Source organism: Quercus lobata, chromosome 9 (genome assembly GCF_001633185.2).
Source record: "Quercus lobata isolate SW786 chromosome 9, ValleyOak3.0 Primary Assembly, whole genome shotgun sequence".
NCBI classification, from domain to species: domain Eukaryota; kingdom Viridiplantae; phylum Streptophyta; class Magnoliopsida; order Fagales; family Fagaceae; genus Quercus; species Quercus lobata.
Window position 1 is genome coordinate 39,731,026 of NC_044912.1, and position 72,089 is coordinate 39,803,114.

At 34.6% G+C, this 72,089-nt stretch overlaps 3 protein-coding genes and 1 pseudogene across 4 annotated transcripts; 3 read left to right on the top strand and 1 right to left on the bottom strand.

Moving 5' to 3' along the window:
* The first annotated feature begins 1,818 nt into the window (after positions 1-1,818).
* LOC115959846 (casein kinase 1-like protein 6) lies at positions 1,819-11,093 on the top strand. The gene is made up of 14 exons (XM_031078458.1): positions 1,819-2,493; positions 2,583-2,623; positions 3,420-3,489; positions 3,809-3,957; positions 4,050-4,145; positions 5,517-5,587; positions 7,293-7,354; positions 7,469-7,532; positions 7,667-7,751; positions 8,801-8,927; positions 9,107-9,180; positions 9,259-9,322; positions 9,687-9,805; positions 10,417-11,093. Exons 1-14 carry the CDS (start codon positions 2,418-2,420, stop codon positions 10,675-10,677), a joined length of 1,359 nt encoding a protein of 452 aa, XP_030934318.1. The 5' UTR covers positions 1,819-2,417; the 3' UTR covers positions 10,678-11,093.
* Positions 11,094-15,125: 4,032 nt separating this feature from the next.
* Positions 15,126-18,954, top strand: LOC115962117 (H/ACA ribonucleoprotein complex subunit 3-like protein). The gene is made up of 4 exons (XM_031081001.1): positions 15,126-15,235; positions 15,577-15,639; positions 17,268-17,310; positions 18,607-18,954. Exons 2-4 carry the CDS (start codon positions 15,586-15,588, stop codon positions 18,702-18,704), a joined length of 195 nt encoding a protein of 64 aa, XP_030936861.1. The 5' UTR covers positions 15,126-15,235; positions 15,577-15,585; the 3' UTR covers positions 18,705-18,954.
* Positions 18,955-22,741: 3,787 nt separating this feature from the next.
* On the bottom strand, positions 22,742-26,031 carry LOC115959341. Of its 2 annotated transcripts, XM_031077690.1 has the most exons (9): positions 25,932-26,031; positions 25,655-25,732; positions 25,444-25,497; positions 25,248-25,334; positions 24,945-25,030; positions 24,375-24,456; positions 23,790-23,813; positions 23,414-23,528; positions 22,742-23,022 (listed from the first exon to the last, which is right to left on the bottom strand). In XM_031077690.1, exons 1-8 carry the CDS (start codon positions 25,954-25,956, stop codon positions 23,431-23,433), a joined length of 534 nt encoding a protein of 177 aa, XP_030933550.1. In that variant the 5' UTR covers positions 25,957-26,031; the 3' UTR covers positions 22,742-23,022; positions 23,414-23,430. The 2 variants fall into 2 exon arrangements, with proteins under 2 accessions (XP_030933550.1, XP_030933552.1); XM_031077692.1 differs by lacking the exon at positions 23,790-23,813.
* Positions 26,032-39,842: 13,811 nt separating this feature from the next.
* On the top strand, positions 39,843-49,466 carry LOC115959340 (annotated as a pseudogene).
* The last annotated feature ends 22,623 nt before the right edge of the window (positions 49,467-72,089 follow it).

The window sequence follows — 72,089 nt, forward strand, 5'->3', positions numbered from 1 at the left end:
ATCACTAGCAATATAGTTGCCGAAACCACCGTTTCGACTACTAATCACCAGACATCCAACACCAGTAACATTGATGGCTGAGCCACCGTTAGGGGTGGCAAAATCTTACACAATCCGCGAATCCAACACAACTAACCCATTTATAAACAGGTCATAGGTTAAGGCTAAATGGGTTTGAATTATATTGGGGTTAACACGGCAAACTCATTTAATAAACGGGTCATATTCATGTTCAGCATGCAAACCCGTTAGACCCGTTTAGCTTATAAAGTTATTAGTTATTTTGATATTATTACTTAATTTATGGTTGTTTTATATGTCTATTACTATATTTATAGTTGTATTTGTATTTTAATTTTATATACATGGGAATTGATAAAGATTATATAGGTTAGGTATGACCTATTAATTAAATAGATTATAAAATGGGTAATTTACATTGACATTTACATGACTTGTTAATTAAACGAGTTAAACATGTTGGGTCAGGTTGACCTGTTTAATAAACAGGTCGTGTTCAGGTTGAGGATTCCTGACACGTTTAGTAAACAAGTTGGGTTCGAGTCAACCCATATAGCCGAATATTCATGACTCAACACGATATGAACCCAACTCGTGAACACGAATTGTCATGCCTAGCCACCGCCTAGTTTTGGTATTACTTGAAAAATTTTACTTGTTATACTAAACACTTGAATATATTTTACTGAAAATATTTTACATTTGAAAATATTTTATTTCAAAGCATGATTAAAAATAAAAATAAAACTTTGAGGATTAAAAAAATATTTTTTTGAGGATGAAAAAAAAAAACTCACAACAAAATTTAAAGGATTGAATTAAATACACATCTAAATTAGATGAGTTATATTATGAAGTACAAACACAACAAAATTTTACAACATTCCTAAATTAGCATGTTGACTAAGTGACTTACACATGGACCGATCACAATTTCAATTTAAATTTATTGATATGTTATGAAATGTTGTGTCCACAAAATTACTCAATATATAATTTAGCCAAAACATAATATTTTTTTCAAGAAAAGTCAAGCTACCTTAAAAATTGTTCTCAATATCTTCCCCCAGCAAGTGTTCCCTGCAGACTTCTAATTTGTTTTCTTGCTCCTCCTTGTTATACAAATACTTTTTCTTTGTTGGGATAATGTAATTTTTGGGTGAGATGGAGTCTTGAATAAGTGACTTTGATTTTTATTCTACTACAGGCAAGGAAAGTCATGCATAATTGTCTCTCTCAATTATTAATTAAAATAATAAGACGAATGAAGTAAAAGTTTTTTTTTTTTTTTTATATATAATAAATTGAAGTGAAGGTTGGTGCAGTCATTGTCACATTCACACCTAATCATAAAAAATTAAAAAATAAATAAAACATTGCTGGGTCCAAATAGGACCATAAATTGCTCAAATTATTAATGTTGATTTTTTTTTTTTCTTGAGAAAGTTTAATGTTGAAAGTTCAAACCCAGAGAGAGAGAGAGAGAGGGACGCACGTTTTAGGTTGTACAACTAAACTAAAGTCAAGTATAGTCTGGCTCGGTCCATGACAACCCAAACGTGTTAGGCGGCTGTGACTGTGAGAGAAGGTTTCGCTACCCCTCCTAATATATCCCATTTCTTAAATCAGAAAAAACAATAAAAATACTATATAAAAATTAATTAAAAAAAAGTGTTTTTTTGGGTAAAAGAGGGATTTAATATTATAGAAAGTGTTTTTCAAAAAGAAAAAAAAAAACACTGAAAACAAAAATCAAATATACAAAAAACCCAACACCCAAAAAAAAAAAAAATCTGCTGGACCTACTTTTCCTCATCTTTTTTTTTCCACACATCACTTTCCTCCTCCTCCTCCTCCTCTTCCTCCTCCATATTTTTGTTTTTTTTGTCAAAACACACGTTGTCTCCTCCGATTTCATCATTGTTTCCCCATACCAATAATTTCCAATCTTTTGTTTTTGTTTCCTATGTTCATTCGCCCAAATTTCATTGCTTTTTTCTTGTCAATGTACTTACTTGATTGTTCTTCCAATTGGGTTTTCATTCATTAGTGTTTTTGGTATCAAAAACTTGTAGTTGGAGAAGGTCTGGTTTTGATTTTGATGTAATAATCCTATCCTCATCGTTTGGGGGGTTACACGTAAATTTTTTTTCGCTAAATCTTTTTGTTGTTTGAGTCATTGCTAAAGATTATGATAATTTTTTGATTTTCTTATCTGGGTGTCTGAGAAAGCTAGGATTTTTTTAGATCTGGGTTTGTGTTAGTTTGGTGAATCTGTTGAGATTTGTGGGTGAGTGTTTGGTGGGTGTTGGGATTATGCAGAAATAAGTGTTGGGTTGGGCACAAATCTGGGTGGAGAGAGCTGTGTTTTTTTATTGGAGGAGGATTTTGAGAAAATGGAGCATGTGATTGGTGGAAAGTTCAAGCTGGGGAGGAAGATTGGGAGTGGGTCTTTTGGGGAGCTCTATTTAGGTAATTACTTTTGCTGTCATTCTTGTGGTTTTTGTTGTTGTTGTCGTTTTGTGTTTTTTACAACATTGTGTTCTTTGTTTTGGTGGCAGGTGTCAATGTGCAATCTGGGGAGGAAGTGGCAGTTAAGCTGGTATGTGATTTATTCTTTTCAAGGAATTTATGCCTTGTTGTGGGTATTTACTTTTCAGTTTTCTTTTCTATGGCCCTTGTACATATAATTCATTTTTAGGTGCTTTTAAGTCAGATTTGTAGATTGTTTTTTTGGTTTTGATAATTGTGATGATGATTGTTAATAATTAATCATGTTCAGCAGTTTGCCTTTTTGTATGTAAGTTTTCTTCTGTGTTTAGTTAGTTGTCAGTATTTGCTCCCTTGATTGCTCATTGGCAATATTTTTTCTCATTTTTCTCTGGAGTTGGCATTTGTCAATTGGGCGTTTGAATGTGGACTCACATTATACTTCGACTATTGTGTTTAATTTTTCATTATGGCACCTGAAATAGGATACGAAGTTTATGTATGGGCATTAGAGATGTATTCTTACTTTTATATGTGAGACATCTTTAGCACAAGAGCAAACATATAACAGAAAAAATGAAAAAAGATTTTCACTTTTAAGTCATGGTTAAGTAAAGTGGGTGTGGAACTATAGATCATGAACTCTTGATGAGTTCTGTTTGAGTCGCCATTCAAAATTTCATGGGGAATGCTCGGTCCTTCACTCTCAAGTTTTTCATTAATAGGAAAATGTTGAATGCAAAGCTATTTGTCTTCCTTCCCCTCCCCCAAATGAAAAAGATGCATATTATTTTGGTTTTTTGACACAAATTTACTGGATATGCTTCTCTATTATTTTTTTCCTTTTCTGTGAGAGATTATGTTACTCTTTTGATACTCTATATGCTGATTGACTATTCCAATCTCAGGAACCTGGGAAGACCAAGCATCCTCAGCTTCACTATGAGTCAAAATTGTATATGCTTCTTCAAGGAGGAAGTGAGTGTCTGTCTCTCACCCCTCCTAAAAAAATATTGTATTACAATTATCAAGTTTTAACTTTACCAATTTGTAAAACTGTTTTTGTAATTATTCACAACTCCTTACCTCTGAACAAACCATATAATTGATAAAACTCAAGAGGTTTTGTCTGTCCTGTTTAATGGCTGATACGGTATGGCTATGGTAATCAGTAAACCCAATTAGTTCAGGCAATGCTTTTGCCTTGAATATCTCTTGGAAATTCTTTGTGGGTCAATCTTTGAAAAACAGATGATGTTTTCTTATTAGTGATTCAAGCTTTTTTATTTGTATGAAGCTGGAATTCCCCACCTCAAGTGGTTTGGAGTTGAGGGTGAGTACAACGTCATGGTTATCGACCTTCTTGGACCAAGTTTGGAAGATTTGTTTAACTATTGCAATAGGAAGTTTACCTTGAAAACAGTTTTGATGCTCGCAGATCAATTAGTAAGTGATGTGACTCTTCTTTATTAAAGAATGTGTCTGGAACGGCCAAGATAATGTTTCTTTCCCCTGTTGTTTTTAATTATCATTTTCAGATTAACAGAGTTGAGTACATGCATTCAAGGGGTTTTCTTCACCGTGATATAAAGCCTGACAACTTCTTAATGGGCCTAGGGCGTAAAGCAAATCAGGTATCTCTTTCTCATTTGCCTTATTCTATTTCATGTGCAAATTTATAGTACATTTTTAAGGTTCGTCAGATCCAAGTATTAGTCATTCCAGCTATAGTTGAAACAGTTTCTGCTGAGAAAGTACATGCCATATGAACTCTTGGACGCTTATTAATCTAAAAAATTGGAACTCTTGGTAGCCAGTTTTTGTTGATTTTGTTGCTTTGGTGTTTACCTTCCACGTGCATTAGCTGTTGCTTTCTTATTCTTTTTCTTTAAAAAAAAAAATAGTTAGTGATTTATTCATTTGCAAAAACTGAGTGTTAATCCTTTATGAACAAATAATTGAATTCTTGAGGAGATATATATTGCTGCCAAATTCACCAGGAATAGCTTATAACAGTTGTTTAATTGATTGAAGCTGCCTACTGAATTTTGCTATATATACCATTATGAATTATGAGAGAGAGAGAGACCTCATGGTTTGCTTCCCTAGTGAGGTCAGTGGGGTTAGATGGGATTAATTTCTCAAAGAAATGCAATTTCACCAAAGCAACTATTTACCTATTATCAGATGATAAATAGAATGATGGTAAATTTATTGTATAATCTCATGTATGAACAATTTTTAATTGATAAATCTCAGACATTGTTGCATTGGGATTAAGGCTTAGTTGAGTTTAGATAATCAAACATTATCCATCAAGTAATAGGTCTTGATGTAACTCAACTACGAGTACTAGCAAGTGTTTCCCATTTGGCAACAAGTAATGGCTGTGCTTATTCCTTCTCCATGAGTGACAGCCCCTTAAATTTCCTTTTTTTTTTTTGGGGGGGGGGGGGGGTGGAAATCATATAGGGAACCTTTCTAAAGAAGAGCTCTTTTGACTCACCTCTAGCCATTAAAACCTACAGGCAACTGACCCCACTTGCCAAATCTAGCTGTCAGGTAATCCAGGGGCATTCACCCTTGATGGACATAGCAGGCAAATGGATAGGATTGGACCACCTGTTTTCTGGACCCAAAAGTCGCCCTGCCCTATGCTTAAAAATGGAATTTGAAGAAAATGAAAGATTGAAGTAGGAATGTGTTGAAAGAAGAATAGATCTTTCATATGGAATATAGATGATTAGATGGTTAATTTATCAGGTTCCGATCTTGACTGGTGAAATCCAATGTGTTCTCCAGTGTTTAGTCATAATGCCCCCCGGCCTCCATGGTTAGATCAGACATTTCATGTTAGATTGTTGAAGCCTTATTAACTGATAAATATTTCTTGTTTGGTATTAGACGCATTTGAGGACAAAACATTAGTGTTACATTGAGGAACATCCAGGTCATAATTCTTCTTTCTAATTATTGTTATCTTTTGATTAAATTTCTTATCACAGGTTTACGCAATTGATTTTGGACTGGCAAAGAAGTATAGAGATCTTCAGACTCATAAGCATATACCATACAGGTAAATATTTCCATGCTTACAGCAAGGGCAAGATTAAACATATGTATTACTGTAACTAGAAAAGAGCGTAGGTTTTCCTCAATAAGGGAGGTCAGAGCTAATGATTTACAACATCAAAAATAGTGGAAGCTTTGTTAGACATGATAAGAAAATAAGGAAGAGCTATATATATATAATTCATTATTTGAAAAGAGGCAAAAAGGACATTAAGTGTTAAGAGCAATGGAGTGTCCCTCAAGTGTCTTCATTGATCTTATAGTAAACTCAAGAAAATTGTATCTAAATTTTTGTGATCCATTCCTTCGAAATTTGGACTATTCCTCGCACTCCAATTGAGGTTCACATTCCACACTACTACAATTATTGTGGAACCAACCTCTGCAGCATCATGTTAACTCCACCAACTTTTGGCATAATTCAATAAAAATCCCAAACAAAGAAAATATTATTGACCATAAATCTCTTGGCACATCACAATGAATTAATAAGTATCAACCTTTGTGGCACTTGCTTACAAAACAATATTAATCAATTATTATCTTCTCAGGCTTCCTGAGGTTACCTACTATTATTTTCTTATTTTGTGCTGCTGGTACTAACAAAAAGGCCACCTTATTTGAAAGAGCTTGACCAATATTGTCTAATGGATGGGATCGGTTGCCCATAAGTTTTACTAGCTAAAGCCATTGATCCTGTCATTAATTTTCTGATTTTTCTGAATTTCAACCCAATTAAGAATTTAAGACCTACTTGGGCCTCAAGGTTAGCTAATTAACATTAAATTCACCTATCAAAAAAAGGATTTATTGACTAGAGGTGAGTCCAAAGGGCTCTTGAGAGAGGTTCCCTACGTCATAAAAATAATAAAAATAAAGTTATCATCCTGGGTGAATGAGTATGAAATATTAAACATTTATTTCTGGTCAATTTTAATTTGAACTTTGATTTTTTACAAACAAAGTTAAGATTCTGTGCATTGTGTTGATCTTGTTGAAAGCTGTTAGTGGTACCTTGAGTTTTTAATATGGTTTATGATATTATATAATTTAACAAAAACTTTCCAAAGACAAATTCATGTTGGAAGGAATAGAGAACTATCTTAATTGCAGTAAGGTCTTGCATTATATGGACTGCCGGGCAAGAGCTGGTGCCCTTTGGAATGAATAACTGTTTACTAAAGTCAAAACTCCAGTGCATTTTTTGAGGAAATATGTTTACTTCGAGCCTTATTTCTATAAGAAATCTTGAAAAAAAAAGAGACTGATGTATCCCTATTTCCTTCAACTGACCAATATACTTCACTCCATTTCACTCTAAATTATCAATATACTTTAAAGGTTAACTAAAAGAAATACTATAGGGTAATTTTTTATAGTTCTGGACTTGTGGTCCTTGATGCCACCTTTTTTATTTCGTTAATTGACTCTAGCTTTGAATCTAATGTTGAAACTGATAGTTCATTCTGTATACTGGATGGTCTGCTTCATTTCTCAAATTTTTTTTTTTAATTTCCTATTTTTGTTTACAGTTTTTGAACCTATATCAGTTTGATAGTCATAGTACCTTGTCAACCACTATTATTCTTATTCAATTGATTTACAAATTCACTTTGTTGGCCCCTCCTATCTGTTATCTCTTTGTTGACCAATACCCTTTGTGAGTTTCTCAGCATCTTCCTTCTCTCTCTTACTGTTCTTTTCCTCAGGGAAAACAAGAATCTTACTGGTACAGCTCGCTATGCAAGTGTTAATACTCACCTTGGAATTGGTGAGAGATTCTTTATGCCATTTTCATTTTGCCAACTAATAACAGGATGTGTGTTTGTTTAGATTTGGATTACTTACCCCTGCTATCATTCTAATTGTGCCGTCTTATTGGCAGAACAAAGCAGAAGGGATGATCTGGAATCTCTTGGTTATGTGCTTATGTATTTTCTAAGAGGAAGGTCGAATATTACTAGCTGCACTTCTTATTTCTTTCTTGAGTTTTCCCTTTTTCTACCTGTTATTAAATGACTGGTGCATTCTTATTCCTTATTCTTGCTTTATTAAGTCATTATATACCACTGTTTTGCATCAGCCTTCCCTGGCAGGGATTAAAAGCTGGCACAAAAAAGCAAAAATATGACAAGATCAGTGAAAAGAAGATGTCAACTGCTATAGAGGTATCAAAAGTCAAAATTTACCATCCATACTCATAACGAAGCACTTTATTCTTTAATTTTATCTAGCTGAGGCCCTTAGAAGAATTATGGCCTGTTTGGAAGTTTAGAGAGGGAGGAGAGTAGAGGGATGTAGAGGGGAGGAGAGTAGTGGGGAGGAGAGTAGAGGGGAATGGTTCCCCTCCATCTTGTTTGGATGTTTTTAAAATTAGTAAGGGGGAAAGGAGTAATTAGCCATTTCCCTTATTTGGATGTTTTAAAAATTAGGATGGAGAGGAGAGAAAATGATTAAAATAGACAAATTTACCTTTATTTGAAAATGGACTTGTAACATTGGTCTATTATTAATATAGAAAGGGTAAATTGAGAAATTTATTTAGTCAATAATTTATACTCTCCCTCCAAATCTCTCCAATTTGGGGGAATTAAAAATGAGGGGTTAGAGGTGATTGAAAGCTCTCCAAACCCCTCCAAACTCCTCCCCCTCATTTCTTAAAAAACTTCCAAACAAGGTAATTGAATTACTCTCCCTCCCTCTACTCTACTCCCCCCCCCCTTTTTTAAACTTCCAAACAGGCCATTAGTTTCAGTTAGCTGGCCTGCTAGATTCAAAGTTTGAGGTCTTGACCTAGGGGTGGCTATCAGGTGGCCCCAGCTTTGGGCTGTTGCTGTGTCATGGGACCAATTGGGTGAAGCCAGGCAGCCCGGTGCTGTGCATGTGCCAATATGGGTGCACATACACATAAATACTTAAAATTATTATAAGTGAATAATTGTGTATTCACGCACACACATATCTATTTCTTCTTGCAAACTATTGATATATGGCCCTACTCAGGTTCTAGTGAAAGTCTTCTGGCTGATCCTAGGTTACTGTATTTTTGGCCCAATATTGGGTTTGCCCAAGCTTGGGCTGTCCAAAATTCATTGGCCAGCAAAACTCTTTTTTATTTTTTATTTTTTTGTTTAAGGGGTGGGGGGTTGGAGGGGAGATTGAGAGTTAAAAATCATACAGCACTATGCTGACAACTTGGATGCACATTGTTTTGCAGGTGCTTTGCAAATCATATCCATCTGAGTTTGTATCCTATTTTCACTACTGTCGGTCATTGCGGTTTGAGGACAAACCAGATTATTCATATCTAAAGAGACTTTTCCGAGACTTGTTTATAAGAGAAGGTACATTTTATGACAGCAGTCCACAAATATATGTTCATATATCTTTATCGAGTTTCAATTTTATTTTCATGATGATTTGTAGTTGACCAGTTGAAATGTTCTCTTTCATGAGTAGTACTAAATTTAATTTGGGTACGTATTATAATTGTTTTTGGATCTTGACATTGTTGCTGGTGCAGGTTATCAATTTGACTATGTATTTGACTGGACTATATTGAAGTACCCTCAGATTGGTGGCAGCTCTAGAGGAAGGGTCAGTAGTTGTAAATTCAAGATTTGAAACCTATCCACTCAAGGTGTTACTGACTTCTGTTTTTGTCTCTGTTTGTAGCAATCCAATGGGAAGGCATGTTTGAATGCAGGCCCTTCTGGAGAAAGAGGGGAGAAGATCTCAGGTCCGCTATCTTAAACAAAACTAGATTTGGAAATTAAGTGCCCAGTCAGAACATCGACATTCTAACTACGCTTTTTCTAAAGGAGTTTTAAAGCTTCATATTTGCTATGGACATTTGGCTGTTCAATTTAGTTCTCTGCACAGATTTGACGTCTGAGTGCTGGTTTTAGATATGGCCAGTTGCTTTTTATCAAAATTAAGATTTGTCTAATCATTTATTATGATAAATTATTAATTTTAAAAATCCAGTCTCTCTCTCTCTCCACAGTTGATAACTTACTTGTGGTGGTAAATAGAGCACCTTTTTGCTTCATTTCTCACATATCTGTCAATGTGTGATTTCTAAATATAGTCTTTTTATCCAGTTGGGAAAGAGATCCGAGATAAATTCTCAGGTGCAGTTGAAGCATTTTCCAGGAGAGGCCCTAGTCCACATCATGCCAAACACAGGACTCATGAGGATTTATCTTCGTCCAAGGAAGTGGTAACATTTCATTTTCTAGACAAAAATAATTAGATGTGTGTTCTTTAATCTTTTTAATCCACTTTCTTTTGGATAGTCATTTGGTCTGTCTGAAAATCGAGTCTTGAGGTTATCTGAATGCAAATAACTTTCACACAAAATCTTAAATGTCATTGCTCTTTGAAAATTAACCATTAATACATTGTATTTTGCTTCAAATATAATTGCGTGGATAATTTGTTTGTCCTTGAATTAATCATCCCTTAAACTGATCGCAACTAGATTTCAAGTTTATTTTTCTTGTTACTTCATTTTCCTGTTGTATACTTTGATAACGGGCAAGGCTGGGTTTCATTTGATTTTGAATTTAAGCAATTTGAGGTTCTCCATTTTTGTTATTGTGAAAACAAGAACAGAAATAGAGATGAGATTTACAGAAGAAAAAAATACAACCTTAATGTTTCTTATATTTTCAGTTGTCAAGCACATTAGTATGATCTGCTTTTCTCTCTCTCTTTTTCCCTCAAACAAATTCACTTTTTGTATTCAAGTCATCGAGTGATTAATTCATCTAATGTCCATTATTTATATTCCAAATATTCTTACTGGGGCTTTTTTGGATACATTTTTAGCACCTTGATTCATCAGGACACAATTCTTCTCGGTATGGCAGCACTTCAAGAAAAGCAGTCGTCTCAAGTGGTAGGGGTTCTTCTGGTGAACACAGTGAAGCTCGTGCAGGACGTCTAGTCCCAAACAGCGGCCGACCATCTACCACACAAAGAATTCAATCTGGTTATGAGCCCAAATCATCTCATACTCGCGCTCATACTTCTAGAGGCACTCGTGATGATCCTCTTCGGAGCTTTGAGCTCCTCTCAATAAGGAAGTGACTGCGAGTATTTTATTAGTAAGAAGATAATTGTTATGCTTTTAATGAATATATACCTCTTCAATTTGAAAAAAAAAAAAAAAAATTGAGAGTTATTTTCCCCTGTACATGGGAGATCGCCTAATCGCCACCATTCCCAGTCATATAACTTCTCTTATGTTAAAATTCCTGAACTTCCACTTCCCTTTTAGCCTTGGCCGAAATATTTTAGGCCATTGCAACGTGTGTTAAACACATCCTGTGAATGGAAAAATTACGTATTAAGAAACCCAAGTAGCTGTGATAGAGGGAGCTCTTCCATTTAGTCCTCTAGTCTGCATTTTAAAGAGATCTCTATTTCTTCATCTTGTCATTGTTGAATTTAGGAAATTAATGTACAATATTTAAGAAATTGTGGTAAGTTTTGCTCTTTTTTTATTTGTACGTGCACTTCACTTTGAGATCATATTATTTGTGACATGGACACTGACAAAGAAAAATATTGTCAAGGCAAGCCTGAGCTTAGTTGGACTCCCTCATAAACCAGGTTATTTGGTAGCAGTGTTGGAGTTTTTGTTTTCAAAAGTGTGAAAACTGACTTAAAAATTGTAGCGAAATCGCGTATTTTGAATACTCATGATGCAAAAAAAATATGTTTGGTATCATATTTCTATAACATTCTTTAAAAACTAAAAAAGATAATTGACTGTTTGGTATGAGTGTGTATTTTTTAGAAAAAAAATATGTAACTGTTCTTACATGAACAATAAAACTTTTTTTTATTAATGGAGAGAGAACTCCCACACAAAGACCAACAACTATCCCTCTCCTCCTTCCTGTTCGTCCCATTCCCCACTTTGCTCCCCATTTGGCCAGTTGACCTTTCAACTACCAAAGCCATGGCCGCCACCACCAGTGGCTCCTTACCGACACCAATTTACAACCACAATGTGGTGTTCCAATTAGGAAAACAAATCCCATTTGAAGTCAACATCAAACCCTAAATCAAAACCCACACAACAGTAACAACAAAATTAATACCCATTTTCCAAACCCATTTAAAATCAATCCTAAACCCTAAATCAAATTTTGCAACCCCAAGAGAACCCAATAACCTTATCAACCAGAAAAGGGGGGGACTCAAAAGAAATAAGGAGGGAGAGAGAGAGAGATACACACACTCAAGCTAAGCAATGCTTTAGTCATAGAGAGCAAGAAGTTCTATTCATATTTTAGTTTGGATGGAACATGTTTCTCCTAACATTCATAGAACTTTTGTAATTGATCTTTTAGCTATTTAATAATATACCCTTGGGGCAGATTCTCAATAATAATAAAAAAGGAGAAAGAGATTAGAGGTGGATGAGAGAGAGAGAGAGAGAGAGATGAATCTGACTTTATTAGATTTGATGTAGAGACAGGTCCTAGTGGTGGCTCACGCTCAGATGAGAGAGAGACGAGTATTTTTTTTTTTTTTTTTGAGAAAGCAACAAATGAGAGAGAGAGAGAGAGAGAGAGAGAGAGAGAGAGAGAGAGCTGGTTATGTTTTGTCAGCATCAATAAGTCCCATGCTTTTCAAAATATTTACAATATTGTCATTCATCATTGTTACTCAAAAACTAAAAACTATCCCTAATGTGTTCTCAAAATATAATATTTAAATATCCTAAATTGAGAACTATGACTCAAACACCCTTAATTAACCACTCTTACCAAATACAATCTTTTTTAATTAACGGCTCACCCTCAGAAATCCTAGGACACCTATACACAACCCATTAGAAGGGGTTATCCCTGATGAGAACTTGCTCTTTATTTAAAACACTTCCTATTTTCTTTCATTTGTTTTGTGATAATAGAATTATATGACCTTCAGTCTATATCCATAAATGATACAGCTTGAGAAGACAGTGGAATGAATTCATATTCCAATCGCATATTTATTACCCTTATAAAATTATTTATTTACATTACGTGGGTCTCACTTAACCTTATGTAATGTATAAATTGAACATTATATAATTAATATTGTTGTGCTTTATTTAAAATTAATTTCCCCATAAATATTTTTTTTTAAAAAAATTTGATATTATCTCCCTTAAATATTAATCTCTAATAGTTGATGATTTCACCCAATGATTTAAAAATCAAACAGTAAAACAAATTGAAAAAGGAAAATGTTCATTTAAATTGTGGTTCAACCAAAGTGTGGATTGTGATGACATCACAAATAATTAAAGAATATACAAACATCACATTGAAAAAAATGAAGGGAAAGATTTTAAAAATAAGTGTTGTAATTTTTATTTTGAAAGAATGAATAAAGATTGTACGATTATTCATCTACCAAAAAAAAGAGGGGGGCACCTTGGCGGGGGCGGGGCGGGGCAGGGTGTTGGGGGGGGGTGGGGGGGAGGGAACAAGCCCCTTACAAGTCCCATTTGTAAATCATGAAATCATTTTCTATTACTTCTTTAATTGATAATTTTTTTTTACTACTTTTGCTATAATCACAATCTTTAAAATTAGTCAAATGAGGTTGAAATTCAAACCTATTATTCTAAATAAATAAAAATAAGTAAGATCCAAACATAATGAATTTTTCCAACCTTCAAACAAACCATCACACAACACAATTACTCCCCACACAACAGCAATCAAAATAAAATAAAAAACTAAAACAAAAATCAACTTCAATCTAGTCCAATCATAGAAAAGATAGGAATTTTGGATTGAATGGATATGAACAAACAAGTGCACCAAATTCAATCTTTTTTGTAAACAGCAAATAGCAAAAAATATTGAACCCAACACCAAGCACATTTCATCGCCTTCAATCAAGAGAAAAATGGGAGGGATGAGAGAAGAGAAAATGTCGGGGACGAGGATGCCAAGGAAATAGTGTTAGGACATTAATTTTTACTTTATTTTATTATTTTATGCAGTTTTTTTTTTAATAAAAAAAATTAGTTGCAAATTATACTTTTTTACCTTAAACTATCACTTAGATCACACTTCCCCCCCCCCCCCCCCCCCCCAAATTATCAAAATACATTCTAATTTACTTTTCAAAATAAAAGAGTATAAAAGGATATGGAAGTCATATTTCAAAATCATTTTCATCCCAAAAAAAAAAAATTCAGAATCCTTATTTATTTGCTTGTGGAAGAGGAATATGAGGGTTCAAACTGGAAAAATAAATAAATTTAGTTGACAAATGATATGGTTACCAACTGTAAAGGCGCGTTTTGGATCCTTGGCCCAAGGTATAATTGAATCCAAGCCCAATAAACCCAATACAATGAATTTGTAGAGAGTGGGTTGGAAAACTAGGCTCTAATGAATGTGATAACAGTTAAAATGGATTTTAAAAGATAATCAAACAGAAATAGAGGAGTTATCTAAATAATTTTGTCCTCGGCACAATCCAAGGTATATTCTAGTATATATTGATTGAAAATGGTTACAGATATGGTTCAAGTTGCTACAATACTTTCCCTTACCAATTTCCGATCCTCTTTACCATTGCTTCCTTCTTCTTTTATACTATCTTCCTCTTTCATCCTTACGCTCCACGTGCAGGCCAAATGGTTGGTGCTTAATACTTGTCCCATCAGCACCTCCTGAAGTTTTTAGGTAGTAGCTATAAGGTTAAAAACCACTGTTCAGGTATCATCTCCATATTAATGTGACTGGAGAGTTAGCTACAGAGTATTTAATGCGGTGGTAGCAGCTTTTTCCTTAGGTATTTTAGGACTCTCCTCTGTCATTTGTTTCTGTGATGCTTATCCATGCCAACTAAACTTCTTGGATCATTCCTCCAGATGGCAGACTACCTCTACAGACCTCGGCTTTGGTTAGCCAATGAGGCACTCATCCTCGGCCCAACCTCCTGGGCCATTATGATCAAAACTAACTTCTTTCTCTACTAACACGGACTCCCTTAACAATGTTTACCCCTCCTTAGACGACTCCTTATTCTCGGCTTGGACCTTGGGCCCAATATATATATGGATAATGAGCTCCTAGGCCCAATACCTCTACACCAACATTTTTATATTTTTTTAAAATATATATAATTTAAGGAATTACTATAGTAATAGTCAAATAAATAATAATAATAATAATAATTTCTTTTAATAAATTCATATAAAATGAAAAAAGAAAGAAAGAGTAAGGTCCAATTTTCTCTAAAGAGTTAGGTTTAGTTAATGAATGCTCTTGAGACATTTGTTAATTGATAATTTTACGAAAATTTTAATATTATTTTCATGAAAATATAAAAAACTATTAAAAAAAAGTTAATTATTTTTACTTTTTTCCATAAAATTTTTTAAAGAAATATTTCATAAAGCGCCTAGTGTTTGTTAACTTTTCTAATGATAAATTTTGATAAGACCAATTAGTCCTAGCCCTGAATAAGTCAACCAACGCATAAGTCCTAACAAGAGCAAGGGTGTTTTTGGAATAAAAACAAGTAAAGCCCTAAACCTTATTCTCGAAGCTCAAAACTTAAAACCCTAGCAGCTGCCTAGTACGGAATAGCATTCACAATTACTCTTCTCTGTTCAACCAAATAGGTTCGTGTTCTTTCTATATTTCTCTCTGCTTCGCCTTTTGCTGTCTCCAAATCTTGGTTTAGATACTCTACTTCTACTATATTGTCAAAAATCTGAGAAATACTTGAAAAATAATGCTCTTTTATTTTGTTTTCAAGGTTTTTCTTGCTCTTGAATGATATGAATTTGGATTGGGAAAAGTACTAATTTTTGCTAATATTTTGGTTTTGTTTCTGGTTATGGGTATTATATTTGTGATTTCAGTATTGGGTTTTTCCTGATTTTTTTGTTGGGGATTCTTTTTTTTGAGTTGTTGTTAGAGAGATATCTGATATTGGGTCCTTTTTATTATTTGTGTACAGTGAGCTAAAATGTATCTGCAGTTTTACATAAACGAGAATGGTGACAAAGTCTATACCACTAAGGTACGGCATTCGGGTTCATCATGGAGGACTCTGTTATACTTAATGTGAAGTTATTGCATATGTAGACCATGTGGTCTGCACTTCAGAAATATAAATTTGATGCTTTTGAAAGAATTAAATGTCATGTTCTGCACTTCAGAAATATAAATTTGATGCTTTTGAAAAAATTAAATGTATTTCTTTGTTGTCGTTATTCTGGTTCACGTTAAGGAATGATGTTTTTATATATTGAGTTTAACACTAGTAAAACTTTTAGATTTAAAATGGGTAACACTAAGTGTCAAATGGAATGAAGTTGATGGAATAGCCAAATACTTGTGTGTGATCTTGCATTTGTGTTTCAGAAGTAAATTAAGTTATAAGCATTAGGTGGAAATTAGAAGGGGGGTTTTATCCAGAGCTCCTCGTAATAATAAATTGGATTGAGTGGGGGTGTTAGAACCAGATTTTATGGTAATTTTTGTCAAAGAATAAATTTAGTTCAAAAAATAGTTATGCTTTTATTGGAGTGAGTGGTATTAACATGCATGTGAATATTGATTATTGCGGCAAGGCATGAGTGTATCTATTGGTGCGTCTGTTGGTATTAAGCTCTGATATGTTAATACCTGTAAATGAAATTCTGGATTAGATTTGCTGACAGGTTATATTAGGGATACATTTCAATATATCCAGTTTGAGCTATGAACTCTTTGCTGACTTTTTAGGTGCCAATTATAGGTTTCATTAGCTTTAAGATAAGTATGTAAATGAAGGGTCTCAGTTGACACGTTAATTTTTGGGTTCATAACCATTTTTTCTATGTATCACAAGTTGGTAATGATGGAAAGGATATAGTCGATATATTACTTGTTAAGAGCAAGGTGGATGGTGAGGTTGTGGTTTCAAGGCTCATTGGTTGCTTGTGTAATTATCAATAACAGGTAGATGTATTACTTTGCTAAATAGGCTTCTTATTTTTCTTTGCCTTTGCTAAAGAAAAAATTATTCTGAGATTATACAGTCCCATGATCCTCTAATTTTCATGAGTATCTGGTAACTTGTGTTGTATACATAAAGATAGGTTCTGAAACTTATTTGGTATTAACTTGTAAGATTAGATCATTCTATAAGAGTGGCTGAATGCTGAAATTGGATCAGTTTGGTAACTTGAATTAGTTGTGAAATTTTCAGTTTTTGAGATTGTTACTTAGGGCACCATGGAACCAGTTGATTTTATTTGATTTGACATAATTCTTTTGTTTCACTCTGATAAATTTTAACATTTATTACACGAGAACGTTTAATGACACCACCTATGTTGATGCTAAACATTAATGGATCATTAAGTTTTCTTGGGTATTAAATCTTCTTTATATCGATGCAAAAACTTCACCCTGTATGAATTCTACATAAAAATTAGGTACAGAATGTAGTCTGCAGCTGATCTTATGGTTTTGCTGAAGTACATTCCAAACAATATGTGCAAAATTGCAACTTTGTATCCGTAAAGGGCTCAATATTTTATTCTGTAATGAGATAATACATACTTTATATCAACTCAAATTTGTTAAGAATTGTAAACTTTTTATACTTTGTCTTCTGCTCTTAGTCTCTTTAATCACTTTGATTTCCTTTTCTCCAAGCAGAAAGAATCACCACTGGGACTGGCAACAAAATCTGCTCATCCAGGTAATATTGTTAAAATAATTTGACCATGCTTGACCATTCAAGAGTAAAAGTTTGCTTGAAACTAAATTATGCTGTCTTTGGTTTTACTTTGTTGTTTCTTGATAACCTTATGATAGGAGACTTCTGATACATTTATAAAGATCAATATGAACCATAAAAAAAAAGTGTAAAGATTATATGTAAATAAATAATGGACTAATGAAAGCACTTACATAGTCATTGTTTAACATCTGTACTTGTAGCCACTAGTGACTCTCTTAAGACTTGCTCAGAAACAGCTGATGCTATAGGTTGCTAATGTTCGCTGCTTAATTTGTCTGTAGAGTTATATTTTTGTGTGTTAACTTGTTCTGTCTAATTGTTTTAATGAATGCAATCATTGCATTGCTTGGATTTTTTTAACCCTGTGGTTCTTGAGCCCATGACCTTACACTCCATCACATTGTTGAGGAAGTGACATTTGAGTTTGAGCTCACTGTCCCATTGCTGGGATTTTGTTTATAGGCTTTTAATACTATCTGCTTAGGTTACTTCATTTAATTATAGATTTTGTTATCTACTTAAATTACAACTTCGCTGCAATATGGTTGTTGAATATGTTGTCAAGATGTTTTTGCGAGTTAAGTCCACATGAGAAATTGGTGCTGTCAGTTTAATCTACTTTTTTACTTGCATCATGTAGTTGCATATTCCTGCATGATGGGTATCAATGGGTAAAAAGATTACTGCTATGAAGAAATGATCTTTGTGGTTAGCTATTTGGTTGGACATCCCGCTGCTTTGTACATTGAGCACCTCATCCTGCTGGACTATGGCACTTAATGTCAGTGTTCATGGTTCTATTTTTTGACCAAGTTGTCACATATAGTTTTGTTAGAGGAAATAGAGGGGGAAACAAAGGAAGAAAAGGAACCCCCCCCCCCCCCCCCCCCAAAAAAAAAACGAGAAAAAGAAGAAACTATTACAAGTTTCTAATCATAAATAGTTAAGGGAACACCAAATTTTCCTTTTGGAGATTCATCTGCTGCATAGGTAGATGGAGTTGGTATAGAAAATCCTTCTATTTGAGGTTCAACATGGTGAATTTAGGTAGACTGATGATTATGTAGTCGTTGGTTGACTATTGAAAGTAGAATGCTTGCATATGCTCCCATCTCTCTCCAAACTCCCTTTTCCTCTGTCTCTCATGTTTTTGGTCATTTTTCATTATGATTTGTTAATATATGACATGTCTTGCGGTTTCTTTCATCATAAGTGCCATTAATCTGTCTCTTTATCTCCACTTACTGGTTGCAGCCCGCTTCTCCCCTGATGATAAATACTCAAGGCAAAGAATTCTTTTGAAGAAGCGATTTGGATTGTTGCCAACCCAGCAGCCACCTCCAAAGTATTGAACTAATTTGGAGTTTAATTGATACTGTCTTGTTCTAGAGTATCTGGATTTGAAGCTTCATGCTAAATAGTGTTCTATTTGTCGTGATGTAGTAATTGTCTGATAGCTGTGATATGTTAGGCATTGAATGAACTAAGAGAGATGTTGGTTTTACTTTTGAGATATTGTGTGGAATGTGAGCAAGGCTTTGAGGAATCAGAGGGTCTTGCTGTATTATTTGGAATTGAATTTGCGCGACTCTTTATTTACAACTTACAAGGTGTTCTTTTCTCTCTCCTTTTTTTTTTTTTTTTTTTTTTAACAGTCACAAGGTGTATTTAGTTGGACTATAGCTCTCTAAGGCTGGGTTTGGATTGTGATGAAAGTTTGCAATTTTTCTGTGTGTTCTGTGCACTGTTCATGGGACCCTCAAGTATAGATTTTTCTTTAAAATTAGGCTTCACGGTACTATTCACACATTTAAAAATTATTTTGTTACAATGTTTTCAATAATAAGCGGTATCTAAACAGATTCTAAATTCATGCAAATTAGAGGCCATAAAAATCCTTAATCGTACATAGAATTTTTTTGAAAAGAAATAGCCCAACAGATCATGCTCTAGAAGAATGTCTATTATCAAAGGTTCTGTTCAAATTATAATTAATGTAATATTCAGTAATTTTACGCAACTTAATAATTTTTTAATTGGATCTGTATTTTGCTAAATTATTTGCTGGATTATATCATCTTAATTCTCCATAGTCCATACTTTCAAAATTTTATGATAAAATATCCATAGTTATCTCATTAATAAAGTATAAAAATTTTTTTTTTTTTTTTTTTTTTTTTTTTTTTTGTGTTTTAAAGTTACTCATAAAAGATGATTTTATGTATCAAATGGTAAAAAATATGATCAATTAACACAAAATTTGGTTAACACAAAAATTGGTGTGCATATGAAGGAGAATGAGAACATAAAATCTTGATGATGGAATTTTTAAAATATTCATCTAATGATAAGATATTGAATGGTCAATAGCTTAATATTAACATTATTTTGTCAAAATTTGAAGAAAAGTATTAGGCAAATTTGAATAGGAAGACCAAAAATGAATACTTTGTGTCCGTTTAGCATGATTAATTTTGCCAACTTATTTTACTATTCAGCTTATTTTTGTTATTATTCATGGGTCTCTCTGTACTTTTTGATACTATTCATGGGTCTCACTATACTATTTCAACTAACTTTTACCTTTATTTACAGTATTTTCAGCAAAAAATTTTCAGTTCCAGTTTCAACAAAATAAATGGATTCCAAACAGACCCATTCTTTCTTCTTTATTTCATCTCCCCGTTGACTCATTCTCTCATCTCTTCTCTCTTCTCTATTCCTTTGGACTTGATTAAGGTGTCATTGATCTTGAAGGGTAGTAGTATTATGATTTTCTGTAATGATTTGAGTGGGTCTTCAAGGGTAGAGACTGACCAGAGAGAATGAGAGAGAGGAACTGAGATGAGATTTTGCAGTGGGGGTGGTAGTTTCCGACGAAGGGGGGGAAGGTTGCTGGGTTTGTATTTATTTTTTGCAGTGGTGTGGTGGTTTTGGTTTGGATTTTTTGTCAAAGGGAATGTGAACATTTGTTAATTTTGTTGGAAGGCAGGGGTGCTTGGTGGTGTTGCTGAAGGAGATTCAACTGGGTTGCAGAAGAAGGTTTTGTAAAAGCCTAGTATGGTTATGACTTTTGGTCCCACCGAGCTGACCTTTGAAGTTAGAGCAAATTACAACTTACCCACCTGTGGTTTGGCTGAAATTTAAGTTGCCTACTTGTGGTTTGAAATTTGACACTTTACTCACATAAAATTAGCTCAGTTAGAGTTCTGTAATCTATCTTCGTTAAAAACAATGCTAAATATGTAATTTTGCTCCACTTTTATGTCTTTCTCCTCCAAAAATACAAAAAATATAAAAATACAAGATCAAATAAAATAAAAAAGAATCTAGCGGAACACTTGTATCATGAGATTTTATGAAATTTCAAACCACAGGTAGGAAACTTAAGGGCTTGTTTGGCAAGAGGATTTAAATATATATATATATATTTTTTTTTTTTGCAAACCATAAAATGGTGGGTTCCACACTTTAATATATTATTTGGCTAATGTTCTCTAAATATAGTTTTTAGAAAATTGGCTCATATTTTCATTGTTTAAACCAGGATTTTGAAAACAGCTAAGAGGGTGTTTTCAAGATACAAGAAGCGTTTTTAATGGCATAATTGTAAATAAAATGAAAATAATGGACCTTATAGATTTGTCCAAACTCTTCTATCTCTTAAATTAAGAAGCTTATCTTTATCACAAAAAAGAACCAAAAAATCTCAAGCTCCAAATTTGAAACTTATCATTATCCAAAATAATAAATACATAAGCTCTATCCCTTATCATTAATAAAAAATAAAAAATAAATTAAAAAAAAAGAAGAGAAAAGAGGTAATCTATAGATTCTACACGTTACTTTTTGCAAATTTTTTTTCTTTTTTTTAAAATATCAAAAATAAAAATGGTCTCCCAAACATAATTTTTTGTTTTCAGTATTTTGAAAATTGTTTTTAAAAGTGGGAGCTATAAATATTATTATCTGAAAACTAGTTTCAATTTCAATTTTTAAAAAATTGTTTTCATATTGTTTTGAAAAAAAAAACAAAAACCCTCCTACCAAACAAGTCCTAAATTTTAGTCAAACCTCAGATGCGTGAAATGTCAAATTTTAAATTACAAGTAAACAGCTTAAATTTCGGTCAAACAACATATGAGTAAATTGTAATTTGCCCTTGAAGTTAAGGTCCGTTGAAATGCATCATAAGACTCTCCTAGAAGCTCTTCTTGGTGACAATGTTGGCTTGAATATTAAGAATGTTGCCGTGAAGGATCTGAAGCGTGGGTTGCCTCCAACACCAAGGATGATCCTGCCAAGTAGGCAACCAACTTTGCCTTCCAAATTGTTGGGTTGCTGGGAAAGGGCTAGGGTTTGGGGAAGATAATAAATAAATAAATAAATAACCTATTTGTTTATTTATTTGTAGAGAGAGGAAAAATATTAAATGAAGTGAAGAAATAAATATTGAGGCTGATGCTGATTCATGTTTATTTAGATATAGGTTTGTTAATTTAGAAAAAGTAAAGTTTTTTGGGTTAATGTAGCTAAACTTTTGTAGAGGCTGATTTGAATGCTCTAAGTAATGTTACACCACCTAATAACTTGTTATAGAATTCATATTTTGCCATTGTTGAATTACATGTCCTATATATTCTTAAAATTTATGTCAATTTTCGTGTCAATTGGATATTATTTACCATTCGAAAACTTATCTTTTATGCATTATTTTAAACTACAAAAATTTGAATTTAAACAATTGATTAATGAAATGACTATTAATCTTTAATCACCTTAAAATTTTGTAAGCATGGAGAATATACGAAGATAATGTAGTTTAATGGTAAATTTGTCAAAATTTGCATCCACATAAAAAATATTGAGTGGTGTAACATTACTCAACTAATTCATAATGAATATCTATCATTTGGTTCTTTTTCTCTATTCTTCTCTTCTTCTACCTACAACATTTTTTTTCCCATTAAATTAAATAGGTTTTGTGTATTTTTTGCCTCTTTTTTAACATAATTTCTTTAAGTTTTATCCAATTTATATGATTATGGTTTGCGATTCAATCATTAAATATGCTTAGACATGATTTTTAAAATTATTTTGTGTTTTATGACATGGGTTCTAATGGTGATATGTTGCTTTCATCCTCTCAATTTTGATTTAAAGAACAATCTTCTTTTTAGCTTATTATTAAGCATGTCTTGATATAAATTTGGTGACAAATTCTTCATAACTTTTTTTTTTGATTACTTTGACTAACTATTAGAGTTGTACAGTTTGACCTATAAAAGAAGGTCTTATGTCCATTTTTTTTATCAATCATTAGATATGGTTTGGAGAGAGAGAGAGCCCAAAGAAATATTCCATTGCAAGTAGCTTTCAAATTGTTAAATATGTTACAATTAAATTTAAAACCGATTGGCTGAAATATGGTGAGTCTCGTACACTGTTCACGGGACCCGCAAGTACATTTTTCACCAAAAACAACTTCAAAAATGGGTTCTACGGTACTATTCGCACATTTAAAAATTATTTTGCTACAATGTTTTCAGTTTTTAGCAATAAGCGATATCCAAACACACCTTTAATCAGACAACTTTCTCCACAATACTTGGCTCATTAGAGTTCATGACATTCTTTGCAGTTATACTCCTTCCTACCTTGTCTCATAAACTGCATTATAGTAAAATATGAGATTCATTACCATAGGAGGAAGAGAAAAGAAGTCATCACCAAATATTTGCTCGCTTTAAAGTATATAAAAATATCAAGCATTTGAACAATACGAATGTGTGTACACGAAGCTAGGTTGAAAGTTGGGAAGGGGCAATGGATTTGATTATGTGATTCTTACAAAGATGAAACAAATTCACTCAACCAAACTATGTTACGAATTGGTAGAAAGAATGATACAAAATCATCACCTAACTATGACTGCAAACTAAAGACACCGTTGATAATGAGGTGAATAGCTCAAAGTGAAGGAATATTGGCTAGTATGAGGCAACCAATGATAATAGCATCTAGCACTTAAAAACTGGGCCATAGAAAGAGGGAAAAATACCTTTTGCATAGCATCAGTCACATAATTGCAAACATCAGGTCATGCATATCCAAAAGGTCATGGTTGGAATTGCGAGCAAGATCTTGTTGTTTTGTCTGCATGTGTCCATCAATTGCTGTCCACACAAGTAAAACAGAACATAACTTGAGCAAGACAGACTTGCCAAGGATGCATTCAATACCACTTTTAAAATTACTAAACATGGATTAAACATAAAATCATAAAAGATACACAACTTTGCCCACAGCTCAAAAAGAAACGAGGAATTGAGAACAATAATAGTTGAGGTGCAAGTGTCTGTGTGTGTGTATGTATGTATGTACACAGTAAAGTCTGTGAAGAGCATCTAGAGTAACAAGGAAATAGCGACACTAACTCATTTGTTTCTTCCCTCCGCTCCCTATAAAAATGAAGCCAATACAACAAAATAAATAAATAGAGAATAGTATCGTTTATGAAGACAAATCATTTTATGAAAAGCACATGGGTCTTTTATATTTTAAAACATAAATAAATGTAATGAAAACCAACAAAAAGAATATAATAATAATAAAAGTGCAGTATAATAGAATTTGAAGGTAAAATTAGAAAGATGAATCCCTAAGAGTGACCAATCAAAAAAATTAAAAAAAAATAATAATGATCATCACGTATCATATTTATCTATCTACCTATGAAGAAGAGTAATCAGCTATATATATATATATATATATATATATTTATAGGAGTAATCAGCTATATTGCTTCTATTTCATATAAATAATAATCTCTGGTGGCCTGCGCACATGCGCCGCCCGGGGGGGGGGGGGAGATATTTATAAATCACCAAAAAAAAAAAAAACGACAATGAAAAGTGATTGTCTTAACACGGTTAAACCAAGAGTTCTAGTAACACAATTGTTGAAAGGAAATCTTCCAGATACTAGATAAAAGTTAGACATTGGCCATCAAGGTCAGTCACCTTTGTTTAATCCACAATAGTGGGCTCGCAAGTATTCAAAATAGTCCTTGTCTTCATAATCCTCCCCGAATCTGCTGACTAACTGCATTACAGTCAAATGTGAGATCAACTAACATAGGAATAGGAGAAAAAAAGCCATCACCAAACCAAACATTTGCAAGCATTTGACAAAAAGGTAGTAGGAGAAAAGCAGCCATCACCAACAAAACATATTTGCAAAGGTTTGACAGTAAGAATGTGCTTACATAAATAAAGTCGAGTCAAACCTCATAATTTGATAGTTGGGGAAGAAAAAGATTTGAACTTTAGGTGTCTCTATTGAAAACATCATAAGGTACAATTGAGCTACGACTACAAGGATGTTGGCCAAAGCCAAGTTCAACAAATTGAGCAAACATTTTAGAAGTCTAAACTGAAAGTTGGGAATGGTAATAGAAAGTGTCAAGGATGAGCTTTGAAAACAAACATAACCCAACTATATATGTCGAGCCTAGACTAGAATGATGAAAATGTTGTCACCTAACTATGACTGTACTTAAAAACTGGGCCATAGAAAGAGGAAAAACATACCTCAAGGATATTGTTATTGATTTTGTTGCACATATGAGGGTTTGGAGGTACAAACATTTGTCTAATCTCATGACGGTCATCATAAGCTGTCCACAAGAGAAAAAAACAGGATGCAGCGGATGAGAGGATACCGCTAATATAATACTAAACTGTAGTAAAATTTTAGAAGATACATAGCTTTTTCCCACAGTTCAAAACAAAGAAATTGAGAAAATCATAGAAAAAGTGTATTTATATATATGTAGATGACAAAGTGGGTGGTCTGAAGAGCATAAAGAGCAACAAGGAAAAGGCGAAACTTACCCAATGGTTTGCCTTCCTTTGCAGCAGCTTCAGCAGCAGCACCGGTAAGTTTAACAAAAAATCCTAGAGGCTTCTGGTTTCCTGAGGCTATAACATCAAAATTGAAGCCAATACAACAAATATAAATAATTCCATGATTTGATTTTGGCACTGATGATTAACAAGCCAATGAACCAACAATAACAATAATACTGACCCTCAGCTTCGTGAGAACGGCGATGAAGATCTTCAAGTTCATTTACCTCCACGTCTTCATTAAAAAAAATAATAAATAAAATATAATTGTTGAAAGTCAAAGAAAAAGAAAAAAGTGTGTGTATGTATGATGAGTAAAAATGAATATGCATATATGGGAAAAGTGCGTGATCTAAAGAGCATGTATACTATTACTAACAAGGCAAGAGTACCCAATGTGTCGCTGTTTCTTGCACGACGACCACGAAAACCAAAACCAAAACCTGAACCTGAAGAGAAGCCTCTGCTCCCTGTACGTAAATTCAACATTTTTTATATGTATGCAAATACTAAACAGAGACAAACCATTCCATGAAACACACGCACAACGACAATAATAATAATAATCAATTCATAGTACACTGAGGAAAGAATTTCAATTTCATAATGAGGGTCGAGAGATCAAATATCAATAAACCAACCAAATAAATTGAAAAAAAAGAAACAAACCGCTGGATCTAGAACCGCGAGACATGATGATGATCTAGTGTTCAAATAATCACTTTTTTCTTCCTTTCTTGGTTTTGAGACGCTGAATACGAGTGTGAGGATGAACAAAACAAACCGATATTTTTTTATTAATGAAAACAAAATATATACTAGGGTTGGTGTCACGTGCAAGATGCTTACATACGTCATTAAAAATGTATATATAAACTTTAAATATATTAACTGAAATAATAAGAGAATGTCTCTACTTAATTTCCGTAACAAATTTGAAAAAGATATTATATTATTTTTAATTAAGATATAATTTTTGTACCAATTTCATTTTACTCCTACTTCTACACTTATCCTCCACTAACCGTTATCTTTACCTATCAAATACCCATCCTTTTATTGTCCATGATTCTTTCCTTTTGAAACTTAAAGAAAAGAAAGAAGATGAATATGAGTGCTCTAGCTTATTTAGCAAGCTATGAACGGAGTAAAAGAAGGGAGAAAACGTAATGGAAGATGAAGCAGATGTGAAGGTACGATGGAGAACCCAAATAAATATTTCTCATTTTTTCCTAGGTTCTTTGTTCAAGTTTGATGGGGATATTTATGGTAAATCATACTTTAAAAAATGCATTTTGCAACACTTTAAAATAGTGTTTTCAAATTAGTTGGAAATACTCTCGTTTTGAAATTAAGCGTTTTAAAATCGCAAACGTTAGAACATGCATAGCCAAACGGGCAGAAATTGACGTTTTTATTTTAAAAACGTAGGGCCAAATGGACCCTATATCACTCATAAAAATAAAATTAAAAAACACTCCCCTAGAATTGCACCTAACAAAACTTCATTGTGGTATGGATTCCATGGTGCGGCCGAAATGTTCCACAATGAGCTCCAATCAAAATGTGTCATAACATTTAGGTGTCATTCATTAAGGTTGGTTTCCATTTCAAATTCCTATTATAACCTCTAAAACCTTCTTCTTCTTTTTTGAGAATCAATACAACCCCTAAAACCTCAGATTGGACATTCCATCCTTCACTAAGTATAATCTATACTATACTATATATATATATATATATATATGAGAATTCCCTTCATTAATAAATGGTAACTTATCTTAGAAATAGGGTTATAAATGTCAAATAGGGTAATTTCATTTTGAATTCAAAAAGAGAACTCCTAAAATTTAGGATTTTTTCCATTCACATCCATGTTTTTATTCCCTAAATTAAAATTTAAAATTTTTTATTCCTTTTTCATCCGAATAAAAGTAAAACACCCAAATTTAAAAAATAAAAAATAAAAAACTAAGAAAATAGGGTTGGACATCATAGGCCCTCAAACCCAAAGACTAGAAAAGCATGAAAGAGAACCTTGGGCCGGGCACAAGGAGGACACATGAAGAAAAACAATGGCCTGGCAGTGGGCACTACCGGAAGAGAAATGTCTAAGAAACTAGCAAGGCATTTTCTACCAAGGGCTCGGGGGCGTGGTCTCTTACAAGCCCCAAGCTCAAAAAGGATTTCCTTAAAAAAAAAAATATAAAAAATTAAAGTATAGGAGGCCCAAGCCCTTCTCCTCCTTTCTCATCCCTGAACACAGCTAAAGTCTCGTTGAAGGACATAAGCAGAACACCCAAATTTTCCTATGCATTTCTTCTTATAGATGTATAAAGAGGCCCATAAAACTTTATGAATCCCAATCAGCCTGCTCCATTCCTAATCTCACTAAAATCATATCTTTATTAAATTTCAAAAACTTTGCCTTTGATTAATTATAGTAAAACAAGCATAACCTACCAGAGTTTCCCTTTTGAACTTACTACATATATTCCTTCAAAATTTCACCTCTTTTTTTTTTTTTTTTTTTTACTTTTTCCGTACACTTTTCTCATGCTTTAGTTTCAAAAATGAAGATTACCTTTGTTTTCCATGTTCTTATTAAGGCCTTGAGACTTGAGAGTCCTACCTACTAAGGCATTACAAATGCCCTCACAGATCCATCTTAGGATTCTTGTGGTGATGTGTGGGGCTTAATAAGACCCGCCTCCTTAATCATTTGGACATCTTGGAATAGAGTGACAAATTAGTGGATTTGGGGTGGGCATAATTGGATTGAATATATAAAACTCATTTACTCATTAAAACTCATTTAACTAATTACTTCTAACCCAAACCCAACCCAACCTAATTATTATGGGTAAACCCCAACCCACCCAATTACCCAGTTATCAAAATTACCAAAATGCCCATAAACTATAAATGACCAAAGTACTCTAAAATCTTCAAAAATGACCAAAATACCCAAAACCTAAAAATTACCAAAATACAAACTTAAAAATTACCAAAATAACCAAAATACCCCTGAAACCCAAAAAAATGACCAAAATACTTCAGAAACCTAAAAATGACCAAAATACCCCAGAAACCTATAAAATGAGCAAAATACCCCCAAAATCTAAAAAATTTCCAAAATACCTCTGAAACTTAAAAAATGACCAAAATAACCTTGAAACCTAAAAATTGACCAAAATAACCCTGAAACCTAAAAATGACCAAAATACCCCCTGTGGGGGGTAAAAGACCAGTAGGCTCATACCAATGTCTACGTTGGGCCAAGGGCCCAGCCCAAGGAAAACCCCTCCTCGGCGATGTGGAGAATCCTTCTCGGCATGGATGTAGCTGAGGATAAAGGAGACAACCTGCCACTAGTAGTGATACTCCAAATCGTTCCACGGAAGAGGAAAAGTACTAAAGCAGAAAGGGACAGCGGAGAAAATGGAAATGTCAGAGGGAAAAGCTATCATGACTGCATTCAATGTCTTGTGACTGACACAATCATACTTCTCTGTCCTTACAACCACTCCCAACAACTGGAGGAAAGGGCTGATGGGACAAGTACCTGCCCTAGGGACCTCATTCAGGAGGAAGAAAACTACTATAAAATGACCAAAATACCCCCTAAAACTAAAAATGACCAAACTAACCCCTAAACATAAAAGATGATCGAAATACCCTCGAAACCTAAAAATTAACTAAAATACCCCTGAAACCAAAAAAAATGACCAAAATATCCCTGAAACTTAAATATGACCAAAATAACCCCTAAACCTTAAAATGACCAAAATATCCTTGAAACCTAAAAAATGACCAAAATACCCCGAAACCTAAAAAAGGACAAAAATTCCCCTCAAACCTATAAGTCTATAAAAATACACCCTAAACCTAAAAAATTATCAAAATCCCCCTTGAAACTAAAAAATGACCAAAATACTCCTTAAACATAAAAAATTATCAAAATACCCCATAAACTTAAAAAATGACTAAGATACCCCGGAAACCTAAAGAATGATTGAAATATCCCCAAAACCTAGAAAATTACCAAAATAGCCCCAAAATCTAAAAGTTAACGAAACACCCCTAAAGCCTAAAAAATTAGTGACAATCCCTCGAAACCTACAAAATGACTAAAATACTCTTAGAACCTTTAATTTAACGAAAATACCCTCGAAACATCCAAAATACCCCAAACCCCTATTTTGGTAATTTTAGAGGGTTCAGGTGTATTTTGTTCATCTTATTGGATTTGTGGTATGTTGGTCATTTTAGATATTTTGAGGGGTATTTTGGTCGTTTTATGGGTTTAGAGGTATTTTTGTCATTTTAGAGGTTTCAGGGTATTTTTGGTAATTTTAGAGGTTTTAGGTTGTTTGTGGCCATTTTAGAGGTTATGGGTTTATTTGGGTAATTTCAAAGGTTTAGGGGTAATTTCAAAGGTTTAGGGGTATTTTCATCACTTTATAGGTTTGAGGGTATTTTGGTCATTTTTTTAGGTTTCAGGGGATATTTTGGTCATTTTTTAGGATTAGGGGGGTCATTTTGGCCATTTTTTAGGTTTTGGTCTTTTGGTCATTTTTAGGTTTCTAGGTTATTTTGGTCAATTTTTAGACTTTAGGGTTATTTTGGCCATTTTTTAGGTTTTGGAGGTATTTTGGTCATTTTTAGGTTTCAGGGTTATTTTGGCCATGTTTTAGGTTTCGGAGGTATTTTGGTATTTTGGTTTCAAGGGTATTTTGGTAATTTTGGTTTCGGGAGTATTTTGATCATTTTTTGGGTTTTGGAAGTATTTTGGTAATTTTTAGGTTTCGGGTGTATTTTGGTCATTTTTTGGGTTTTGAGGAGGTATTTTGGTAATTTTTGATTTCGGGGGTATTTTGGTAATTTTTTATTTCAGGGGTATTTCGGTCATTTTTTAGGTTTTGAGGGTATTTTGGTCATTTTTTGAGTTTCGGGGGAGTATTTTGGTCATTTTTTTGGTTTCAAGAGTATTTGGGTCATTTTGTAGGTTTTCGGGTTATTTTGGTAATTTTTAGGTGTTGGGGATATTTTGGTCATTTTTTAGGTTTAAGGGGTATTTTGGTCATTTTTTAGGTTTAAGGGGTATTTTGGTCATTTTTTAGGTTTTAGGGGGTATCTTGGTCATTTTTAGGTTTAGGTATTATTTTGGTCATTTTTAGGTTTAGGTATTATTTTAGTCATTTTTTAGGTTTAGGTATTATTTTGGTAATTTTAGTGGTTTTGGGGTATTTTAGAGTTGAGTGATTTGTAGAAATGATACTTGATTCATAATTGGGTTTAATTGGATACCCAATTAAAACCCAATAAACATTAATGTTAATTGGGTTATGTGGGGCCCAAAATCTGCGGTCCCAGCCCACCTTGTATTAAGGGCCCAAAGCCTAGGCCGAGGAGCCCCACTACCAAGGGCGTATAATGAAAGTCCCTTAAAGGCCCCAGAGTGTGGCCGAGGACGATCTCACACTCAACACCTCATAAAACGCCTGAAGAAAAGGACAAGCTCAGTACCAAAGCAGTACAAACGAGAAAGCTGCCAACGCCATAATGTGGAGCCCAGCGCCTGACAAGCCCACACTCCATACCATGCTATCCAGCCTTTCCCAACCACTCTGACGTAAGGATTGATAGGACAAGTAATTGCCCCAAACAAGGAAAAACTGACACGTAGATAAAGGATGGGAAGTGAATACTAGTATAAAAAGGAAAGAGAGCTAAAAGGAAAAGGGGGGGGGGGGGGGGACCCCCGGAAAAAAGAAGGAGAAAAAGGAGGAAGAATGGGGAGAAGATACTGCTCCTCGGATTAATTCCGAGGAGTCAGATCTTTCAAACCACATCCATGTAAGGCTTAGCTATACAGACCAAATCCATCTTCGTATGGGCTTCCATGAAAATCCTGACTAAACCGTTGCCCAACGACCAAGGTCCAGCCTTTCTATCCCACTCTCTACAAATCATATTGTTCGGGCCCTTTACATATGAGTCCCATGTTATCCTTGGGCCGTTAAAAATCGTGTCCCTACAATTGGCGCCTTCTGTGGGAAGGCTTACGTGTTGGCGCAGGTGGCGGTGGAGTCAACTCTCTAGCAAGCAGAGGTTCGCGAGGTTTCCTCCATCTCTGGCGACATGCAGTTGTTGCTCCGACATAAACTTCTGCTAGGGGCTACGCCTTGCAGTGCCAATGGCGCGGGCAGCTCTAGGGACTTCTGGCCTCAAGCCAGCTCTCCCCGCCCTGGTCTAGGGGCTTACGTTCGAAAAATAAATAAATACAAAAAAGAAAAATCACAAGTTTTGGACAGAACCAAGGCCTTGCATGGTCCTCGAACTCAAGCCTATGGGGAAACCAAGTACTTAAAAGAAAAATTACAAGTTTTGGACAGAACCAAGGCCTTGCATGGTCCTCGGACTCAAGCCTATGGGGAAACCAACTACTCAAACGAAAAATTACAAGTTTTGGACAGAACCAAGGCCTTGCATGGTCCTCGGACTCAAGCCTATGGGGAAACCAAGTACTCAAACGAAAAATTACAAGTTTTGGACAGAACCAAGGTCTTGCATGGTCCTCGGACTCAAGCCTATGGGGAAACCAAGTACTCAAACGAAAAATTACAAGTTTTGGACAGAACCAAGGCCTTGCATGGTCCTCGGACTCAAGCCATGGGGAAACCAAGTACTCAAAAGAAAAATTACAAGTTTTGGACAGAACTAAGGCCTTGCATGGTCCTCGAACTCAAGCCTATGGGGAAACCAACTACTCAAAAGAAAAATTACAAGTTTTGGACAGAACCAAGGCCTTGCATGGTCCTCAGACTCAAGCCTATGGGGAAACCAACTACTCAAAAGAAAAATTACAAGTTTTGGACAGAACCAAGGCCTTGCATGGTCCTCGGACTCAAGCCTATGGGGAAACCAAGTACTTAAAAGAAAAACCACAAGTTTTGGACAGAACCAAGGCCTTACATGGTCCTCAGACTCAAGCCTATTGGGAAACCAATTACTTAAAAGAAAAACTACGTTACATGAACCTTAGAATCTATCCGAGGAGAACTCCCCATTAACAATTGGGTTAATTCCTAAACTGCATGGATTCCCCAGTCTACTCTCGGATCCTCAGTACCAAAGGGATTGATGCAATATAGAGCAATATGTTACCAAAAACACAATCGAAGTCCCTCACTGCTCGGCTACCCTCTCGGATGAATTATTTAGAGTTTATCGTTCTCGGACATTTGTTTTGCATGCATCGCACAGCGCTCGGCCGTTATCTCGGTCAGTTTCAAGAGTTTAATTTATTGAGAATTACCATTGCTATACTTGATAATGTCAATAAGTTTAAACTAGTAGGAATTTGTTTTAAGGTATTTTCCTGCTCTAAGTATCATTAAAGGAAAGCGTATATTTAATATTCATGCACAAAGTAGTTGTTGCAGAAAAGAAAAGTATTTGAGATTAAGCAAATTCATTTCTTATTAAGACAAAAGAACAGTACAGTGTACAATGAAGGAGCTTAAATAAGCTCATATTAAAACTAACTACACAAGCGAAAAGTAAAGATACAATGAAGGAAAAGCCGAAGAAGAGGTGCAGAGAAGAGCCGCGCTGTCGCTTCAAAATTTCGTCTAAGGAAGCCATTTCTCAATACTTTTACATGCCTATAACTCAGGCAGCCAAAGAACCCAACATGGGGCCTGCACCGTTGAAAAAAAGGTGCAGAGAGCCCAGCTTCGGGCTAGCGCAGTTGAAGAAAAGGTGCCGGGAACCGGAAGTTGAGGAGCCTCCACAAAAATTTGCCTGCCACAAGGCAGACGGCACTGATGGCGGAAATTCTTTCTTCTGACACACCAAAAATCTGATGTGACCAGAACCTGCTTCGGATTTTGACTGAAAGAGGTGGGGGCACCGTTCCCATCTTATCCAAGCGGGAGGTCACCTTAAATCTGTGCCTCCCCTGTCCGGACCACATCACCTTGAGTATCAGAAGGATTCGGTGCCTTTGAAGCGGGTGAAGACCTTTCATCCCCACCCACGCCTCAAACGTATTGTTCTGAGGCAGAATGGCACCGAAGATGGAGATCGTAAGTATGGCGGAAGGGGTATAATTTTGAAGGAAGCAGAAGGGGTTATATGTAAGGGGAGTGGCCCCCTATCCTATTTATACAGAGAGCAAACCGGTGGCATTTAATCCATACAGGTTTCCAAGGAATGCTACGAACAAGGCAGACTTGGCTCAATTTCCAACCTCATCCACAGCCGTAGGATCTGAAAGATCCTCGAGAAGGTGCGCCTCGAATACTGTAGCATCAAAGGGCTCCATGTGAGTGAATAAAGAAATGCCTCTTAATTTGGCACGTCTCACATGTAAATGGGAAAACACAAATATTGGCAGAAGTACAGAATTTAAGCCATGATGTGGGCCCTATCTCACCAAAACCCTCCTCCCCAACAACAAGGCCGGGCAGTAGGATTTTGAGGGGCTATTGTGGGGCCCAAAATCTACGGTCCCAGCCCACCTTGTATTAAGGCCCCAAAGCCCAGGCCGAGGAGCCCCACTACCAAGGGCGTATGATGAAAGTCCCTTAAAGGCCCCAGAGTATGGCCGAGGACGATCTCACACTCAACACCTCATAAAACGCCTGAAGAAAAGGACAAGCTCAGTACCAGAGCAGTACAAACGAGAAAGCTGCCAACGCCATAATGTGGAGCCCAGCGCCTGACAAGCCCATACTCCATACCATGCTATCCAGCCTTTCCCAACCACTCTGACGTAAGGATTGATAGGACTAGTAATTGCCCCAAATAAGGAAAAACTGACACGTAGATGAAGGATGGGAAGTGAATACTAGTATAAAAAGGAAAGAGAGCTAAAAGGAAAAGGGGGGGGGGGGGAACCCCCGGAAAAAAGAAGGAGAAAAAGGAGGAAGAATGGGGAGAAGATACTGCTCCTCGGATTAATTCCGAGGAGTCAGATCTTTCAAACCACATCCATGTAAGGCTTAGCTATACAGGCCAAATCCACCTTCGTATGGGCTTCCATGAAAATCCTGACTAAACCGTTGCCCAACGACCAAGGTCCAGCCTTTCTATCCCACTCTCTACAAATCATATTGTTCGGGCCCTTTACATACGAGTCCCATGTCATCCTTGGGCCGTTAAAAATCGTGTCCCTACAGGTTAATACCCATTTAACCCAATTAATAATTGGGTAAGTTTGAGTCTCATTTAAGTGGGTGGGTTTGGGTTGATTTTGCCACCCTTAATTCTGTATCAACTCTATGCTAACTCATCTTTCCCTTGATAGACACATTAGCCTTCTTTCAACTTCCTTCTTCATGTGTCCGTTGTTGTTTAGTTTTTGGGTACTTAAGCATGTTACACTGGGGATCAAGGTTGATGTTTCTAGGTCAAAGAATACCTCCCATTCTATGTAGTGGCAAATTTTTGTTCTTTTACTTATGATGGTTTCCATTCTTCATTAGGTCTTCTTTTCAAAAAGTATTTGGATATGGGCCAAGTCAGGTTATTTAAAGGGTTATCTGGGTTCACAAGATCTAGATGGGGTGATTTTTTTTTTTTTTTTTTTTTTTAGGATAGAGATGGGTGTAGGGGTGTGCAAAAAACCCGCCAACCCACCAAACTCGACCCAACCCAACCCAACCCAACCCACCGAGTTGGGTTGGTTTTTAGGGCTTGGTGGGTTGGGTTGGGTTGGGTTGCAAATTTTTTTTTTTATAGCAAGTCAGGTTGGGTTTGGGTCATAAAATTACAAACCTGCCAAACCCGACCCGACCCACCCATATTTTAATATATATATTTAAATATATTATATATTTAATAAAAAAATTTTAAAAACCAGTTGTCCAGCACTTCCTCAGTTCCTACTATCATATATAATATAAAATCCTATTAGTTCTTTTAATATATATTTAAATATATTATATAATTAATAAAAAATTTTAAAAACTAGTTATCCAGCACTTCCTTGGTTTCCTCCTATCATATATAAAATCCTATTAGTTCACAATCACACAAACCTAATGTGCCGCCTCCCTCTCCCCCTCCCCTCTCAGTTTCTTACACTTCACTCCCTTTTGAACTCTAACACTCTCTCCCTCTGCTGAGCCACTGCCATCTATCAGCTATCATCATCACCTCAGCGATGGTTCTATCTTTCCGGTGGTAGCTCTCTCTTCCGGTGTTAGGTAAAGTTTCTTAATGTTTTATCTCTCTCACTCACTCTATATGTTTATCTCTCTTGCCATGGTGGATCAATGTTTAGTTTTGCTTTGTCTCAACCTACAAGTGTATTTCTTACTCTACAATATTTTCTCTTGCCAACTTACTGTGTCCCTTTCTCTCTATCTTGCTTTGCAGGTTTGTCTCTATCTGATCCTCTCCCTATTGTTTTTACTATTGTTGTTTAGTCATTAATGTTGTTTGCATTTAAGGAGTTACATTGATACTAATCTTTGGGTTTTTTTTAAAAAAAAATATATATTTATATTTATATTTATAGATGGCATATGAAACTCAATGCGGCACAAATGAGTTTCTTGTGCACCCACTCCCACAAATGAGGCTCCTCAAATGGCGGCAACAGATACTTGTGTTGCTACCTCAGATCTCCGTATAAAAAAACCTAACCAAACATCATATGTATGGGTCACTTCATCTTATTAGAAGGTGAGAGAGCTGAATGTAAGTATTGTGGCAAAACCTATGCTGCTGGGTCAAAAACTTATGGCACTACTAACTTAAGAACTCATTTGGAAGTTCGATGTAAAAAATATCCTATGAGGGTCTTGAGTTAGGTAATTTTTCAACAAAGTAATTTTTTATGATTGTAATTTTTTAGTTGTTATATAAGCCTTTTGGTTTTGAAATTCCACTGTATAATTTATTGTCTTTTTTTTTTTTGGATTTGTCTCAGAGTTTGCATCTCAAAGCACCATAACAGTGGAAGAGGAAGATTAGTTGGAAGTTGGAATGCTAGATAGCTTGGATATTTTGGTTCTTAGTGGGACTAGTATAGAACTCTTTTGAAATCCACTCATAGAACTAGTTTTGTATATTTTGTTTGTAACTAAGTTAGGAACTTAGGATACTAGTTCTGTATATTTTGTTTACCGACTCAATTACATATATTTTGTTTATAACTGAGTCAAGAACTTAGTACACTAGTTCAATAGTTCATATATATTTATGTTTATCAACTCGGTTAGATATATTTTGTTTATAATTGAGTTAGGAACTCATATATATTTTGTTTATAAGTGAATTAGGATACTAGTTCATTTATATTTTGTTTATTAACTCAGTTGGATACTTAGACATATTTTGTTTACAACTGAGTTGGAATATTAGTTTATATATTAATATATATTTTGTTTATCAACTCACGTGGCAGGTGTGATATATTTTTTTCTTCTCAATTTAATAATAATAGTAATAAAAAAAATTGTCCAACCCATGGGTTCAACCCGACCCAACCCAACCCATGTAGGTTGGGTTGGGTTGAATTTTTTTTAACCCACCATGGTGGGTTGGGTCAAAAAATCCCCTCAACCCAACCCAACCCGACCAATACACACCTTAGATGGGTGGGTGCTCAAAATTTGTAAGTGGGTTATTTAAAATTTTTGAACTCTCTGAGATAGTTAGTTCATTTAATGGGTGGGTTGGTGGGGACAAGTTTGGAGTTAGGCTATTTGTGTTAAACCCAACTTCTTTAGGATGTTTAGGACAAAAGACCATCCCATTATTTCCTTTTTATTTCTTCATTGAGCTCGCATACACTTGACCTATAACTGTATTATCTTGTAATGGTATGCCTAAGACAAAGACACCCTATGTTAATGTTGAAATTAAGTAAAAATGATTCATGCAAAAATGTGTACCATAAAATTCTCCACCAAAAATTGATATAAATGTATAGTTTAGAAATGCAATCAACAAAATTAAAGTGTTTGGAATCAAAATGAAAATTAGCCATAACTTAAAAGATACAAGTCTAGTAACTAGTTACTCAAAGATACAAGTCTAGTTAACTAGTTACTCTTAAACTTTCATGGAGTGTCGATTAAAATTGTAAAAAGTACATGACAATCCTCCTCCATTTAAAATCAAAATTCATATTAACCACAACAATATAAGCCACTTTTCTATCAACCTTAATCTTAGAACACAGACATTTTGGTTAAAACATAACATGTTAGAGCTCCTTCCTTAAAAGCAAAAACTCATTTATTAATGTCCATCCACTTCCAATCCTTTTTCAAATCACCCTTATCTTTTTGACTTTATACATGCACTTTTATCTTGATTAACTTCACAAAGGAAGATAAACTTGGTTTACATGCCCTTATTAAGGCTCTAAGGGCCTTAACTATTGAAGCTTTACAAACACCTTGATAGTTCCATCCTTGGATTCTCATGGCAATTGATGGGGTTTAAAGTCGCTTAGTAAGGCTTGCCGCCTAGGCCATTTGGACATCTTGGGATTAGAGGATTAAGGTTATTGTTTTTGAGTTAAAGAATACTTGCCCCTCTAGATAGTGGAAGATTTTTGTTTTTTTATATTATTCATGTAAGGATTGAATTTGGATTGGACCCAGTATAGGATTGGGTTTTAGCCCAACAAGCCCAAACAATGAATTTGTAGAGCGTGAGTGAAAGAACTAGTCCTACTCCAAAAGAAAGATAATAAAAGTTGCTGAATTAAGATCATTAAACACAAGTAAAATGAGAAAATCTGTCTTCGGCACGGCCTGAGGAGCTTATGTTATAATGTCTTGTTGATGAACAAAGCTACAAAAGTTCATAGTATTATTACAAAGATTTCTTGATTTTTTCTCCTCCTACTCCTTTAGGCCACCGTCCTATGCTATATATTACAATCTTGGTATCATCCCCACCATACACGTGTAGGTTAGATTCTAGGAACTCCTTCTTGTCCCATCCAACACCTCCCAGAACCATCAACTAATAGATGTAAGGCTGCTTGATCACTATTCAGGTATCACTTCCACATTAATACGGCCAGAGAGTTAGTTGGGAGGCATTTAATGTGGAGGTAGCAGCTTTTGAAGATATTTGTTGCCTCCCCTTTGCTTATCTCTTATCCAATGTCCGACTCTTAGTTGTGATGCAACCTTGAAGAGGGTCCAGGATGATAAGACATTGTTACTGATCTCGTATCTCCATTTCCGAGATGACTTTTCTCCTCAGACGTATTTTGGGCTATCACATACGATCTTTATTCCTTCTTCTTGTACCATTTTCATTATAACTTTATTTGATCATCCTCAAATTGGGCCATAGACTCAATTCATATAGTTTTAATAGTACCTTCTAGATAATCGGCCCCCACAATTCATAATGGCTTCCCATTCTTCACAACATATTCTTTCTAGGGTGTGTTTAGGTATGAACCAAGATGGGTTTTGAGGGTTATTTGGGCTCACAAGATTTAAATGGTGCAAGTTTTTGTCTAGGATAGAGATTAGATGGATTGGGCTCGCCTCTTGGAATATGTAGTTCAATTTGGTGGGTGGGTTGGTGGATAAATCTGGAGTCGGGCTATTAGGATGTTTAAGACAAAACACCATTATATTTTTTATTGTTTACCACAATTGTATCGACAAAGGTACCTTATATAACCATCAATATTGTTGGCATACTGAGCAAAAGATGAGCTGGCGATTGCGGTGGCGTTTAACATGGAAGGTATGCCCACGTCTAAAGTCTTGCATTATAATTCTAATCCCTCCAATAATGTTGTCTATAGCCGCTGGAGCTTCTCAAACACAACGTCGCGTACCCCCACATCCCAGGCGAAATAAACCAAATGGAATACATATAGGTTCTTGCCTAGAGCTGCCTCCACCTGCCCCATTTAGTCTCGAATGATAACCCCGACGCCCACTGAATGGGAATTAGCAAAAGTAGCCCCATCAGTTAATCTTGTACCAAGAATTTGTCGGGGGTGTCCACTGAACTGTGTCTTCTAACTTCTATTTCAGTCCGAGCTAGCTTGAAATTCGCAGCGGTAGATTGTCTGCGTTCCTGTTAAAGCACATAAACCATGCCACGCCACCGTGACTACCAACCCCGGCAACTCATCACCCATGTCATGTGTTGCCTTGCAATTTATATTAACAGAACGAGCTGGAGCTCCTCCCTTAAAAGTTAATGTACTCAAATTTTGTCTCAGCCGGTTTTGTCGCCCCCATTTTCAAATCAATTCTTCAAGACTTCAACCTATATAAATATCATCAATTCTGCATCTATTATTTTCCTTTCTTCAAATTTACCCAATTCTGCTCTGCTCCCAAAGATCCGAGCAAATGTTTAATCTCTCAAAACAATGGCTTCTCTAGCATAAAAGAAAAAATGATGGGTCTATCTGGGCCACACGATCTCATCCTCGCCTTCCCATCATTTTCACCACCACAGGTCACAACTTTTCCTTATTTGAATTTCGATTCTTTTTGTGTTTATTATTTTAGTTGGAACTTGGAACTTAGAATTTTCGATGGAAATTGTTTTGATTTTCTATAGATTTAAGAAAACTCGGCCTCAGGAGCTGAAATCTCTAGCTCAAGTCATGTAGGTAGGTGTACTAGAGAACGTTGGATTTGCATTTATGTGATGCTTGTAAATTGTACTAATAAGTAATACCCAATTATGGTGCGCTTAAACATATATTGTTTTGTTATTATTCCATTTTGGGATGTTCTAAATGAATTGTTAACATTGGACATTATTTTAATTACTTTCCTAACTTAGCATTTTCTTTATTTGAGAAGTAAATACCCCTTTTCTTTTCTTTTTTTGTTTCGTTTATTTGAGTTCAAATTATGGAGTTTAATGTTGTGAACTGGTAACATTCTATTGCAAGTCACCTTTGGAAAGTTAAGATTCTTAATCTGGACAAAAAATTTGAGATGGAGGGAGTTTATGATTTTTTTTTTTTTTTTTGATAATTCAATAGTTGGGGAGAGGGATTTGAAGTTTGAACCCTTTATGTTGGAAACACCAAGAGGTGCTAGTTGAGTTAGAAGGTTTTCGACGGGAGTGTATGAATTTTGAATATCTATTGTTGCTGAAGTTTTTGATTGTTGAGTTTTTGTAATTGCTTGAGACCCTTTGTATTCATCATCATGAACATGAAGTATTTGTCTGTTTTAATAAAGCTTCATTACTTATCAAAAAAAAAAAAAAAACTTTGGGAACTTTCACTTTTTTGTAAACTGATCTAACTCATAGGGGATTTTTTTTCCTTTGCTTGGAATTCCCAAATTTTTAATTGATTTTCTTCTTGATAAGGTAATAATTTATTAATAAAAACAAATGGGTACAACCCAAGTGCAAGGAAAGTATACTCTAGGCATGAACCTGTAAAGATGTAAAGAGCTAACAAGAACTAATGTTTACTGAAAGAATTAATTTAAAATAATCAAGAAAAGAAGTGGAAGAAGGAAATTTCAACCAATTCTCTTGTAGTTTAGAATTTATAGTTATATCACTTGTATAGGTTTTTATGCTCTATGTTTTGGTGGTGGATGTGGTTTGGAGGGGTGGGGTGTTGGATTACAGAGCATGAGTGATTTTATTTTGTATCAATTGTTTGTAAAAAAGCACACACGTTATGCAATTATCTCAATGACATATGGCACTGGCAGTGCTTTTGGATGGGTTGATTTGATAGCTAATAGGCTTTAGCAGCCTAGTTTTGTTGAATTTTCATGACTTTATGTTCATATGATGCACCTCTGATACAGTGGCATTTCCAATAGTTTCAGTGGTAGAAATGTTTTCCATTTGATAGCACTGAGGGATATATCTCTCCTAGAACAAAGCACATGCCAAAATGGTGGTGGGGAGAAGCTTCTAAACCTGGGCCCAAAACTGAAGCAACCAGAGACGCAAGACGTTGTCTTCTTTACTGGTACACTACCAATTTTACTCTCTATCTCTTTTTTTTAATTATTTCTTATGAGATGGAAGACGCACTATTTGTGAATGAGCATTACGCCATTTGCCACCATTATTTCTGAAGCTCTTTTTTTATATTTTTGAGGGTTGAGGCAGAGACATTGCGCCATTTATCTGCTAAGTACTACCCTATGGTGCCTCCTCCAAGGTCAACTATTGCAGCAGCATTCAGTCCTGATGGAAGAACACTTGCTTCTACACAGTAAGTTGTCACTAATTGTTTCCTGATTCCATTTCAGGCCTCTCTCTGTTATTGAACTTCCCTCTGTTTTGATTCCTGCAGTGTTGACCATACAGTAAAGATAATTGATGGTCAAACTGGTCGTTGCTTGAGGGTTTTTTTAATTGGTCATAGGAGGACTCCTTGGGTGGTAAGGCAGTCAACTTGCTTCATACAAAGTATCCTTTATTTATATATATGTTACTGAATCTTTTCTCATCCTGAAAATAGTTTTCTTAATATTTGATTTGTGCATTATTGTTGATGAAACTCTGTCTCTCACTGAGGAAGTTGATATCTTATGGAAGAAGTTTATTGAAAATGCAGCACAACTGGATGGGGCTTTATTGAGGTTATTTGGCATTGGATAAAGGGATTTGTTATCCAGGTTATTTGATTTATTCTGTGAAACATTATGACATAAGTCTTTTTCTCCTGGAATTTGTGTTTCTGTCTCGATAAAAGGTGTCTGATGGTTGAAAGTCAAGTCACCTTATGGCTAATGTGCTTAACCAGTGTACTTACGAGGAGGCCTTAAATTTAAGGTCTATTTATGAGTAGGCCCTAAGTTTGAGGTCTAATGACAAGGAGGCCTTAAGTTTGAGGTCATGTATATAAGCTACCCAATTTTAATTTACGGTGGGGGAGCTGTTAGGGGTGAATTTATGTGTGCTTATACGTACCTAATGAAGGTTCTGGCAAAAGACAGTTCGATAATTGCTTAGGATTGAATATATATGTATTCCAAAATTAAAACTTTCGTTAATTAATATTAGGTAGTGAAGTAAGAGGGAGACCCTAAGTAACATGTGATAGATTAAAAGAGTGTTATTGCACATGTTCACTAGTTGGAAGGTAAAAGGCTCTCCCCACGAATGGTCAAATTGACATGATTTCATGCTAGCATTGTTGGATTTAATATTTCAATCTAAAAAACATGAATATATATGTCCACTCCTTTCGTTTGAGATATTGTTGGGCTTAAGAGTTTGAGTAAATGTGAGTTGGTACAAGTAGATAACCTGGTGAAGCACAAAATTCTCAAGAAAATTGCAGGAAACATATAGAGCTGCACGAGAATAAAGAAACGGAAATCAGCACCTAGGTTGCTTGAAATTAGAACCTAGGGTTGCTACTTGCTTGGAATTAGTACCAAGAAGGAAAATCTAGGAATTTTCACTTAGGGTTGCCCAGAATTAGCACCAACTCATTGCAAAAATTCCAACAAAAATTGTATTAAACAAGGATACATACCAATAATGTTTTCTTTGGGGCCTTTAAATAGGGCTCCCAAGTAACATCAAGGGAAATCATGTTATAATTAAAATAACAATCAAATCCCATAGAATCCTCAAAATAAAATAAAAATAAAATCTAATTAGAAACAACTCTGGTCCAATGGAATCTAATTTGGTGTTAGCACCATAATCTCCTAGGGGAGAGGTGGGGACACAATGGAATTTTAGCCTAATTGTTGGGTGTTAAGTTGAGTATAGCCTAGACATATTTGGGTTTGTCTTTGTGGTCAACTTTTAAGGTTTGAGTGGTTTGGAAATGTAGCAGTGAAAATATGACATGAAGGTTTGAAAAGATTTTATTTATCTAAAGGAGCGAATATAACTCTTATGAAGAATACTTCATTTGAATTTAATTGCATTTTTTTTTCTTTTATCGTCTGTATTTATGTTGCTTGAGAAAGATTTTTTGTGAGGCAGGATGGGAGATGAATCAAAATATCATTTGGTGAACTTGTTTGGGTGGGGGGGGGGGGGGCGCGGCGGTGGGGTGGGGTTTGGTTGTTCTCCATTGAACAAGAAAGGATTAAGGTTTCTTATGTTGAGGTGTGCTAGTAAAGTACAAGGGAGTATAGAGTGGATGGACATCTGTTCTGGTTAAAAGGCCATTTAAGGTGATTTTGTTGAAGTTTAGAGGAGGTTGGATTTATTTTTTAAACATGTTAAGTTTGTTATTGATGCTGGCCTGAGGCTGTTTTTGGCATGATTATAGTTTGGTGAGTCTTCTTTAGTTCCCTGATTTTTTTCTTTTTTCTGCAAACAATGATGCTTTAGTTGCTTCATATCTAGGTGGCTCAGCCATTGAAATCCTTCAATTTGTCAATGCCTTTCAGATTGCGAATTTGAATTTGTGGCTAATTCTTTTAAATTTTTGGATTATCAGTTTTCCTATAGGAAGTGAAGATAAAATTAAAATCTATTGGAAGTTTGGTTTGGAAAGTTCGGGGTTTGTTTGTTTTATGATGCCTTGAGAGGGTCTGATCGTGAAAAGTTTCCTTGGAAGACTTTATGGGGGTTGGTAAGGTGCCTCAAAAGTGTGAGGTTCTTCGGAGGATATTGATGATAAATTGGTGTTGTTTGTGCAAAAGTAGGAAAGTCAGTTTATCGTGTTTTACTCCATTGTTGGTTGTATTTTCCTCGAAGTGTTTTTCTCCATTGTTTGGTGGCAGGGGAGACATGGTGGTTGTGTTTTCCTCAAAGTTGTTAATATCGTACCGGTGTACCATTTCCGGATTTTATATATATAAAAGCTAACATTTCTTTGGACAAAACAAATTCAAATGATTCATCAAAAGATAATGATGTAACAAAGAACAATGTAAGAGGTAATTTTAGTAAAGTTTTGAATATTTTAATTGTTTGTAAGAACAAAAGGCAAATAGCATGTCAGTACTTATTCATAAAAAGGTCTGAATAGGTAATTTTAGGTGAATTTATGCTGTGTGCTAGTTGATAACCACCAGGTAATATTAGAAAAAACAAAAAAAGGTGCTGATCTGTTGATCTTATTTTTCTTTCTGGAAAAAGAACAAGAATGTCACAGAAGCTTGGTTCTCTTCTGTACACTTGGACCTATGGTTCTAGAAAGTTCCAAAGAACAAATCAAAGGTGGCAATCAACTCGCGCTTAGACCATGTTTCACTGAAAAAAGCTTTGTTTCCACCTGGGCTCTTCTAGACAAGCAAGGAAAGCCAAAGATGCAAAATCGGGAGAATTCTTTGCTTCATTATTATGAAATTGAAGAACAAGAAGGAAGAGGTGGAAAGGAAAGAGACTAATAGTAGCGATGAAGAACTGAAGATGATGAGTAAATTTGGTGACTTGAGTGATTTTTTTTAATATATTTTAAACTTTGTTATCTCATACCGGTCCGAAACCAATATATTGGCTGAAATTGCTGAAATCCACTGAAATGGTGTAAACAAACTGAGGAAATTCAGTATTTGGACTGGTATGATTTGAGGGGGTTATTCATACTGGTTTGGTAACTGGTATGGTAATTTTTTGTTGTACTGACTAGTACGGTGCAATTTAAACTGCTTTGGTTTCCCTGTTTGGGGTCTCATGGGTAATGATGAATAACTTGATTCAGCTGCTTGCATATTGGCAAGGGAATTTAGGTGTCACGAGAGTGCTAATATTAGGAATGCTATTCCATTGTGTGTAAGGACAATTTTGAGATAAAAATATCTGGAATTTGCCAATAAGCTTTTGCTCAAATAGCACTTCTTTACCTTGTAAAAACAAGGTGGAGGGTGAGATCATAGGGTTATGTAACTTACCCTAAAAAAGAAGGAAATTATAGGAATTTTGATGGCATAGAACATCCTTGACATATTAGGTTGTTCTTTTTTAGATCATGTTATGAATGGATGATTGCTTTAGATAGTGTCTCTTCCATGACTTTTATTTATTTACTTGGATCTTATGAAGTTTTATATTGTAATAATTTAGGAGTGGCTTTAATACAGTCGTAAATCTTCCTATGTATTTGATTTAATTAAGTTATTTACTTACAAAAAATGAAGACTTCAAAAAATTTAAAAATATTGGCTTCATCATTTTATGCTTTATTGTACACCATGACCAAATTGATTTTAACAGAAATATGAGTAATCTGGACATCTTCACAATCAGATTCTTTCTACTTCATTAAAAGTGTCACAACTTTTAGCATGAACTTCATATCTTGTTTAGACATTTCATGGGACGAGCTCCCTTAACTGATAGATTCAGACTCCAGCATTGGCAATATGACATGATGAAAGCCATGACATGGGTTGGTTGCCGACCATCATCCAGAAAGCAATGATCAAAGAAAAATCAGTAACTTGCAGTTGACAAAATATCATAAAAATTTATTAAAATTATCTCAAATTGGATTGCTCAGTTTTAGTTGCTGGTGTAGCTTTTGCTAGGCAATTGTAACGAGTGAAGATAGTTTTTACAGTAACTCATGAGTATGTATTATATTGTATTTCCCAATGGTTCAAACCACTTGTAATGTGTTCTGTAAAATTTTCTAATGTTTTGTGTACCTATGCATCTTTGGTTGGTTAGTTGTTTTGACAATTACTATGATTTCAGTCTGAAACTTCTTCTGGGGATAGGAGTGACTGCTTGAATAACAAAGTAGGATTTCAGGAAGAAAGAGGAGGGCTGTGAATCATTTTTGTGAAGAGGCAGCATGTTTTCAAGATATGTAAATTCTTTTTGTTACCTGTTTTATTCGTCACTAATTTTGGTCATTTATATCTGCTGAGTAATTGTTCAAATTTTATGGTTTCTTTGATTAACTGGATACTTTCTATTTGACATGTGTATTAATTCTAAAAATCTATATCTAGTCAGCAGCCACTTCCTTTTTCTATTGATTTTCTGTCTCCATATGTCACAATACTGTTGGATTTCAGTGTTGGTTTGGCTTATGTTTGCATTGTTGTCCCCTTCTGTTATGATCCTAATGTCCCATATGGATTTAGTATAAACTTAACCATATGTTTATAAGCTCTTGGGCACCCTTCCCTTGCAAGCCGGTTTTCAAGGGTGAGTTCTACCCATGGGTTTATAACATTTGGTATCAGAACCAACCTCATGGGGACCCTTTCCTTGCAAGCCGGTTTTCAAGAGTGAGTTCTACCCATGGGTTTGTAACACCCTCCTCCTCCCTCTCCTTCTTTCTATTTGTTTTTCCTCAATAATAATGCTTTCTAACTTGTCAACCAGATGTGATTTCAAATCTTTTTCTAACTTGTCAACCATATGTAATTTCAAATCTTTTGCTTTTTCGAGTATGATAAACAATCTCTAAAGTTCAGTCTCTGTATCAAAGTACTAATGGAGCTTTTACAGGTTAGGTTCCATCCTTTGCATCCAGAAATAATTGCAAGTGGGAAGCTTGGATTATGAAGTTCGATTATGGGATGCAAACACATCAGAGTGTATAGGATCACGGGATTTTTGTAAATTTTACTGACTCTCTTGTTCAGTTACCTTCTGCAATAGTGGCTGCAGTTTTCAGTTAATAATATTCTTTAAGCTTATATTACTACTCATGTGGATCTTATTGCTACTTTTCTTGTAACAGATCGCTGTATTGCATCCATTGCTTTCCATGCTAAAGGGGATATCCTTGCTGTTGCATCAGGACACAAGGTATTGATTTTTGTCATACAACTTTTCTGTAGTTCTATCATGCTTAAAGGTTTTTCTTTTGATCCTAATTTTTTTTTATATTTAAGTTCATAAGTCATGACTTTGTAGATCTATTATCGGCTTATCGCTGACAAATCAAATCCTGTTCAGTTATACATATGGCAGTACAAAAGAGAGGAGAAGCTTCACAACCAAACTTTATATTAAAGACAAGGAATTCGCTTTGAGAAGTGCATTTTGACCCTCATGCTGCTCCATTTCTATTAACTGCTGAGGTCAATTATCCAAAAAACATTCAACACCTTTGGGTTTACTTGTGATATCCTCCTCCAGCTGTTTTATGGCAAATGCTCATTCCCGTGAATGTGTTAATGACTGCTGAACTACCTCTCATATCCTTACCTTTCTTCTTTGTGCCTTCATTTGCCATAGATGGTTCGACTAGCATGCAAGTCAAGCCTTCTGCTTCAATGCGGTTTCAAGTGGATGCAAATGAAGTGCAGCGACATTATAATAGTATGGTTTCTCCTATGGAATCATTTTGTACTATTCCTACTGGCTCAATATATAAATTTTTCCATCTTGGCATCTCATCTGTCTACTCAGAACATGACAATGCTAGGCGGCATCAGCCTGCCTGGCATTTCTGGAAGATCTAGCTTGCAATATCGCTTTTCAAACTCCCACTTCTCTGTATCTGATTCTGTGGAGGGTGCTGCTCTGGTTAATGCCCCAAGTGATTGGGTTGATACTCAACCCATTATCAGTAGAATCCAGTTGAAAATCACCACCTCACTGGCTGCTGTAGCTACTGCAGAGCTACCTTGCACTGTGAAGCTAAGTGTATGGCCACATGATGTTGAAAATCCTTTTGCCCCACTTAATGCTGAAAGATGTTGCTTACCATACCCCATGCCATCCTATGTAGGTAAGCAGGAAATTTTAATATTCAGATACAACTGTTATGGTGCTTTAGTATTGTAATGGGAATTAGTGCCGTGGCATGAGTGAGGTCAAGGGTTCAAGTCCCATTGAGAGTGTGTGTGTGTGTAACTTAACAAACCAAAAAAAAAGGGTGCCGTAGCATGGCTTTCAATTTTCAAATATCTATTGCATTTTCTTTTGGACAAAGGCCACCATTTGTATGGACCTGCAATATTCTTTATTAGGAGTGTGTCATTTTACTTTCTTTTTATCAAGACATGAAGCTCAGCTTGGCTGAATTTTAAACAGGGTGTTGCATTTAACATTTTTTTTGGGCTGCCCATTTTTTGCCTTGTAGGAGATTTTTAGCGGCCTGTGTTGCATGCACTCTTCCTCATATGGAGGCTGATCCAGGATATCAGACTCTAATCCATCAAGATCCTGGAGCTGGAACATCCCCAACACAACATCCGGTCTCAGCTTACCAAGTCATATACAAGCTTCGCACTTATTCTCTTGAGAAGGCAGCATAAAGCTTCATTCCCATCATCAACTCTTGTCATGCGTTCAACATTTCCCTTCTGTTATTGTTTTTCCTGTTAAATTTTTATGTTGGTGTGTCACCTTATGAACTTGTCTATTTTACTTTTGCAGCTTTGGTTTAGTGCTTGACTTGTATCACAAGCCATAAGAGCTGCCCAGGGTTTGGCTTCTATCCAGGTCAGTTGTTTTTTGTGGATAAATGGAATTTGCATCTGAATTCATTGTCCTATTGGCTGGAAATTTGTGTCAAGTTCTCATATTTCAGTCTTTTAAAACCACAATTCTTCATTGATCCATAAAACCACTGGGTTGCATATCACCAATCCAACAATTTAGGCAATTGCAATTGGTCCATTATTCAACAAATGTATTAATTTTTACTTAAAAGTTTACTTTTTATTAGAAAGTGTATGCATAATAGGAAAAAAGGAAATTTCGAGACCTCAATGATGTGCCAGTGATTTCACCAGTGACCCAGTTCAGTGTTTTATGCATGAATTGTATTTGCAGTTCTCACGTACATTCTGAGCACATATTACTTGCCCATGGTCGACGTCATGGTTCTCTTCTTAAAAGTATTGTCAATGATGGGAAAACTTATTTACACTATTCTGGAGGTAACAGCATTTTATTGGCTTTATTTGTTACAATAGTTTCCTTTCATGAATTTTCTTTTTAACTGCTACTTTACAATGCTGGAAAATTTCTCTGTTAGACTCAGTTCTCTACATTTTGTTTGTCATTCAGGTTGCAGAGTTTCAGATATGGAACTTGTGGGAGTGCTTCCAAGTGCAGAGGATGAGGTCTGGTCAATGTTGCTTGCTTTCATCCATTTGCTGGAGGTCTTGTTATTGGAAGAAAAGCAGAAATGCCACTAAACTAGGCTCTTGGCAGTGATCTTACTAATACTAACATGTAATATAAAAAATGCCTTTCTATTTTATCTAGGCCTACTTTTGGGAGGAAAGGATTTGTCACATTAGTATAAGCATCCGAGATGCAAATTTGGGTGTGTTAACTAGTAAGCAAATTAAGGTTCTCTAAAAGATTCCATTAGAATTGCTGCTAAATGACTAAAAGAGAGGTGCTTCTTTATAAAAGCTCTAATTCACTAAATTATTTGAGACTTAATTTATAGAATTTTCCCTAAAGTATAAACCATCATAACAAAATGAGGTACATGAACTCTATTACTCAAAAAAGAAAAGAAAAAGTAATCTATATATTTTACACATTAACTTTGTAATTCTTTTATAATAAATTTCAAATATAAAAATGTTGAGTCAAACACTTATAATGTAAAAATATTATTTGAAAAGTGAAAACTATTTTTTTTAAAATATATTATTTGAAAATTATTTTTATATTGTTCCAAAACAAAAATAAAAATTCTTTCTATCAAATATGCCTCAAAATGTAAGAACAAAAAATATGCCTTAAAATAAAAACTATTAAGGCCTGTTTGGTAGGTCATTTTAAGCAATTTTTAGAGCATTTTAAACACACTAATACACATTTTCACACACACATATATCAAAAAGACCCAAACATTTCCTCTGCCAACATCCTTAATATCTCTGGAAATGCATTGCACTGTTGGTCTGGTCTGGTCTGGCCTGTGTTGAACTCTCGTCAATCCAAAAGAGGTTTTTTTTTTTTTTGAAGGGTCAATCCAGAAGAGTGAAAAGACACAGTCAAATAATTTTTATTTTTAAATGTATTTTATGGAACTTAACCAACGTATCTCCGGTGGCATAAAAAATTTCTTATCAGGGCGAGCAGCCGGAGCCACTCCGTTACCAGTACAGCTAGTCTGCTACAATAACTACTAACCTCTACTAAACGCATGCTAGAAGAAAAAGGAAAAGATCAAATCTCTATGCTTACGTCAGCGTATCATTATTATTTCTGGGTGGTCTACAGTCTACACAATACAATGATGGATACCCATAACAAATTCCATTTATAAAAAATTCATATTTATATAGGCAGTATCAGAAATTCCAAAATAAAACCATTATTTAAGAAAAATCATCACCATTTCATTATGATTAAAATAGAAATTCTCTAGAAAAAAATATATGCTCTTTTTTTTTAATGATGTTCAAAATAATCTTGTTGATAATAATAATAAAAAAAAAACATTTTTATTTGCCATAGTAAAAATTCAACGTCACAGGCTTTTATACCAGCTATTTTTTTTTTTTTTTTTCTTTTTAGACACACAAAAGAATTGACAAGCTAGGGTAAGAAATTGACACTTTTCATATTCCTTTTTATTTAGTGGAGAATATATTCTGAAATTTGGATTAGTATTATCAAGATTTAAGAGACTTCAAAAGTTATTAACTTAATTCCTAAAGCCAACTTAACCCCTCTAACCCTCCGTTATTTATTATTCCCAATCAATGTGCAAATCTAAAAAACTAACATTACATATTATAATTAACAATCATTTTTTTTTTTTTAAAGCATGTTGTGTAAATTCGTTTAAAATATGATATTAAATCACTTTAAAATTGGAATAAAAATAGCAGAACCCAAAAAAAAATCCCAAAATTTGGAAAAGAGGTTGAAAACTTTGCAACACCTTTTTTTGAAAGGATAATCAACATTATTATTAGTTTAAAATAGTGTAAGAAATTATTCAAACTACAACCCAGCTTCTTCCAAAACAATGGGCAAATCTAGTAGGGTAATTATCTAGGTTATCAGCAGCAAAAATTTGAACGATTAATAAGAGACCATTTAGTAAAGATTAAGGTTGTGGAGCTGCCATAATAGCATCAGGACTGATCCAAATATAACCATACATTTCCAGGAAAACAAATTACAGACTTGCTCATTTGGGAATCTGTTAAGGATTTTTTTAAGAATACATAGGCCTTTCTATTTTTCTTTTATCTGCTTTAAATCAATCGAAAGTTTAGGTATTTTGAGTGCATGTATAGTTGTTTCCAGCTTCTATCTATGCATAGATGCTCTTAAAGCTCTTGCTTTCTACCACAAAATGAAGGGCATAGATAGAAGCTGGAGACAACTATACATGCACTCAAAATACCTTAACTTTCGATTGATTTAAAGCAGATAAAAGAAAAATAGAAAGGCCTATGTATTCTTAAAAAAATCCTTAACAGATTCCCAAATACCCTATATGATCGAGCTATGGCCGCCATTTCCAATACCATTTCCATTGCCATTGCCATCTTCATTTTTCTTGTCCCCACCTCCAGCTCCCATTTTCTTTGTATCTCCATCTCCTACATTCTCAACCTTTAACCTAGAAAAATGAAAAGATTCTCTCCTCACTCCGCCGACGCATTGTACGGAATACTTCTTTTTTAGAATTTGAAGCGTCCGTACAGATTTCTAGTACGGTGAAAAGAGGATTTGTTACCATAGGAGTTAATAAAGAGGATTTAGTGACTAGGAAAGTGACAAAAGAAAAGAAAGAGCTCAAACAGAGCTTTCAAGGTGGTGGCTATGAGAAGCTAGCCACCATCTCTTTGGCAATGGCATCCGATCAATCGGTTGCCAGTCTCGCTGCCGTGGCTTCCTCTCTTCTTTTGTCACTTTCCTAACCACTAAATCTTCTCTATTAACTCGTATGGTAACAGACCCTCTTTTCACCGAAAATCTGTATTACACTTCAAATTTCAGAAAAATAAAATATTCCGTACTCTGGGCCGGCGGAGTGATAAGAGAATCTTTTCATTGTTCTAGGTTAAGGTTGAGAATGTAGGAGAAGCTAATGATTTCAGGGTTTCAGCTTTTGGTGTTTGTAATATTTGATCTAAGGGTATCAACTAAGAAAGCAAGATGAGAGAGAAGATGTTTATGAGAGAAAAAGGGCAGCTTTTGGTGTTTGTAATATTTGATCTGAGGGTATCAACTAAGAAAGCAAAATGAGAGAGAAGATGTTTATGAGAAAAAAATAAGAGAGAAGGTGCTAGACTTAAAGCTTACAGAGAGCAAGATTAAAGAGAGTGAGTATGAGAGAGAGAAGGTATAGACTTAAAGATAAAAGAGTACGAGTATAAAAGAAAAGAGAGTATGAGTATGAGAGAGAAGGTGAATAAAAGATGTTTATGTGAGGAATAGCCTGAGATCCCCTCTTTCAAAAAGAGAACACTGACACGCCAACAACTTCGCTGAGCACCTTTAATGTGCATTTCAGCATATCTATTTTATTTATTTTATTTTTATTTTTTTGGGAATCAATTTATTTTTAGTTTAGAGTATAATTTTTCAATTTATCTATTATTATTTGATTAATTTATTATTATTTGATAATTTTATTACTTGTTTAAAGAATTATGCTTACATGGGAATTCGCCGATGGCCCACCACCTCAGATCTCTGCCTTTTCTTCGTTGTCGTCTTCTTCTTCACTCAAAGACCTCTCTTCGCTCAAAGACTTGAACCAGATGCTCTCTGAAGTCTCTGACTCTCTCAAGTCTCTACTCTTATTTTATCTTTTCATTTTGTAGCCCAAAACCTCCTTTGAATTTCGTTTAGTGTGCCTTGAATGACAACACGCTAATACACCCTCTGAACCACGTGGATGACTTATGACAGTACTACTGCTACACGTTTTTTACTGCCATCCAACTGTTGAAACAAATAAATGAAGTTTGTAATGCACGATAACTTTGGATAAGTACAAATGGTAATTTAAAATTTTTTACAACCATTCTTTTCTTTTTTTTTTTTTCTTTTTTTTCTTATTAGATAAATTCTGCTACCATTTTTGTTAGAGTTTAGATAAGTACAAGCATAACTTCTTAAAAAAAAAAAAAAAAAAAAAAAAAGAGAAGAATAAGTATAAACCTACAAATTATATGGATTTTGACCAACGATCCTATAAAAAATTAAATAAATTTAAATGTAAATATTTTTATACTTATTTATGCTTTATTATTTTCTAATAACCTTATGAAAATGGTGAAAAATCATTTGAAAGTTGTTTAAATTTTTTAAGACATATTTTTAGTAAAATTTTGTTAATATTTATCTTTTAATACCTTTATTTGTATTTTATTATTATGATAAATTGTATTCAAGTTCATCCCAAAAACTAAACTTTTTTTTTAGATAATAAACTAAAGCAATTTAGGTCATGTTTGGTAGGATAACTCAAACACATGTTTTTAGTTTTTAAACAACATTACATGTATTTTTACACAATTTTTTACCCACACATATTTTCAAATAACAAAATACATATTTTTAAGTGCACACCAAACACCGTCTTAATGTTTTAGGTCATAGACTTCTACTAACTATATAAAAGAGCCCCTGCCTCCATCTCCGGCAGTCTTTGGTTTATTCAACTAGGTGAGGCTAGACTCACAGGTTTTGATTGAGCTGGGTTTTTTTTCTTTTTTACAGTATGCCAGCCTTTTGGTTGTTTTTTTTTTTTTTTTTTTTTTTTTTTTTTTTTTTTTTTTTTTTTTTTTTTTATGTGCCAACACAATATTGTTGTACTGGCTCAAAATATTCTTACAATATTTTCAAAATTATTGAGGTGTTAATTATTTATTATTTAAAATAAAATATGAGGTTGGGACCAACTATAATTGAAAACTTATGTATTGTGAAAATGTTATAATATTTTATTGTTGTCACAATATATTCATAATTGTTGAGAAATCAATTTCTTACAGATCAAAATAAAATAAAATAAAATGTCAAGTTCTAAAATTTTCACAATAATTTCAAAGCAAATTCTAAGTGACAAGGTATTTTTGATGGATAAAAAAAATGATATCAGTAATGAATGATATCAGTACTCTAAAAGAACCCTAAATACTCATAAAAAAAAATAAAATAAAAGAACCCTAAATCCATGAGTAATACTAAGACCACATAATTTTACAAAATTTTGTAGAACTTATCACGTAATGAGTTGTGAGTAGTAGAGGCATGGACACACATGGATCCACCACCACACCTCTTTAACTCACAACTCTTCACATGGCAAGTTGTGGCCACAATTATGTAAAATTATGTGGTCTTGGCATTTTTCTACACAAAAATGAATATTGATAAAGAATAAATTTTTTGATATTTTAAATATGTACGTAGATAAAATGGGTGCAAAGTAGTTGAGCAGTAACATGGATTGGAGCCACAATAATAACCTCATAAAAGCCCTGATGGTACACATGGAGTTAGGATCGGAGGGAGTCATAGGACAAGTGTATAGAATAATAGAAGAAGGAATGGGAGGAATGGGTATCGAAATTCGAGATTCGGCCGGTATGAATTTGGAAGAAGAGAAGCCATCATTTAAATAAATTTATTTTTTAAAAAAAAAAAACTGAAAGAGGAGAAGAAAATGATGATATTGTGGTTATGGTGAAAAGAATGAAGAAAAAGTTACAAGGGAAAAAACCTGAGAGAAGATGGGTGAGGGCAAGATGATCGGTGACTTGATGGAGATGTGGAGGAAATTGAATAGAGAAGAGCAAGAGAATTATTATTATTATTATTATGGTTGGGCAAACTAACATTGAGAATTTCATCCATGGAGTTGAAATCAATTTAAATAAAATTATTGTCATTTTTTTAATAAATTATATTTATTTTATGAGCAGTTATATATATATATACAAATATACAAACTCTATATATACAGAAGTAATCTTGAAATGATACACCGATATTGAAATATTCATTTCCAATTACCAAACCAAAGCAGTCACCCAAATGGTATTCACAACATTGATCTAGGCCAATATCTCTTCCTATAAAAAAAGAAAAAAAAAAGTCCAATATCTCTAACACACATCAATGCTCTACATATAGCTCCTATTGGTTCCCATTAGTTTAATTGGTAAAATCTTTTAAGAGATTTGGAGTTCAAACTCCCAAAAATCAAATAGTGTTTTGAACTGGTGGTAAAAAAGTGAAAAAAAAAAAAAAAAAAAAAAAACACGCACACACACACAACATTATGGAGCATATGCCATAAAATTCTATCATATCATAAATAAATAAAATAATAATAATAATAATAAATTAAAAAATATATATTTGTAGCTCCCATTCAGCAAATAGAAAACTTTGAAGTTCACTTCAAGCAATTTGGTTCGGTAGTAGAGTTTGATTGGGATAGTTCAAAAGTATTAACATACTTTTTTAGAACCTAAATTTTAAGGCTTAAAATTCCTCTTCAAAGTTTTGTACTTTAAGGTAACAAAGCAAAATACGAAAATTTTAAGTTTGAAATGGAAGCATGACTCTTGTACTATATATTGAATTAGTGATTTTCGCCTTAATAGCTTAACCCAAACATGACCAATTAAATAATTGTGTCAATGATCTTTCAACTCTAACATGACCTGATAATAGTAAAAAAAAAAAAAAAAACCATGATAAAGTAGGGTAATACAACAATGACAACATTACTTACATGACAAGCTTAATAAACGATTTGTATTTGATTGACACGAAGGTGACACAAATACAACCTATTTGTGATTGCCGAAATCTGGGGAGGAATTTAAAATAAAAAAGTGTTACGTTCACAATATTTTTACAACATTTTTACAACAAATCACAGGTAATTAGTTATTATTAGTTCAAATTTGAATTTAACACTGAAATTAATTTTTTAATTCAACAATAACAACCTGCCACTTAAAATTTATTGTAAAAATATTGTAAAAATTGTGTGCACTTATCATTTCTTAAAAAAAAAAAAAAAAAAAATTGTGGCAATGACATTGCCGAAATAGGTGAAATTTTTTTTCACCTATTTCAGCAATACCATTGCCACAATTTTATTCCTCTTTTTTCTTTTTTTCTTTTTTTTTTTTAAATTTTTTTCACCTATTTCGGCAATGCCATTGCCACAATTCTATTCCTTTTTTTTTTTTTTAAGAAATGATAAGTGCACACAATTTTTACAACAAATTTTAAGTGACAGATTGTTATTGTTGGATTAAAAAAAAAATCTCAGTGTTAAATTCAAATTTAAACTAATAATAACTAATCACGTGTGACAGATTGTTATTGTTGGATTAAAAAAAAAATCTCAGTGTTAAATTCAAATTTAAACTAATAATAACTAATCACGTGTGATTTGTTGTAAAAATATTGTGAACATAACACTTTTTTTTGAAATTCCTCTCCAGATTTCGGCAACCACAATTTTTCTTTTTTCCTCCCATTTTCGGCAATGACATTGCCACAATTGCCAAAAAAAATTTTCACCTATTTCGGCAATGCCATTGTCACAATTCCATTCCAAATTTTTTTTCCCTCCCATTTTCGGCAATGACATTGCCGCAATTGGTTTTTTTTTGGGAGCACTCACACTTCAAGCACACAAGACAGGGAATTTGGGCTGCAAGAATTTCGGTAACACCATTGCCAAAATTCACTCTCTTTCCTCATTTCGTTAAATAAGTTGGAACAGTACCTATAACACAAATAAATTTCAGATTTATCTATATTCAGCCAAAAGACTCGGATTCTAGGGCTGAGAATTAAAAAAGAGGTAAAAAGAAAATAATAGCATTTAATGAGGGTGTACTGTAGTTTATTGTTTCAATTTTTTAAAGAAAAGAATAAGTATAGCGAGGGTGGAGTGGTTTGTTTGAATTTTGAAGTAAACATCATTGTCAAATTGCCAAGTTAGTGCAACAAGAACAGGTAGGATTTCTTTGCCAACTTTGTTTCTATTGTATAACACATAAAATGCACAATTGCACTTTAAAGTTCAAACCCTGCAACAGCAGTAGCATGCTTACGTGATTGTGATGGCTGAAGTGCTGAACCCGGCCAACGAGAGGCACCACCTCCTGCAGAAGCACACCTTTTTTGTCTTTCCCTACTAGCCCCAATACAAACTAAGACAAAGTTTATTTGAACATACAAGCAAGTCTCATTTAATTCATAGCCTCCAAAATTTTCGGACGAAATGGGTAATTAGCCATAATTTCCCAACTATTTAGTTAGTAGTTCTAGTTACAAAACTATATTATTTACTAGCATCTCGAGTCTTTTAGACTCGATTTTGGCCTATAAATCGAGCATCAAAGACTCGATTTCTATGCTCTAATTACTTCCAACGTGGCATATTTTTCCACGTGGTTACATAGAAATCGAGTCTCTAAGACTCGATTTCTAACCCTTATTAATAAAAACAAGTCAGAGAGGAACCAGAACATCAGAGAAGAAAGCAGAGAAAAAAAAAAAAAAAACCAGAAACAGAAAGAGAGATCGGCTTCAGATCGAAGTGGGTCATGCGCGGCCTGGGCTCGCGCTGCCTGGGTCACGGGTCGCGCGCGGCCTGGGCTCGTGCGACCCAGGCCGCACGACCCAGGCCGCGTGACCCAACTCTTTCTCTCCCTCTAATCTGAGTCTTTCTCTACCTCTAAGCTATTTATCTCCCTTTGATCTGAGTCTTTGGATTGATTTGTTTGAGCTTTCTTAAATTTGTTTTTGGGCATTTTGGCTTGTCTATGAGACTTAAAATTTTTAAAAAAAAATTTGGGTTAGAAATCGAGTCTTAGAGACTCGATTTCTAGGTAGGCTCTACGTGGAAAAAAAATCCACATCGGACGTGATCAATCCATAAAAATCGAGTCCCAAAAACTCGATTTATAGGCCCTAAATCGAGTCTTTGAGGCTCGAGATGTTAAAAAAAAAAAAAAAATTCTTTCAAAACTGGACCTACTAACTAGATAGTTGGAAAATTAGAGTTAGTTACCTATTTTTCCCAAAATTTTCTTTTGTCGAATTCATTAATTGTAATAGATGCAGAAAGTGTCCTCCAGCTCCAAGTCTCATTGCAAGGGTTGTGTTATCGGTGTTCGTTAACCTAATAATTTTTTTACTTTTTTCTGACATAATTTTTTTTTTTTTTTTTTTGTAATTCGTATCATTTTTTCAATTTTACAGGCACTATTCAATTTTTTTTTTTGACTTTTTCTCACAAATATTTTTTATCTTTTTTGCACTTAACCAGCACCGCTTGGTTCTGGTTAACTCTAATGTTAGTGGTGGGCACTTGTGCATAAAAACCAGTCTTTTTTTAAGGATACTACTCTCATTCCCTCACGCGCCCTAACTTGACATTTGGCATCACCCATTCACCTACCCTAATATTTCAAGGATACTACTCAATGGCTAATATCGTGAATGTCCATAAAATTTTACTATTTGCCAGCCCCAGTCCAGATACAACGGCCAAGAATCTTATGTTAGGGTTGTGTTAACGGGCACTGTGGTGCCCGTTAACCACAAATTTTTTTTCTTTTTCTGACATATTTTTGTCTTTTTTTACAATTCATATCATTTCTTTAGTTTTGTAAGTATTATTCAGAAATTTTTTTGACTTTTTCTGACAATTTTTAGTATAAATTTTATAGAGATAACTTAAACATAATCTTCTTATTAAAAAAAAAAACTTAAACATAGTCCCTTAAGTAAGATGTCTAAAATTCTCTAATTAAATTTAATTATGCAATTGTATTATATTAGTCATTTAGTTACATTAGTGAATTTTAGTATCCTTTGGAAGATAATTTCGTTTATATATATGTGTGTGTGTTTGAATTCAAAATTAAGAAGTCAAAGTACAATACTTAAGATTAAGAAAAGCTCCTTAAATTTATTCAAAATTTAAATTAGAGAGAACATAAATGCATAGTGAGGTTCTTTTCATGGTGACAAAGTTAGCAACCTTCTATTTGTTTTTATATAGTTTGATTTTTTAATGCACCATATCAGAATCTTACAAATGTAATTATAATGCAGATGAGGTGGGTGTTAAATGAGGTTCTTCGACTATATATAGTCTATTCAAGTTGTTGGAAGTCTTAAAACCCAATGCTAAAATTAATAGAGAATGAAGAGAGCCAAAATTTTTGTTGTCTATTGATAACCCACTTGCAACTTGCAACACATGCTATTCATTCTTTTTTTTGATAAGAAGCTATTCATTCTTTTTAAAGTATACAACGTGAAACAAATTTTTTTTTTTTTGGAGAATGATGTTATAGTTCTTATCCATCATATATATAATACGAGACGGAGTTGTCATGGTGGGAAAAGGGGTGAGAATTAAAAAAGATGAAAAAAAGAATCAGCATTGAATGAGCTAGGGTAGAGTACTGGAGTCTTTTGGCTTAATATTGCTAAATCCGAAATTTATTTACGTTATAGGTACTGTTCCAACTTAATTGGTGAAATGAGGAAAGAGAGAATTTCGGCAACAGTGTTGCCGAAATTCAACAAAAGTAGGAGAGAGAAAGATTTTGAATTTCGGCAACGCTGTTATCGAAATTTCTCTGCCCAAATTCCCTGCCCGAGCTAAAAAAAAACCAATTGCAGCAATGCCATTGCCGAAATAGGGAAAAAAAAAAAAGAAATTTTTTTCTGGTAATTGTGGCACTGGCATTGCCGAAAATGGAAGGGGCAAAAAAAATTGAATGGAATTGTGGCAATGTCATTGCCGAAAATGGGAGGAAAAAAAAAATGTTGTTGCCGAAATCTAGGGAGGAATTTAAAAAAAAAAAAGGTGTTACGTTTACAATATTTTTATAATACTTTCACAACAAATCACATGTAATTAGTTATTATTAGTTCAAATTTGATTTTAACACTGAGATTACTTTTTTTATCCAACAATAACAACCTGCCATTTAAAATTTGTTGTAAAAATATTGTAAAAATTGTGTGTACCTATCATTTCTTAAAAAAAAAAAAATAATAATAATAGAATTGTGGCAATGGGATTGCCGAAGTAGGCGGAAAAAATTTCCACCTATTTCGGCAATCCCATTGCCACAATTCTATTCTTTTTTTTTTTCCCTCACATTTTCGACAATGGTATTGCCGAAATAGGTGAAAATTTTTTCCACCTATTTCGGCAGTCCCATTGCCACAATTCTATTATTATTAATTTTTTTTAAGAAATAATAGGTACACACAATTTTTACAATATTTTTACAACAAATTTTAAGTGGCAGATTGTTATTGTTGGATTTAAAAAGTAATCTCAATGTTAAAATCAAATTTGAACTAATAATAACTAATCACTTGTGATTTTTTGTGAAAGTATTATAAAAATATTGGGAACGTAACATCTTTTTTTTTTTTTTTTTTTAATTCCTCCCCAGATTGTGGCAACAACAATTTTTTTTTTCCTCCCATTTTCGGCAATGACATTGCCACAATTCCATTCAATTTTTTTTCCCTCCCATTTTCGGCAATGCCATTACCACAATTACCAGAAAAAAATTTCTTTTTTTTTTTCCCTATTTCGGTAATGGCATTGTCGAAATTGGTTTTTTTTATCTCGGACAGGGAATTTGGGCAGAGGAATTTCAATAACAGCGTTGCCGAAATTCAAAATCTTTCTCTCTCCAACTTTTCCTCTTTCTCTCTCCGTCGTTGCCAAAATTCAAAATCTTTCTCTCTCCTACTTTTGCTGAATTTCGGCAACACTGTTACCAAAATTCTCTCTTTTCTCATTTTGTCAATTAAATTGAAATAGTACTATAACGTAAATAAATTTTGAATTTTGTAATATTCAACCAAAAAACTCGGAGTACTGGGTCAAATTGTGCAAACAAGATCAACTAGAATTGCTACCACCTACCACCTACCAATTTCGTTTTCATTCTTTAGCACACAAAACAAAACGGACAGTTGCACCAGAGACACAGAGAGTCTCAGAGCCAGCGGCACACCGCACAGAGCTATACTCTTTTGTTTTAACCGCTAGCTTGCTAGCTGTCCCCGAAATCACCCTTGTGCTATACTAGTGCTCAGCAATAAGCATATATACAAACTGTGTACGGTATCTATTTATTTTGACCATTCCTCTTCTAGCATGCATGCAAACTTGGTATCATATGAGATGTCACATGCCACTTCATACAAAATTAATTACTAGCAAAGTTTCGCAATTGTTTATACCTAGTTTAAATACAGAAGTTCACACAAGCAAGGTTAATACAAAATTACTTAAGAGTTTAAAGTCATTATTTGTAATCCCTAATGAATTTAAAGTTTTTTTAATTATTTATTTTTTTATTATTGGAGTGATCAATTTTAGTCTTCTATATCTAGTAATTATTGTTATGCCTTTATTTTGTGGGGAGAGAAGCAATGAGAATTCATTTGAAAAGAGAGAGAGAGAGAGACAAAGTCACTATATAATAGTTGTGATAAGACATTCATCCTTGCAAGTAGTACGTAGTTGATGCATGTTAGTATTATACTTGATATTCGCTCAGCCTAACCAGCCCAAGTTCGATTCCTGTTGTCAACGGGCTCTTGTTGGTGGGCTGCTGTGTGAGGGACAGGGACGAACCCAGGATTTCAAGCTAGGGGGGACCGGAGATAAGCAAATTTTTTTTTTTTTTAAATACGCATCCATATAGTATTAATAAACTATCAACCAAGACAAATATTAAGATACAATCATCTACCAACAAAAACAAAATACACGAAACACTATTAAGATATAATCATCTGGAATTGGGGAATGAATATTTTTTGGGATTGGAACATCGACATTTTCCGGCATTGGGGAATGAATATTTTCTAGAATTGGAACATCCACATTTTCTGGAATTGGAATAGCAAGATTAGTTATTGGCAATCCTACGTTGACTTCTGGAGAATTTGAATCTTTTCTTTTGACAAAATCAAACATTGTAGTTGGTTTTTTCATGATCTACAAATAAAATAAGAATCATATATATTATCTCACAAACGGTAATATGCATGATGCATTTAATTATAAATTTACAGCCAGAAGACCTTATTTGATTGGTCTAGGTGTTGGGGCTTTTCGGATTGCTCCACTATATTCGAGTTTATTTCTTCTCTAAGTATTGCTCTTTAAGTTTTTTCTTGTTCTTTGTTACTGTTTGTGTGTTTGTTGCTTTTCCTTGTGTTCACCATCATGAACACCTTGTATTGGCTTGCTTTTGTTTGCCGTTTGTTTTAATAATATTCTTATTACCTATCAAAAAAAAATTATAAATTTAGTATTTCTCACTTATTTTCAGTTTTTAAATTTATCTAATTTAGCATTACGAGTTAACAATAAGCGCAAGTGAATCACTATTATTTTCTTAAATTTGTGTGACAATTTTCTATATTATATGATTTGTTTTTGTCTTTTGTCTTTGGTCTTTGCCTTTATTTATCTCTTTGTCTTTGTCTTGTCTCCATATTTCTAACACTCACGGACTCACCCAATCCCCCTACTAACACTATGATTTTATTCTACAGTAGCAACAAAAACTTCTCCCTACCCAATCCCACTATCGACACTATGTAAACTTTTCCTAACTTTACCCTTTTTTTTGTCTAGTTAATGTGTGCCCTTAACAAATCTATTTTTGAAAAAGTTTTATTGGGTCAATTTTCAATAAACTTTTTCAAAAATTGGTTTTACTATTGTGTACCCCACACATTAGTAGAATCATTTTCTTTTCTTTTTTCAGTAGTCCCTATTATTGCCCAACAACCGATCAACAAATAGTCAAACACTACCCTAATATATTCTCTAATCTCTACAGAGTAATAAACACAGAGTTACAGAGAGTCACAAAGCCAAAAAGCCAAAAAAAAGAAGAAAAAAAAGCACATATTCAATTCACAATCAACAACTTAGTTCATCACTCATCAATAAACACCACAAGTCCACAAGCACAGATTGTTAGATTCTGAGATTCACAAATATTATATTAGGTTTTGAAAGAAACTAGGAAATGATAGATTAAATACTTGTGAGTTGAGCTGGAACAATGAAGCTGGGCTAGGCAGATCGAGCAACCGGCAGTAAGAATCAAGATGGGTCTCGCGTGGGCATGGCGATGGTGGCGGCGTTGGTGTGGCCATTTCCTGTTTGGGTATGCGATGGGAACCGGTGGCAGCGTGAGGCGTGAGGCGTGAGGCATGAGCGGCGGCGTGAACCGATGAACGGCGGCATGAGCTTTTTTTTCACTGTGTCTGTTTCGCCTCTCAGTCTCGCCTCTCTTTTCTTTTCTTTTTTTCCTTCGTTTCTAGTTTTCGCTTGTTTTGTTTGTTCCTTTTGCTAGGTTTTCAATTTTTCTTCTTTACATTTTTTTGTTTTAGACTTACATGGGCTGATGGGCTCTTGACTAGGCCGGCCGGCTGGGATAGGGGGGGGCCAAGTCCTTTTTTTTTTTTTTTTGAAAAACTTTACCTACTAAAAAAAAATTTGTTTGGACCCAGGGGGGCCCGGGCCCCCTTAGGCCCCTTCCTGGGTCCGTCCCTGGAGGGATTTAAGGGGAACACAGGTTCGAGCCTTGGTGGGTACCTCAGTGGTCCTTGTGGGTCCTGTCCCTCATATGGTCTATACTAACCCGGGTGGCATAATACAACCATAAAGGCCCCCATTTTCGTTTTATGTTTTTCGTTTCGTTTATCAAAAAATTGATACTTCTAGCTTTATATTTGTATTTGGCGCAAATCTTGTGTAATTTGGGTTGGTGTGCTTGGTTTTTTTTTTTTTTTTCTTCTTCTCTATTAAAGATATACTGAAGAATGTGTACATTTGGCGCAGGCTATCAAGTAAGGCAGCAAACTTTGATTAGGAGGTTAGAGATGGGTTTTCAACTTATGAAGTTTTTTAGACTTTCTTATTGTTGGGATGCTGACAGTCCATCTTTAACTGCCACTTAGCATGGTTCAAGGGGAAAAACAACCTCCCAGTTAGCACGATAATCAATCAGGAGCACGTCTGACACTAATGACTACCACCATTGGGGAGAATGTTCAATTTTTCTTTCTTTTTTACTTCCATACATACATATATATATATATATATATATATATAATTTTTTTTTTTTTTGGGTTTTCTCTTGGAGATTCATATTCTTAAAATTTTTTGTATATGTTTGTTTGTCCTTCGGATTGTTTGGTTTTGCCTTGTGTTCATCTCCTCTGGATGAAAATATTTCCCTATGGTGAGGGGGACACTTGTGCTTGGTAATAAAATCTTGAATTTTTTAGATATCCTATGTGCCTTAATGCCTTTATTTTTCCCATAATTTTTCATATTTCGTTTATTTGTCAAATGTTTCGGTGACTAGTTGTGCCTATGACGTCTAGCTCAAATGATCCTCTTCTTAAAGTTTTATGGAATGAAGGGCAGGGTCTTGGGCAATAGACCTATTGGGTGTGTCTAATTTGAATTATAAGAAATTGTTATGAGAAAAGTTGAAAGTCTGTCACATTGCAAATGTGATTGTTGAATCTATGTGACTATGTCAAGAAGATGACAGCATAGGAGCTCTCTCTAGACCTTGTCTTATAATGTGGTCACTATTTTCTCCTAGGATGCCCAAGCCTATCACATGCCCAAGCCACTTTTACAACAAATTCAAAGTAACATATTGTTATTAGCAATTACTAGTTAGACAAAATAGTAATTTCAATTGTGGATTAAAATTAAAATTAATAACAACTTACCACTTATTATTTGTTATTAAAATATTGTAGAGATGTCACTTCTCAGTAATATAGGTTTAGTTATAATGAATTGTTTTAAACTTTTAATCCTCAAGTTTAAATTGATCATTTTTATTTGGTACTAGAAGCCCATCTAATTCTTATTCCGTTTATTACCATAGTTTTCATAACTGGACCAGACTGGGAGGTCGGACCGTGAAAACCAGAAACCGGGATAAAAATTGACTTTTTAAACATAAAGAATCGGATTTTTTGTTAGTTTCGTGAACCGCTAAAACCGGGATTGGACCGCATGAACTGGTGAGAATTGTGCGATCCAACCCCTTAGCAATTTAAAAAAAAACAAAAAAACAAAAACAACTTACCACAATTTTATTCTACTTAATTAAATTATCCATCTCTTACAAGAAATAAAAAAAATTATAATTAAAATTCTTCAAAGATATTCTCAACTTTACTTCAAAAATTAATCATAAATTTTAATGTTTTCATGATTATTATTTTATTTTATTAACTTTCTTATTTAATTATTAAATAAATGCCTGAAAATCATTAAATTTCCCTCACATATATATATATATATATATATTATCAATTTTACTACTTTTATAAATTTAATATCTATATTTAGGCTTTAATTAATTATTAAATTAATTATGACGTTATCACGGTTCGACCTCAAAAACCTTAAATTTATCCCTTTTATGGTTCAATGAACGGTCTGGGTTTAAAAACCTTGTTTATTACCATCTTTATTGGTTGGAGGAATTATATTTATACATAAGAGGGGAAACAAAAAGAACTTGACACTTACTCCCATTATAAAAAAAAAAATAATAAAAAAAATAAAAAAAAAAACCTTGACACTAATAAGAGAGAGAGCCAAAAGAAATCTTCCATTAATAGACGCTTTCACTCACTGCAAGTAATTTCCAAATTGTTAGGTACATTATAATTAAAACTGATTGTCTCAAAACTACTAAATCAAGAGGGCTAGTAACATAATTGTTAAACAAAAGGAGTTCTAGAAACATATAATTATTAAAACAAAAATCTTCCAAAAACAAACTAACACTAAAAGTGATCAGACAACTTCTCCACAATACTTGGCTCATGTTCATGACATTCTTTGCAGGTTATACTCCTTCCCACCTTGTCTCATAAACTGCATTATAGTAAAATATGAGATTCATTACCTTAGGAGGAAGAAAAAATAAGCCATCACCAGATATTTTTTGCTTTAAAGTATATAAAAATATCAAGCATTTGAACAATACGAATATGTGTACACAAAGAAGCTAGGTTGAAAATTGGGAAGGGGCAGTTGATTTGATTATGTGATTCTCACAAATATGAAACAAATTCACTCAACCAAACTATGTTACGAATTGGTAGAAAAGAATGATGCAAAATCATCACCTAACTATGAATGCAAACAAAAGACACTGTTGATAATGAGGCGAATGGCTCCAGGTGAAGGAGTATTTGCTAGTATGACTAACCAATGATAACAGCATGTAGCACTCAAAAACTGGGCCATAGAATGAGGAAAAAATATACCTTTTGCCAGGATCCAAGATTTCATCAAGATAGGGGGCCAAAATATAAGAAAAAAATCGTGACATGTTTATTATAATGACAAATATCATACAAGCAAAAAAACATAGGATAAATAATAAATCTTAATAAACACGATTAAGTTAATGTTTTTATTTTATATATATATATATATATTATTTTTTTTGGTGAAAAGGAATATATATTAAAACTAAACAAGAACGGAAATCTCATTGCAAAGTTTGATTAGGTACATCCCATTGAGTTCATCCTCAATAACAGGAGCAACAATCCAAGATAGGAGACACCAAAAACCAAAAAACCAAAAACCCTAAATAACTTTTGCTATAAAGGAAGTATTTCTGAGAAGTTATCTCATTAGCTGGGATGCACGGACGCGGCATCCAGCCCAGCGCACCAGCGTCCGACGCGGCGGGACGCAGCGATGCGGGAGGGACGCGGCAGACCGCGCGTCCGTGCCGCGTCCCGCCACGTGGCAGCTCCCGAATCGGGCCAACACGGGCTGACGCGGTTGAAATCGGCGCCGATGCGGCCCAAATCGGGCCGACTCGGTCCGTATCGGCCATATCGGTCAATATCGGCCGGTGACCGATACGGACGAAACAGGCCGGAATCGGCCGAAACAGGCCGAAATCGACCATGAAAATCGCCGGAGAGGCCGAAATTTTGACCTCAGAAGCGTTTCTTGCCTTATTCTTTCTTTGTTTTGTGAATCAAGTATATTAATGTGTTTTTTAAGAATATTTTAATAGTAAAAATATATAGAAAATATAAATAAAAATATTTTTAATAATTTTTTAATTGCCGAGTCCCGCTGCACCCGCACCCTACTTTTTCAAAAATTGCCGAGTCCCGCACCCGCACCCGAGTCCTGAAACGCACCCGTGCTTCATAGCTCATTAGTAGTCGTCAAAACTTGGCGACTCGTAGGTATCTTCTTTCTCATCTTCCTCAGAGTTGCTTCCCCCATTTTTTTTTCCACATCCTTTGTGGCTGGACCAACCGACCAAGGCGGTCGGCGGCCAACCACCTTCTTATGGATCTTCAATATGGTCGAGTAGGTGGTGGACAAAGCTTGGTCTTGCCGTCTCGGTTCATTTTTCTCTATCCCGGCTCATCCAATGAAAAATAAGAAAGCATTAGATTAGATTAAGCTTAAAATTTATTAAAAATGCAAAAAAAAAAAAAAAAAAAAAACAAACAAACAAACAAACAAACTTGAAGACTTACCAGCAAAATGTCAGGACTCTTAAGTGGGATTGTTTCCCACAACTTCATGCCCGTTGTGGTTAGACCCACCGCAAGTACAGATTCCACCACAGAATACATTTTGCCCGTTGTAGCTACGTCAAAATACTGTCACCATTTTTGTTCACCCGGAAGATTTGTCGGAACATAGCCTAAACTGTAAACGATCCGAAAATTTTTTTTTTCAAAAAAAAGTTAACGGAGGTGGATTTGCTAAAAAATCAACACTACAGAAGACCCTTTCACTGTGTCTTCCAAGGTGTTCATCACAAGTGTTGTGTTTTTAGCAAATCCACCTCCATCAACTTTTTTTGAAAAAAAGATTTTCGGATCGTTTGCGGTTAGGTTATGATCCGACAAATCTTCCGGTGCACAAAAACGGTGACAGTATTTTGACATAAAAAGGGCATTTCTTCGACCACTGCTTTGTTGAGCAGTCGAAGGATTCGGAACATTTTCATGTACATATTTTGTGGAGAGAAAAAAAACAGAAAGAAAGATGATGTTTAGGCTTTTGAACTGAGCAGAGAGAGCTAAATGAGAGAGAAGGTTTATTTGCTTTAAAATCTATTGGCCTCATTTTAAAACTCACTAAGCCCAGCTGTCTTAATAATTTTCTGAGGACTAGTACCGACACGCTAAGCACCATTAATATGTTTTTCTTGGATTCTATATTGTTAAAATTGATACAATTTGCTTAAGGTTTAATGAGTTATCTGCTGGGCAATCCAATGGTGGAGCAGGTCAACAAAGCAAAGAGATAGTTGGTAGCTATACGGAAGCTAGTACAAGCACAGTAACATCATCACTAGCAGACAAGGACAGAGCACCAATGGGTTTGCAGGGATGTACTAGAAACCAATGAGGCAATGCCTTACCATGAAGTGTTCATATATTGTTTTGGAAACTATGATACACGTGGCTTGTAATAATTAGACTGTCATGTATATAACAAAATACTGTTGTACAGTTAGCATTATAAGTAACTGATTTACTAATTTTTAGGGACTTAGTCTTTGACGTGTTGATATATAGAATAGCCTTACTGTATTGGGATCAGTTGCTTGTATCAATTCATTTTTTCTGATTCAATAAAACTCTGATCTTCTATTTAGAGAGAAAGAGTTCCAAATTTTATATATATTTTAATTTTAAAGTATAAATTTTCAATTAGATTCTTCGACTATACAGTTTATACCCATCAGCAAGAAACGTACAAAGGCAAGCAAGAGAAAACTCATCGTGTAGTTTAGGAGTCTTAGAACCCCATGCTCCTCGCAATTCAATAAAATAGAGAAAGAAGAGAGCCAATTTTATGATCCATTGATAACCCACTTGCAAGTTTCAACTTGCAGTTGAAAGTTGAAACACATACTATTCATTATGTTCTTTTACAAAGAAAAAAATGGTGGTGAAGTAAAAACACACATACACCAAACAAAAAAAAAAAAAAAAAAAAAAAAATCCACACAAAAGCAACAAAGATCCACCAAGAATAATACCACATTGTTCAAGAAAACGGCCGTGCATATGAGTAATACTAAGATCACACAATTTTTGTCATAATTTTTAATCTTTTAAATATGTACTTAAATGAAATGGGTGCAAAGTAGTTAAGCAGTAACATGGATTGTGCTCATGATAATAACCCCATAAAAGCCCTGGTGGTACACATGGAGTTGGGATTGGAGAGAGTTGTATGATAGAGCTTTCTTTCGTATGTTGGTCTTGGGAATAGGAGGAATGGGTATCGAAAGTAGATCTTGTGGGGGGGGGGGGGGGGGTGGTGTGTAAAATAGGATAAGTCTATAGAATAAGAGAAGAAGGAATGGGAGGAGTGGGTATCGAAATTTTAGATTTGGCCTGTATGAATTTGGAAGAAGAGAAGCCATCATTTAAATAAATTAAAAAAAAAAAAAAAAACTAAAAGAGGAGAAGAAAATGATGATATTGTGGATATAGTGAAAAGAATGAAGAAAAAGTTACAAGGAAAAAAAACCTGAGAGAAGATGAGTGAGGGCAGAATGATCAGTGGCTCAGTGGAGATGTGGAGGAAATTGAATAGAGAAGAGCAAGAGGTTTATTATTGTTATTATTATGCTTGAGCAAACTAGCATTGAGAATTTCATCCATGGAATTGAAATCGATATAAAAAAAATTGTTGTCATTTTTTAATAAATTAGATTTATTTTTATGAGCAATTATTAATTTATATATATACACACACACACACACAAATATACAAACTCTATATATACAGTAATAATCTTGAAATGATACACTGATATTAAAATATTCATTTCCAATGACCAAACTGAAACAATTACCGAAATGGTGTTCACAACATTGATCTAGGTCAATATCTCTTCCTATCAAAAAAGAAAAAGAAAAAGAAAAGTCCAATATCTCTAACTCACATCAATGCTCTACATATAGCTCCCATGGGTTCCTGTTAGTTTAATTAGTAAAATCTCTTAAGAGATTTGGAGTTCAAACTCCCAAAAATCAAATAGTTTTTTGAATTGATGGGGGGAAAAAAAAACATTATGGAGCATATGCCATCAAATTCTATCATATCATTAAAAAAAAAATAAATAAATAAATAAAAAGCTTTGTAGCTCCCATTCAGCAAAAAGAAAACTTTGAAGTTCACTTCAAGCAATTTGGTTCAGCAACAGAGTTTGATTGGGATTGTTCAAAAGTCTTAACATACTTTTAGACCTTAATGTTAAGGCTTAAAATTCCTCTTCAAAGTTTTGCACTTTTTTTTTTTTTGAGAAAAGTTTTGTACTTTAAGGTAACAAAGCAGAGACCAAAATTTTAAGTTAGTAACTTCCATTTCAGGAAGCTTGACTCTTGTACTATATATTTATTATTGAGGCAATGATATTTGCTTAAATGGAATCCAAGCATGACTAATTTAATAATTGTATCATGACCTTTCAACTCTAACATGACCTAATAATAGTCTATTAAAAAAAAATGACCTGGCAATAAATTAGGGTGACACAACAATAATAACATTACCTACTTGACAAGCATAATAAATAGTTAGTATTTGATTGACACAAAGATGACACAAATACAACCCATTTAACACTTTCTAGAAAAAGAACTTATAGGCCGCTAAACTTTTTTCTCTCTAGGCTTTCCTTGAAAGCCTTGAGGTGAAACCTGGGCTTGCCTCTTGGGCAAACACTTCTCTCCGTTTAGGCGGTAGAACACTTTCAAATAGATTGCCTTCTACCATAACACCAATACGCATGGAGGAGATCATGAATCAGTGTGCTAGATTAAAACTATCAGAAAGGGAAGTAAATGAGGTGGACCTGGCATTGATAGCAAGGGAGCAAGGTCACATACTGGCCGAAAAGTTTTGCACGAAGAGACGGGTGAACCTAGAATCAGTGGCGAGAGTGTTAAGGACAGTTTGGAGAACTGAGAAAAGTTTCAAGGTGCACGATACGGGTGAAAACAAGGTTCTCTTCCATTTCGGCCTTAAGAAGGATCTAGATAGGGTGCTTTTGCTGGGTCCGTGGTCTTTTGATAAGTACCTATTGGTTCTTCACAAACTTAACGAAGGGGAAGCGGTGACAAAAGTAAAGTTTGACAGAACATCCTTTTGGGTTCAAATCCATGGTCTTCCAACCATGTGCCAGACAAAAGATGCCGGCTTGTTGATCGGTGGGACGTTGGGGACAGTGGAAAAGTTAGATGTGGATGACAAAGGATTTAGCATGGGAAGCCATTTGCGCATCAAGGTATCTTTGGACATATCCTTACCGTTATGTCGTGGAAGGTTAGTTCGCCTCGGTGGGCCGTCACCAACATGGGTGGAGTTCAAATACAAATGCATGCCGATTTTTTGCTACTGGCGCGGAATGGTAGACCACGATGAGCGAGATTGCATGCTGTGGATTCGTAGTAGCGAAACTCTCAGAGCTGAAGAAAAACAATATGGCCCTTGGTTATGCACTGTCCTGGAACGACTACAGAAGCTGTAGATGGTTGTTGCAACTAACGGTGACTGGGGCGGGAGGAAAACGCATGGATATGAAGACTGTCCAGGCGAAGCGGAGGAGCGGGCAGGCAAGGCAATGGTAGTGGTAATAGTTGACAGGGGTACTGGTTTTGAGAAAGCACATGGGAAGCACGTGAGGGGCGACGTGGCACTCTCGGACCCATCAACGATGCACCAGACTTGTCAAATCCCAGGAAATATGCAAGCTGCAGCTTTTGAAAAGCAACTCAGTGAAATAGATGAGGCTCTCAAGGGAGAGGCAGTGTTTTCAGAGAAGCCATCAAGTGCGAAAAGTGTGTCGGTAGTTGCGGCTGACCTACAGAACTCGGTGCAAAGCTCAAGGGTTGACGAAGAGAGTGAAA

Excerpts from the sequence above, each read along its gene's own strand:
- LOC115962117 (XM_031081001.1), top strand. The coding sequence starts at position 15,586 with ATGTATCTGCAGTTTTACATAAACGAGAATGGTGACAAAGTCTATACC. Across the intron at positions 15,640-17,267 it reads ACAAAGTCTATACCACTAAG|AAAGAATCACCACTGGGACT; the intron begins GTACGGCATTCG and ends TTCTCCAAGCAG. Across the intron at positions 17,311-18,606 it reads AACAAAATCTGCTCATCCAG|CCCGCTTCTCCCCTGATGAT; the intron begins GTAATATTGTTA and ends TACTGGTTGCAG.
- LOC115959341 (XM_031077690.1), bottom strand. The coding sequence starts at position 25,956 with ATGTCTCGCGGTTCTAGATCCAGCG. Across the intron at positions 25,031-25,247 it reads AAAGGAAGGCAAACCATTGG|CTTATGATGACCGTCATGAG; the intron begins GTAAGTTTCGCC and ends TCTTGTGGACAG. Across the intron at positions 23,529-23,789 it reads CGGAGGGAAGAAACAAATGA|CAATTGATGGACACATGCAG; the intron begins GTTAGTGTCGCT and ends TTGTGTGGACAG.
- LOC115959846 (XM_031078458.1), top strand. The coding sequence starts at position 2,418 with ATGGAGCATGTGATTGGTGGAAAGTTCAAGCTGGGGAGGAAGATTGGG. Across the intron at positions 5,588-7,292 it reads CATAAGCATATACCATACAG|GGAAAACAAGAATCTTACTG; the intron begins GTAAATATTTCC and ends TCTTTTCCTCAG. Across the intron at positions 7,355-7,468 it reads TAATACTCACCTTGGAATTG|AACAAAGCAGAAGGGATGAT; the intron begins GTGAGAGATTCT and ends TCTTATTGGCAG.